This window comes from Anoplophora glabripennis, unplaced genomic scaffold, assembly GCF_000390285.2.
Source record: "Anoplophora glabripennis isolate ALB-LARVAE unplaced genomic scaffold, Agla_2.0 scaffold268, whole genome shotgun sequence".
In the NCBI taxonomy this organism is placed as follows: domain Eukaryota; kingdom Metazoa; phylum Arthropoda; class Insecta; order Coleoptera; family Cerambycidae; genus Anoplophora; species Anoplophora glabripennis.
The window spans coordinates 109002-175191 of NW_019416436.1; the positions used below are offsets into that span (position 1 = coordinate 109002).

General features: G+C 33.5%; 7 protein-coding genes across 10 annotated transcripts in view; 1 reads left to right on the plus strand and 6 right to left on the minus strand.

The window, feature by feature from the left end:
- Window positions 1–2270, minus strand: part of LOC108904323 (zinc finger protein 2-like) — a 2767-nt gene extending 497 nt beyond the window's left edge. The window contains exons 1-4 of the mRNA XM_018706837.2: window positions 2111–2270; window positions 1707–2006; window positions 1381–1649; window positions 106–1082 (exon numbers count right to left, since the gene is read on the minus strand). Of these exons, the coding sequence (XP_018562353.1) occupies window positions 106–1082; window positions 1381–1649; window positions 1707–2006; window positions 2111–2227 (1663 nt within the window). The 5' untranslated portion in view covers window positions 2228–2270. The remainder of the gene's footprint in view (window positions 1–105; window positions 1083–1380; window positions 1650–1706; window positions 2007–2110) is intronic.
- A 4267-nt stretch (window positions 2271–6537) lies between these two features.
- On the minus strand, window positions 6538–11965 carry LOC111691529 (zinc finger protein 90-like). The gene is made up of 5 exons (XM_023454540.1): window positions 11849–11965; window positions 8373–8672; window positions 8049–8317; window positions 7030–7771; window positions 6538–6657 (listed from the first exon to the last, which is right to left on the minus strand). The coding sequence occupies exons 1-5, from the start codon at window positions 11963–11965 to the stop codon at window positions 6538–6540; spliced, it is 1548 nt and encodes a 515-aa protein (XP_023310308.1).
- Window positions 11966–14854: 2889 nt separating this feature from the next.
- LOC108904324 (zinc finger autosomal protein-like) lies at window positions 14855–21415 on the minus strand. The gene is made up of 5 exons (XM_018706838.1): window positions 21299–21415; window positions 19086–19385; window positions 18761–19029; window positions 17786–18471; window positions 14855–14991 (listed from the first exon to the last, which is right to left on the minus strand). Exons 1-5 carry the CDS (start codon window positions 21413–21415, stop codon window positions 14855–14857), a joined length of 1509 nt encoding a protein of 502 aa, XP_018562354.1.
- Window positions 21416–28817: 7402 nt separating this feature from the next.
- Window positions 28818–37530, minus strand: LOC108904339 (zinc finger protein 90-like). The gene is made up of 4 exons (XM_018706854.2): window positions 37376–37530; window positions 31355–31654; window positions 31030–31298; window positions 28818–30775 (listed from the first exon to the last, which is right to left on the minus strand). The coding sequence occupies exons 1-4, from the start codon at window positions 37490–37492 to the stop codon at window positions 29554–29556; spliced, it is 1908 nt and encodes a 635-aa protein (XP_018562370.1). The 5' UTR covers window positions 37493–37530; the 3' UTR covers window positions 28818–29553.
- Window positions 37531–40025: 2495 nt separating this feature from the next.
- Window positions 40026–42454, minus strand: LOC108904325 (zinc finger Y-chromosomal protein 1-like). Of its 2 annotated transcripts, XM_023454546.1 has the most exons (5): window positions 42312–42454; window positions 41908–42207; window positions 41582–41850; window positions 40320–41314; window positions 40026–40235 (listed from the first exon to the last, which is right to left on the minus strand). In XM_023454546.1, exons 1-4 carry the CDS (start codon window positions 42426–42428, stop codon window positions 40366–40368), a joined length of 1635 nt encoding a protein of 544 aa, XP_023310314.1. In that variant the 5' UTR covers window positions 42429–42454; the 3' UTR covers window positions 40026–40235; window positions 40320–40365. The 2 variants fall into 2 exon arrangements, with proteins under 2 accessions (XP_023310314.1, XP_023310313.1); XM_023454545.1 differs by having other exon boundaries at window positions 40026–41314.
- An 11600-nt stretch (window positions 42455–54054) lies between these two features.
- LOC108904327 (zinc finger protein 415-like) lies at window positions 54055–59993 on the minus strand. The gene is made up of 6 exons (XM_018706841.1): window positions 59877–59993; window positions 59475–59774; window positions 59156–59424; window positions 58628–58907; window positions 58312–58534; window positions 54055–54098 (listed from the first exon to the last, which is right to left on the minus strand). The coding sequence occupies exons 1-6, from the start codon at window positions 59991–59993 to the stop codon at window positions 54055–54057; spliced, it is 1233 nt and encodes a 410-aa protein (XP_018562357.1).
- Window positions 59994–62732: 2739 nt separating this feature from the next.
- Window positions 62733–66190, plus strand: part of LOC108904351 (bicaudal D-related protein homolog) — an 88549-nt gene continuing 85091 nt past the window's right edge. For all 3 annotated transcript variants that reach the window (XM_023454536.1, XM_018706868.2, XM_023454537.1), the window contains exon 1: window positions 62733–62929. The gene's annotated coding sequence lies outside the window, so the exon portion shown is untranslated. The remainder of the gene's footprint in view (window positions 62930–66190) is intronic.

Sequence of the window (66190 nt, forward strand, 5' to 3'; positions counted from 1 at the left end):
TGAACATTTTTATAAAGATATTTCAAAACCAATGATTATTTATTTCTTGAAAAAATAATGTAAGTAGAAATTTTTTTTTATGTTTCAGTTGATGCGGCTGCAGACATTGCTTGTATTTAGTTTTGAAATCGCAGTAATTACACCTGTACATCTGAACCTGAGAAGGATCTTTATGTTTCAGTTGATGCGATTTGAGATATCTCTTGTGTATAGTTTTGTAACCGCAGTCATTACACCTGTATGTTTCAACCTGCAAAGGAACTTTGTGTTTCAGTTGGTGTTTTTTCATATAACACTTGTATATAGTTTTGTAATCACAGTCATTGCACCTGTACGTTTGAACCTGCAAAGGATCTTTGTGTTTCAGTTGGTGTTTATTCATATTAGATTTGTATTTAGTTTTATAAACGCAGTCCTTACACTTGTGCATTTGCATCTGCGAAGGATCTTTATGTATCAACTGATGTGTGGTAAAGTTTCCCTTATTCTTTGATTCGTATGTGCAGTCATCACATTTATAAATGGGCAGTTGTAAAGTGTCATTATTCGGTAATGCGGTGTATTTGGTTTTATGGTCACATTCTACACGATTGTTTGAGTTTTTGTGTTTTATATAAAGAATATTAAAACTGACTTTCCGCTTTGTTGTGAAATCACAAAAGTCACACTCACACAATCGTCCTCCGGATGCGCTTTTGTGTTTCACCTGGTGCTTAGCAAGCTCACACTTGTGCTTTGTCTTGTAATCATATGATCCGCATCGGTGCTTACGCATTTCCGAAGGATCTTTATGTCCCAATTGATGTTCCTGAACAATGTTATTTTCTGTTTCGGACTCACACGATTCATATTTATATGTTTCCGAACCGTTCTCGTGTCTCGCACGGTGTGCTATAAAACGGCTCTCGCTTCCAGTTTTGTAAATACCTTTATCACATTTGTAAAATACTTTGTCATCCTGCTTATCTTTCGTATTACATTCATTTGTCAATCTATTCTCATGTTTACATCCATCCTCTTCTGCATCTCTAAGGACACTCTTCATGAATGATCCACTATCGGAGCTCTGCAGTAGCGAGTCACTGAAAAAATTACATATACAGGGTATTTTCCCAAGTGAGGTGTTAATTCTAAGGGGGTCATAGGTTGCTGCAAATGCAATTATGCAAGATTCCGAACTCCACAAGACATTATTTCAGTTTTATTAGCACATCAATCAAATTCTTGATGACAATTAGTAATATTTTTATAGAAGATATGTTAAAAATAATTAATTATGCGGAAATCCTCAGAAATACAGGAAATTAACGCAAGAGATGCAAAATTAAATAAGATCTGGAGTTATACAATTACCTTGTAAAATTTTTGTTAAAATCTTACCTCCTTTCCTCATCTTCCGATTTTATGTCGATACTTTCAGCTTTAATTGACATTTCCCTCCCGTTGATATCGAATTCTATGTCCTGGTTTTCAGTCTTAAGGAATAAATCGGATGGCGACGTATCTATCTGACTTTCTGCCGCTGCGCTATTAAAAATACCTCTAGTTTTTTCCTGTACGTCTGAGCAATTTTTTAGGAAACTGTTGTGGATGCACACAGACTCAAAGCATTCCTTACATACAACGGGATCTTTGATGATATTTATAATCTGCAAAGTATAGTTTTCTAAATTCTGAGAAAGGCAAGTATTTAATATCGTTCATACCAATTCAGGAGCCAGTTTCTCGATAGCTTCGAGTTCCTCTTTACGTATGCACCTAACCTCACTTTCTACTGGCTCCATACACAATCGACATATTTTCTGACCATCTGAAATATCCATTGACTCGCTTGTCTTTTCCTTCGTATACACATCTCTTATATCGAGCTCTAACATTTTTTCACAATCCAAATATGGAATAATTGTGTAATCGGTCTTCAGACAAGCTGACTTAAATTCTAATGCCGCATATAATTTTCTTCTGCAGGCATTACATATAACCTCGTTGCCCTCGCTATCAAATTTCTGAAAAATATGCAGCTTTAACCAGAAAGTCAGTAACTGTGACGGAAAATATCAGCAGTAAAATCAATTGAAATAGTAAAAAATAATATGTATGATTGACTTACCAATTTCAGCAAAAGAATATCTAAAATATCCCTAATAACGTTGTTTATTACCTCAAAACCTTCAACGGTTATAGTTTTTAGGCAAAGCTTGCACGAAGTTTCTTGAACACCACTCATTACAACAATTTTCTTTGAAATGTAAATATAAAACCGTAACTTGTGTCGATTGTTTAACCTCAATGAAAACCAGTGTTGCCAGATGGAAATTTCTGTCAACAGTAGAAATGTAGCCAAAAAAACAGATTTCTTTTTTCAACAGGAGATTTTAATAAATATATTTTTTAATAGAGGAACACAAGTACATGCACAAAATATATAAATGAAGGAGTTGGTTTAATAGTTTTCAACTACATCGCTACGTCACGTGATTTGACAACTGTCAGTTGTCAAAATGATAAATCCCAGAATCCCGCTGAAGTAAACGAACTCGCCTTCTATTCTGTTATAATAGGCCTAGTTCATATAAACACGAATTGCGGATTTAAAATTTAAATATGTACATGAACTGGGCTACAGAAAATATAACAGGACTGTGAAAATATTGACAGTGTCGTACTAAAATATTCTTATTCAGGGGAAAATTAGTATAATCAACAGAAGGTTTCATAGAGAAACCAGAAGAATAGACATTTAAACTAAAAACAGGAGATCTCATAGTGAAAACAGTAGAACAGGAGAGTGAGAGTGAAAACAGGAGATCTCCTGTTAAAACAGGAGATCTGGTAACACTGACTGAACACGGCCGTATATACTATACTTCGAGCATATACTACTCAGGGCCCGAGAACTTATACTTGAAAATATGGGGAAACTGGGAACCACGTGACTTGAGATGGATATACAAGTTGGAGAAAGAGTCTATAGATGTCGCCACNCGTAGGTTTTATTTGTAAAAAAGGGGGTGACCCCTGTCCAGTTGTACACCACTGGTTGAACCTTTAAAGCTAATATTTCAGGGAATATAAGGCCTACTATCATACATTATATGTACCAAATTTTATTGAGATCGGTTAATAGATTCCAGAGATATGAACAAAAAATCAAATTTTTTTGACAACTTCAACACCCTGTATCTCTAAAACGGTGCCTTTCCAGACCTATGTTTATAAGGCAAACTCCTATTATTTTAAAGAGATCTATCTGCCCTCGAAGTTTCCTGCACAAAATTCGGACCACCCTGTATGTTTTGTGGTCAACAATTATCAAATTAGTAAATTATTATTTTTGTTTTCAAATATTTAAATAATTACGATTTCTTGGACTCCAGACATCATTGAATAATTGTGTATAGCTTTTTGTGTGATGTGGTTTTTACAATGCAAGATAAATCGTGTAACCGTGTGTTCGTGCAACCTGGGTGGCTTTCGTTTTGCCAAAAATAGTAACTGTTAGCAACTAATATCAGTTCAGAGTAACTCTAACTTGCTATTAGGTGCTGATAGCTACTATTTTCGCCAAATCGAAAGGTATACTGTAACACAGATCTTATCAAATTTAATATAATTTTGAATTTAAATGAAAGTCGCGAACTACATACAGTCGTGTGTCCGAGTTAAGCATTACCCACCCATGTAAAATTGTTATTTGTTGACCCATTTGTTTCAACTTTTTTTTTTTGTTTGATAGATCTCAGAAAAAGGAGTAGAATGTATAATTTCGGTACCTATTTTCGTGATCTAAACCATAGCCAACTGAGACGCGAAATTTATAGGAAGAAAAAACGAGAAGTAATATTAGCGATTTTTTTTCGACAAAAACTGCAACGGATCCTTATTCAGGACTATCTAAAACCCTGCTATACCAATTTTTGTTGTGATAGAATACAGGGTGTTGCAGAAAATTAAACTAACTGAAGATTTATTTACGAAACACATTTATTTGAATATTGTGAATCAGTATTATTCAAATTAGTAATAAAGGAAACATCATTATTATTATTGTTACTATTTTTTTTTACAGTTACGACTATTAATAGAGTTTTTGATGAAAATGGAAGTGTAAGTAAAGTTTTTTAAAAACATTACAAAAAATCATCTGTTGTGCCGGATAATTTATTGTTGATAACAATGTACATGGGATTTAGAAAAAATGTATATGTTTGAAATCAATTTCGTTTTTATCAAGTCTTTCAAATGTATTCCCTCCTTGCTGTCAGCTGATTGCGACGTTGCCACATTAATCCTCAAGTCAGACAGAAATGCAATTATTGGTTTCTGTTTCTAATTAATACAGCTGTACTATGTTCAAAACTTACATTAGTTTTACATCAAAAATAAGATAATGCTGCGTGTGTACTATCTATGGAAAAGTTTTGTTTCACAATTTCTAGAATTTTTTTCTCAGTTATGGGCAAAAAAGAGCCGCACCGTTCATCTTCGCCATATAAACCCATGTTAAAATGAACAACTGTCAACAACAATATCTCAAAATCTAGATTCAAAATAAAATTCAAAAAAATATGACGCACAGAGAGAGCACTGGGTAATACGCTATATAAATTTCAAGTACACCTGTGCATTTTACTAAACCTGATACACCTCCTCAAGTATCATATTATTAGCACTATTTTTACCCGAATGAAGGCGCCACAAATTTAATTCTCGTCATGATTTTAGCATGTAGTTCCTAGGATTCTAGAACAGTTAACATTTTGGTTCAGATCAACTTGCAGGTTTTTATGTACAGAAGAACAAAAACTGTGTAAAAATAAACAAAAGTAAAGGGTTCCTTTAAACAGATTAAGTATAGTGCATATGTACTGAAATTGTATTTATTCATTTAATGCTACATACATATATAATCGTATAACCATATAATAGGGCACAATAAAAGCTAAACATATAAACTTATAATTAGGCCTTAAAATAATACCAATTAAATACAATAGGCAACAGTGTTAGTACAATAACGTTTCTTTGCACTTGTAACCCTGTTCCCCCTACACAAATTACGAAGAATCAAATGAAAATTATAAATTACATAGGATGCAGGGTTAATTTTAAATGTGTACATATAAAAATTAAAGAGGTCAAAAAAAATTACTTATTTAAACATGGAAAATAAAGGTGGTTACTGCAAAATTCGTTTAGCCAACAGTCCTTCAAGTCAAAGCGCTCATAATCTTCCCATCCACATGTTTACAACTCCTACTCATAAAGACAACACAAAATAATTAATTTGGGACAGGACAAATAATGAACATCAGGCTGGAAGTGTGAACTGATTTTATACAAATACAATTTAAATAAAATAAAAAACTTCCCACTACAAGGTACACAATAATTTTTGAGGCACTGCTTTCTGGTTTACCGCAACGCTTGTCTCGAAAATCATGTAGACAATCGAACGCCAAGTTTCTAAGCTAGAAGTGTAAAACGGGACAGATAATATTGCTAAAAATCACCCATGCATCAGAATTGCAAGAGGACACTGAACATTTTCTAAAGATATTTCAAAATTTTCGACATTTCTCCTTAGTTCATTAAAAAGTTGAGTTTACAAGTTTATACGACATCAGCAACACTGCCTAGTCACAGCGAAGTCAGTAGTTCTCAACAGTTTTAAGACAATGCATATTTATTTTGTTTCTATCTTTTTTTTTTTTTGAAGAAAAAACTATTAACTGCATGTTCTACATAGTAAACTCTCTCGTCGTTTAGAATACACATGTACACATTTAACATTCACTCTGAATATTGGTAATGAAATATATATATTTTTAAACATAGAAAAAGCAGGTGTATATTACAAAGTATTCATTTTAATGCATTGTTACAAAAGCACTAGTCCGATATCACTTGTCTCTTTCTGTTTCAGCGAGAGTTTTTGTTTGAACCGATGTTTTTCACGACAGGCTTTACATTCTACTTTATATTCACATATGATAAGGTCGGTCCCTTAAATACCTCAATTTTTGACTGGATTTTGCGTTTCAATGGGCCGTACTTCACACCCACAAATGTTTTTTGTGCAGCAACAGATATCTCCTTAGAGACTTCTTATGCCTGGTTCCAGAATCACATTGATGCATTTGAAATTGCGACATACCTTTGCATGCTCATCCCAGCGTTGCCAGATTTTTTTTTGGGCAGAGGGATTTTGATATCTTTTGAGTAAAAAAACGGGACATACTAAAAAAAACGTATATAATCAATAGTTTTTAACTACTTATGCTTTTATTTGAGTTTCAGATTAAGTTTACATGACGATAGATAGCCAAAATTGCCATAGAAAATGTATTTTAATAAAAATATGTTACTTTACTATACTACTGGTCGCACCATCGAGTAATAACCGAAAAGCGGGACTGATAATGTCCCACGCGGGACGTTTAATTTTGGGCTAAAATTCTGGAAGTCTGGCAACGCTGGCTTATACATACTCACCCAAATGTTTGTACTTGTGAAGGCTCTCTATGCTTCAGCATGTCAGGCATTTGGATTCATAATCACAGCCGGTACACTTTCTCTATGTGTCAGTTGGTGTTTTTTAACAGCACACTTGTATTTAGTTTTGAAATCGCAGTCATTACACCTGTACATCTGCACCTGAGAAAGATCTTTATGCTTCAGTTGATGCCGTTTGATATAACTCTTGTATTTAGTTTTGAAATAGCAGTCGTTACACCTGTACATTTGAACCTGCGAAGGATCTTTGTGTTTCAGTTGGTGATTTTTCATATGAAACTTGTATTTAGTTTCGAAATCGCAGTCGTTACACCTGTACATCTGCACCTGAGAAGAATCTTTATGCTTCAGTTGATGCCGTTTGATATAACTCTTGTATTTAGTTTTGAAATCGCAGTCGTTACACCTGTACGTTTGAACCTGCGAAAGATCTTTGTGTTTCAGTTGGTGACTTTTCATATGAAACTTGTATTTAGTTTCGTAATCGCAGTTGTTACACCTGTACAATTGTACCTGGGAAGGATCTCTATGCTGCAGTTGATGACTTTTCATATAACTCTTGTATTTAGTTTTGAAATTGCAGTCGTCACATTTGTACATTTGCACCTGCGAAGGATCTTTATGTACCAACTGATGACTGATAAAGTTTCTATTATTCTTTGATTCGTATGTGCAACCATTACATTTATAAATGGGCAGTTGTAAAGTGCCCTTATTCGGTAATGCGGTGTATTCGGTTTTATAGTCACATTCTACACGATTGGTCGAGTTTTTGTGTTTTATGTAATGACTATTAAAACTGACTTTATGCTTTGTTGTGAAATCACAAAAGTCGCACTTGTAAAATCGTCCTTCAGATGCGCTTTTGTGTTTCACCTGACGCTTATCAAGCTCACACCTGTGCCTTGTCTTGTAATCACATGATCCGCATTGATGCATACGCATTTCCGAAGGATCTTTAGGGCTCAATGGATGTTCCTGAAAATTTTTTTTATTTTCAGTTTGATACTCACACGATTCACATTTATATGCTTCCCAATCGTCCTTGTCTACAGAACGGTGTGTTATAAAACAGCTCTCGCTTCCAGTTTTGTAAATACATTTATCACATTTGTAAAATACTTTGTGGTTCTGCTTGACTTTCGTATTACATTGGTTTGTCGATCTATTCTCATGTGTACATTCATCCTCTTCTGCATCGCTAAGGACGCTCTTCTCGAATGATTCACTATCGGAGCTCTGCAGTAGCGAGTCGCTGAAAATATTACATATACATGGTATTTTCCCATGTAAGGTGTTAATTCTAGGGGGTGATAGGTTATTGAAAATGCAATTATGCAAGTTTCTGAACTCCACAAGACATTAGTTCAGTTTTATTATCATATAAATCAAATTATTGATGACAATTATTAATATTTTTATTGATATGTTAAAAATAATGAATTATGCGAAAACCTTCAGAAACACAAGAAATTAATGCAAGAGAGGCTAAATTAAATTTTTATATTATTGTTAAAATAGTCTTCTCTTACCTGCATTCTTCATCTTCCGATTTTATGTCGATACTTTCAGCTTTGATTGACATTTCCGTCCCGTTGATATCGAATTCTTTGTCCTCGTTTTCAGTCTTAACGAATAAATCAACCGGCGACGTATCTATCTGACTTTCTGTTGCTGCGCTATTAAAAATACCTCCAATTTTTTCCTGTACTTCCGAGCAATTTTTTAGGAAACTGTTGTGGGTGCACACAGAATCAAAGCATTCCTTACACACAACGGGATCTTTGATGATATTTATATTCTGCAAAGTAGTTTCATTAAATTGCGAAAAATTAACTATTTAACATCACTGGTACCATTTCAGGAGCCAATTTCTCGATAGCTTCAAGTTCCTCTCCACAAATGCACCTAAACTCACTTTCTACTGGATGCATACACAATCGACATATTTTGTGACCATCTGAAATATCCATTGACTGGCTTGTCTTTTCCTTCGTATACACGTCCCTTATATCGAGCTGTAACATTTTTTCACAATCCACATATGGAATAATTCTGTAATCGGTCTTCAAACAAGTTGCCTTAAATTCGAATACTGCATTTAATTTTCTTCTGCAAACGTTACATATAACCTCTTTACCCTCGCTATCAAATTTCTGAAATATATGCAACTTTAACCAAAGAGAAAGAAAATAACTTTGGCAAAAAATATCAATTATTGTTAAGTCGCTCTAATGTGTTGAGGTGTCCGAATTGAGATATACAGCGCATCCCAGAAGTATCGCAAAAGATTCGTATTTTATTTTGTTACGTTTTCACAAAAATGTTAAGATACGTCAATTAGTAAATAGGAATTGTCGTTTTGTCACGTTGCTTAAACCTTTTTTGCACAATACTTCATAAACCTATGTCGTCAACGACATATTTTTTAAATGGTACTACCTAATTTTTTAGGCATAAAAGGATAGCCCCAAAGTAGGCCGAACCCTATATCGAAGCGTATCCCTTTAAAAGGGCTATCCATTTATGCCTAAAAAATTAGGTAGTGCTATTTAAAAAAAAATTTCGATGATGTCATAGGTTTATGAAACATTGTGCAAAGAAGGTTTAAGCAACGTGAGAAAACGACAATTCCTATACAGGATGTTTGTAAAAAAGTGCGAAATATTTTAGGGCGTGGTTGCCGAAGTTGTTTTGTGAAAAAAAAAGGTCATATAAACGTAGGTTGAAACATGTATGCCTCGTTTCCGAGATACAGTTTCAATTTTATTGAAATTTATTTTTTTTATTTTTTTTTTCAGCGAGTTTTGAAGATTTTGACCAGAAATTTGAAGAGGGACTTTGGAGGGATAAATGAGTATTTTTTGGGGTGATCCGAATATTTCTACTTGCACCAGTGGCATTCGTGCGAGAATGCCACCATTTTTTTTAATAAAAAAAAATGGTACGCTACTGACTTTTCCCTTTTGATATTTTTTTAGAATTCCTTCAATTCTGAATGAAAATGGTCTCTTCAATTTTTTTCGTAGGCTGCACCGTTTTCGAGGGAAAAGTAAAACATATTTTATTGCAAGTTGTGTGTATTTTTAATTTCTATTGACGATTTGATTTCTAAATAAAGTACAACCATCAAATTTCGAGTCAATACCTTTAAAACGCTGAAATAATTAATAAAAATAAATAAATAATTAAAATTTAAATACCCTGCATCTCGGAAACGAACCATATTTCGTCCTACGTTTGTATGAACTTATTTCACACCCTGTATACAATTGACGTGTTTTAACGTTTGTGTAAAAAGGCTACATGAAATAAAATACGAACTTTTTACGACAGGGTGTCCGCAAATTTCACCGACAACGTCTGACTGATATCCACGCCATAAATAAATACAATCTATGAAAAAAATTTAAATAAAAAATTTTTGGTTTTAGTGTTACATGCCTTCGGTTGTCAAAAATAAAACTAATTTAATTAATAACTTGATAACCCTTTTACCGATGGCGTTAAAAATTGGCACATTTATTTGGACTACTACGGCGTATTATTTCTTAAAGCTTTAGTCAAATCGTTATACTGGGTGATAGTTTTCTCCGGTTAACATTTAGTGGTCGTATTTTAAATGGTAAGGTAATTTTAACTCCAATACGCTCGGGTTCACATAAACGTGCCATTTTGCGAGAAAATTATTCACACTAGATGTATTTTTGACATGTGTTGTCAAGATAACCACTATTAGACAAAAGAACGACGCGGCGTTGTTATGGAGGTGGAAACTTTCAAAGATAACTTGATGCAGTAAAATATTAATGTGTAATAATTTATAAGAAAATGATTTTCAAACTTCGATATCTCAAGAACGATTAAGTTTAGGTACATGATGTGCTATACGATTTTTGTTTAGAATTTCGAGAAGAATTAAAATACGGAATAATATACAGGGTATTCCCATAAAGAAGAAGCAACTTTGTTTCGTTTCAACTTTCCTTTATAGCAATAGCTTTAAAAAAACGTGTTATGATTTTTTTATAGCTATCTTACTTTAGGAGACAACCGACCGTTTCCATACATATCAGCGACCCCGAACTAATGCATATCTATCACTGACTTACCAATTTCAGCAAAAGAACATCTAAAATATCTCTAATAACGTCGTTTATTACCTCAAAACCTTTANGCAGGGTTGCGTTTTATTGCTAGTGGCGCCCTAGATTTTGATATCTGTATTGAAAATATTTTACTGAACCTACACCCTTCAGGCTGAGTGATTTGTCGGCACCTTTGTTATGCACTTACGCTTCCAAACTACCTCTACGTTTTTTTTATTTATTCTTTTTTTACTTCTTTTCCCTTGTTTTTTTTTCTTATATGTGTATATATTTTGTACAAATAGTTTTTTAAACAAAAAAAATTATAACTAAGCGTAGCACTCGGAAACGAACCATATTTCGTCCTACATTTGTATGAACTTTTTTCACACCCTGTATACTAATTGACGTGTTTTAACGTTTTTGTAAAAAGGCTACACGAAATAAAATACGAATTTTTTACGACATGGTGTCCGCAAATTTCACCGACAACGTCTGACTGATATCCACGCCATAAATAAATACAATCTATGAAAAAAATTTAAATAAAAAATTTTTGGTTTTAGTGTTACATGCCTTCGGTTGTCAAAAATAAAACTAATTTAATTAATAACTTGATAACCCTTTTACCGATGGCGTTAAAAATTGGCACATTTATTTGGACTACTACGGCGTATTATTTCTTAAAGCTTTAGTCAAATCGTTATACTGGGTGATAGTTTTCTCCGGTTAACATTTAGTGGTCGTATTTTAAATGGTAAGGTAATTTTAACTCCAATACGCTCGGGTTCACATAAACGTGCCATTTTGCGAGAAAATTATTCACACTAGATGTATTTTTGACATGTGTTGTCAAGATAACCACTATTAGACAAAAGAACGACGCGGCGTTGTTATGGAGGTGGAAACTTTCAAAGATAACTTGATGCAGTAAAATATTAATGTGTAATAATTTATAAGAAAATGATTTTCAAACTTCGATATCTCAAGAACGATTAAGTTTAGGTACATGATGTGCTATACGATTTTTGTTTAGAATTTCGAGAAGAATTAAAATACGGAATAATATACAGGGTATTCCCATAAAGAAGAAGCAACTTTGTTTCGTTTCAACTTTCCTTTATAGCAATAGCTTTAAAAAAACGTGTTATGATTTTTTTATAGCTATCTTACTTTAGGAGACAACCGACCGTTTCCATACATATCAGCGACCCCGAACTAATGCATATCTATCACTGACTTACCAATTTCAGCAAAAGAACATCTAAAATATCTCTAATAACGTCGTTTATTACCTCAAAACCTTCAACGGTTACAGTTTTGAGGCAAAGCTTGCACGAAGTTTCTTGAACATCAGTCATTGCAACAATTTTCGTTGAAATATAGATATAAAACCGTAACCTGTGTTATTTAACCTCGATGAAAACATCGAATAGAATTACTGCTCTTCTTCTTCCTCTTATGTTAACGGAACAACAAGAATGATAAAGTCCCGTCTAAAATTCTTTTGCTGTATGATTATGAATTGCCGAAATAAATTGATGTAACAAGTTTTCTTGTACCAGCACCAACTAGTTCTTCGAAACGTTGGTTGACATCTGAAAAACTTGTTTTTTGTTCTTGAATTCTCTTTGCGTATAACTATTACAGTTGCATTGTCTGTATTAAATGCAGTTTCCAATTTACTTGAAACCAAGTAGCAACTATAATGTATTTTGCATTTGAAAATTTGTTCTATCAGCAGAAGACGTCATCAACGAGTCGCCGAATTTCGATCTGAAGCAAATTGTAACTATATATTATACAGGGTGTCCCTGAAAAGGATGGACAACGCTTGACCACAGGTTTCTTGGATGAAAATAAGACTATTTAGCATAACTTACCTATATACAAAAGAAATATAAACTTCTAAATATAGAACAGATAACCTAGTTTTTTTTTCAGTTAATTTGAAAATTGTTTTTCTTGGAAACTTCCAATTTGGTACACATATTTTCTTGTATAAGTCCAATATAAATATAGAATTTGTTGAGAATCCATATACAGGATGTTCTTATTCTAGTGCCTGTGCGGCACTGTCTATCCCTTAACTTTTTTGTGTACGCCAGCACACGACAGAATTTGTATTTTTTAAAATAAGCACTATTTTAGAAGATTTTTTACCGCTTACAAAATTTTGATATCGTTTATGGATTTTGAGTAAAATTGGCATTTTTAATAATAATAATAATTGTTTATTAAATAGGATATCCTAATATACACAAATCAATTTAAATTTAAAAATAAATTCAAGCACACATTAAGAGGATAGACAAACTAAGGATCAATTAACACATATTATTTACTTTTATGTATTTAACAAGCTCTCTTTTAAATGCAACAAGTGACTGGCATCTTTTTAACTTTACTGGTAATCTATTGAAATTAACAACCCCTTCATTAAATAGACAATTCGTTGTATGACAATAATAAATATAGAAGTTATCGACACCTCTAGTAAAGTAGTCATGAATTTCATGATTCCTTTTATAATATACTGGTTAAAATAATCAGGTAACAAATTATTTATAAGCTTATATATAAAAACCATTGTACAGTAGTATAATCGATTTTTAACAGAAAACCACTGAAGAGCAGATAGTATAAAATCAATGGAGTATATTTATTACATCTTAATATAATTCTCATGTCTCGGCACTGTAACTTCTGCAACTGTGATATCTTATTCAAATTAAGCATACTAAGTACCGATGGACAGTACTCAAAATGTGGTCTAATTATAGTATTGTATACTGTAACTCTACATTGCATAGTTAAATGACCACAAATTCTTGAAAAGAAGAATAGTTTCTTAGATATTTTATTATAAACATATTTAAAATGAGTATTAAAACAGAGTGTATTGTCAAGCAAGAAACCAAGATATTTAATTTCAGTGACAAATTCAATATTTTCATTATCGATAGTTAAATGACAACCATTAATGTCAATATTATTATACCTATATTTGGTTGTGATTATCATAGCTTTTGTTTTATTGGCATTTGATTTTAATTTGTTAACTTGCAGGTATTTATTAACACACTTCAAGGTTTCGTTCATAGTATTTATACACGGAGTTAAACTATGACCGCTACATGCTAAAAGAGTATCATCTGCAAATAAATTAATAAATTCAGAATTGACAAATAGTGTAATATCGTTTATGTAGATAAGAAATAATAAAGGCCCAAGCACACTGCCTTGAGGAACACACCAAGATTATTAATACATGTGTCAGATACTGATCCACCAATTCTTACTCGCTGTGCTCTGTCAGTCAAATATTCTGTTACCAATCAAGAACAGTACCATCAACTCCATAACCTTGCAACATTTTAAGTAGGATATTCCTGTCAATGGTCTCAAATGCTCTCTTTAAATCGAGAAATACAGCTACCGTAAATATATTATTATCAATGTTGTATTTAAATTTCGTTAACGAAAGTTGCAAAGCCGTTTCACATGAATATTTTCTACGAAAACCTGATGGTTACTAAATAAAATATTATTCATTTCCAAGTACTCTAATAGCTGATTGTAAACTGCTAATTCCAAAACTTTTTCAAGAGATGGTAAAGTATTTATTGGTCTAAACTCGCATGCTCTTGTTGTGTTAGGAACTTTTGGTATTGGAATAATAGTACTTGTTTTTAATTTGTTAGGAAATTTCCCATATTCTAGGGATACGTTAATAAAATTTAAAATTACATGACCTACAGAATTCACAATATGTTTTAATAATCTAGAATTTATAATATCATTAACACTACACTTATTTTCTAAACCTTTAACAAGAATGATTAATTCAGACATAGTAAACAATTTAAATTTACAAATACCAGGATACAAATTGTAGTTTATGTTCTGCCATGTAGTACCTATATTTCCAATACTTAAAGCTATATCTTCAATACTATTTATAAAATATAGGTACATTAAAGTTTTTAGCTAAACTAACTTCATTATTACATGTAATAGTATGGTCTCCAAACTCAAATTGTACATAATCGATTTTAACATTTTCATTACTATTGACTAAATCTTTAATAGTCTTCCACATAAGTTTAGGATTACTGATATGTCTGTCAATTTTTTCAAAATAGTACCTCTTTTTCTTTACTTTTAACAAATTAACCACATTATGCCTGCTCGAAGAAACACGACGTATAACTTTATAATTTGCAATATTTAGTTCAACATTTAATACATCACTTGTTGTTCGACTTAGAAATAATTTCTTCTAGTTTTTTCTTAATATACATGTAATACTCTCTCTGCGCCTTCGTCTGATCACCATATATTTTAATCCCAGGAACTTTAATATTTTTCTTAGCCTTTAGAACACCTATGGACGATTTTTATGTGAGTCGTACTTTCCCAAACGAAATACTTTTATATTATTCTTGTTCACATCAACATCCCTAAGAATATCGTTTACCACTTTAGTACTTTCATTATTTCTTTCCATACGAATTCTTTGTTGTGATTCCTTAACATTATATATAATTATATTAGACCTACGAATTTGTCTGTCCAACATTTTTTACACATTAAGTAATATAAAATCAGCTTCAGATAATTAGATTAGTTTAGTACGAGGTGCCATATAACAAAGAAACAAATTCATAACAGTAATCAGAACGGTTCAGCGTCAAGCTAGATGTCATTTAATTTTAGCTTACTTTGTTTTTTTAATATTTTCCTTACTATTGCTGCAATTTATACTTTTGCTGAACAAACTGATATGTTACTAGTTTTGGGATATTGTGATGGAAATTGTTGTGCTACTGTTCGAACATATGCTGTAAGATTTCCTAATTGAAGAATTACAAATCACAAAACATTTGCTAATGTGGAGAGACATTAAATCTTTGACAACGTACGGCTAGAATTATTTAGCTGGAGTACAAATTTTGGAAAGGGTCGAAGAAATTCCGCAAGTAAGTAAAGGGCGTGCATCGAGTCATATTCACAAACACTGCATGCTCATATATACTCATCAGAGCTGGGTAATTCCTGGTGAAAAAGTAATTAGCAATTACAATTCCCTTTTTTTTCCTGTAATTGTAATTGTATTTAAGTACTTTTTTTTATTAAAGTAATTTGGAATTGTAATTGCAGTAAAAATTGTTATAGAAATTGTAATTTGTAATTATATTATTTGAACTATCGAATTACAAATTACTTCTATAAGTACAAATACTTTTTCCAATTACAATTACTTTTTCTATTAATTATAATTACTTTTAAGATCATGCGTATTGCGTAATTGCGTACAGACTTGCAGACTTCTATTATTTCAGTTGAGGAAAGCCTTGTGCCGCGTGAACAATAATAAGTGATTTGAATTAACCTCAGAATTAACAGAGTACATTTTATTTTATTATAATTATTATTAATTTAGAAAATATACGAAGTAAAAATATGTTGTCTATAGCATCAAGTTTTATAAAAATATATATTATGTATCTATGTGTTACTGCTCTTATTTTGAGTTGAGAAAACTTCTGGTTCGGTTACTCAGCCTTTCACTCGTACTTGTTCGATTCGTAATTTTTTTAATAATAATTATTGCTTTCCAGTCTACCCAAAACTACTGTATTCTATATTTTGCAAATGTACTAACAACCAAAAAAAAGAGCATCGGGTTGAATTAATTACCTGACCAATAATATAAAATTATAGTATGAACTGAACTAGTTTAAATTATTAGATTAGGAATAAAAATATAAAAATTCTATATCAGAAAATGAATAAGAATAATCTTTTCATTTTAGTATCAATTCTAATAAATAATAAAACGCAATATTACACAACACTTTTAATTTAAATTTTTAACTTAACTTTTTCCTTTTTCTCTGTTTGGTCACTATAATTTACTTTATCATAAAAGTAATTAGAAAAGTAATTGCTAAATCCATTTTCCATGTAACTGTAATTAAATTAATATAATTCCTTTTTTAAAGAATATACTTTGTAATTGTAATTAGTTCCTTTTTTTAAAAAAGTAATTTGTAATTGTAACTATTTGTAAATTACAAGTAATTTCCCAGCTCTGATACTCATCACAACATTTGCACTCGTTTAGACTCTCTATGCTTCAACATGTGATAATTTATATCACTCCTATACTTGTATTCATAATCACACTGAGTACAGCTTATCTTTATGTTTCAGTTGATGCCGTTTGATACATGTCTTGTATTTAGTTTCGAAATCGCAGGCATTACACCTGTACATCTGGACCTGTGAAGGATCTTTATGTTTCAGTCGGTGCTGTTTGATGACATTCTTATATTTAGTTTTGTAATCACAGACATTACACTTGTACGTTTGAACCTCAGAAGGATCTTTGTGTTTCAGTTGGTGTTTTTTCATATCGCCCTTGAATTTAGTTTCGTAATCACAGTCGTTACACCTGTACATTTGAACCTGCGAAGGATCTTTGTGTCTCAGTTGGTGATTTTTCATACAACCCTTGTATTTAGTTTCATAATCGCACACATTACACTTGTACTTTTGAAGCTGCGAAGGATCTTTGTGTTTCAGTTGGTGCAGCTTGATATTTCCGTTGTATTTAGTTTCGTAATCGCAGTCGTTACACCTGTACTTTTGAACCTGCGAAGGATCTTTGTGTTTCAGTTGGTGCTTTTTGATATATTTCTTGTATATAGTTTTGTACTTACAGTCGTTACAACTGTACGTTTGAACCTGCGAAGGATCCTTGTGTTCCAGTTGGTGTTTTTTCATTTTATCCTTATATTTAGTTTCGTGATCGCAGTCATTACACTTGTACATTTGAACTTGGGAAGGATCTTTATGTTTCAGTTCATGCTGTTTGATAGAATTTTTGTATTTAGTTTCGAAATCGCAGTCGTTACACCTGTACATTTGAACCTGAGAAGGTTCTTTATGTTTCAGTTGATGCTGATTGATATATTTCTTGTATTTAGTTTCAAAATCGCAGTCATTACACCTGTACATTTGAACCTGTGAAGGATCTTTATGTTTCAGTTCATGCTCTTTGATAGAATTTTTGTATTTAGTTTCGAAATCGCAATCGTTACACTTGTACGTTTGAACCTGTGAAGGATCTTTGTGTTTCAGTTGGTGTTTTTTCATATGATCCTTGTATTTACTTTTGTAATCGCAATCCTTACACCTGTACGTTTGCACCTGCGAAGGATCTTTATGTACCAACAGATGTCTGGTAAAGTTTCTCTTATCTTTTGATTCGTATGTGCAATCCTCACATTTATAAATGGGCAGTTGTAAAGTGCCCTTATTCGGTAATGCGGTGTATTTGGTTTTATAGTCACATTCTACACGATTGATCGAGTTTTTGTGTTTTATATAATGACTATTAAAACTGACTTTCCGCTTTGTTGTAAAATCACAAAAGTCGCACTTGTACAATCGTCCTTCAGATGCGCTTTTGTGTTTCACCTGATGCTTAGCAAGCTCACACTTGTGCTTTGTCTTGTAATCATATGATCCGCATCGGTGCATACGCGTTTCCAAAGGATCTTTATGCCTCAACCGGTGTTTCTGAAAAAATTTCTTATTTTTAGATTCTGACTCACACGAATCACATTTATATGCTTCGGAATCGTTCTCGTGTCTCGCACGGTGTGCTATAAAACGGATCTCGCTTTCAGTTCCGTAAATACATTTATCACATTTGTAAAATACTTTGTCGTCCTGCTTGACTTTTGTATTACATTCGTTTGTCGATTTATTCTCATGTTTACATCCATCCTCTTCCTCATCTCTAAGGACACTCTTCATGAATGATCCACTATCGGAGCTCTGCAGTAGCGAGTCGCTGAAAAAATTACATATACAGGGTATTTTCCAAAGTCAGGTGTTAATTCTAAGGAGTCATAGGTTATTGCAAATGCAATTATGCAAGTTTCTGAACTCCACAAGACATTATTTCAGTTTTATTATCACATAAATCAAATTCTTGATGACAATTAGTAATATTTTTATTGAAGATATGTTAAAAATAATAAAATAATTATGCGGAAACCTTCAGAAATACAGGCAATTAATGCAAGAAAGGCAAAATGTACTATTACCTAGTAAAATTATTGTTAAAAGTCTTCTCTTACCTACTTTCCTCATCTTCCGATTTTATGTCGATACTTTCAGCTTTAATTGACATTTCCATCCCGTTGATATCGAATTCTATGTCCTGGTTTTCAGTCTTAAGGGATAAATCAGATGGTGACGTATCTATCTGACTTTCTGTTGCTGCACTATTAAAAATACCTCCAATTTTTTCCTGTACTTCCAAGCAATTTTTTAGGAAACTGTTGTGGGTGCACACAGAATCAAAGCATTCCTTACATACAACGGGACCTTTGATGATATTTATATTCTGCAAAGTAGTTTCATTAAATTGCGAAAAAAGTAACAATTTAATATCATTAATACCATTTCAGGAGCCAATTTTTCGATAGCTCCAAATTCCTCTTCGCGTATGCACCTAAACTCACTTTCTACTGGCTCCATACACAATCGACATATTCTCTGACTATCTGAAATATCCATTGACTCTCTGGTCTTTTCTTTCGTATACACGTCTCTTATATCGAGCTGTAACATTTTTTCACAATCCACATATGGAATAATTGTGTAATCGGTCTTCAGACAAGTTGCCTTAAATTCGAATGCTGCGTTTAACTTTCTTCTGCAGACGTTACATATAACCTCTTTGCCTTTGCTATCAAATTTCTGAAATATATGCAACTTTAACCAAGGAAAAAGAAAATCACTTTGTCAGAAAATATCAATTATTGTTGTTGTAATGTGTTGAGGTGAGTTAATTGGGAGATAGAGTGCTTCCCAAAAGTGACGCAAAATATTCGTATTTTATTTTGTGTTGCGTTTTCACAAGAATTCTAAAGTACGTCAATTAACATATAGGAATTGTCGCTTTGTCACGTTGCTTAAACCATTTTTGCGCAATGTTTTATGAACCTATGACGTCATCGACATTTTTTTTAAATAGCACTACCTAATTTTTTAGGCATAAATAAATAGCCCTCTTGAAGGGAAATGCGTCGATGTAGGGTTTGGTCTATTTCACTTTAACAGGCGCGAAAAAAAACCAGACCAATGTATTACTTAAATTAATGTAAAAAATGCGAGAGTTTCTCAAAAACAATAACTTAAAGATTTTTATTTAACAATTTTAGGTGACTTAAAGAAGATGTTCAAAGTGACCCCCGTTAACAGTTAGGCAATGGGCGGGACGATGTTCCAATTCATCCGTGGTATTTTGAATTGCCTCTGGTGGTATCCGATTAATTTCTTCTCTTATGCGCATTTTAAGCCCTCGATGGTGTCCAGTCTACCAACTCTGCTTTTTAAATAGTCCCACAATAAATGATCTAGGGGAGTTAAATCGGGCAAACGTGGTGGCCACTCAATGGTCCTCTTCGACCTATCTACCTACTTGGAACAATTTCATGCAAGTAATTCCTCCCGGCAAATACTGTCTTCTGGAACATCATTATCTACGTGATTTTTCGCATCTGTCAAAGTGAAGTAGGCCAAACCCGATATTGAAGGATTTCCCTTCAAAAGGAGACCTTTTATGTCTAAAAAAACAGGTAGTGCTATTTAAAAAATAATCTCGATGACGTCATAGGTTTATGAAACATAGCGCAAAAAAGGTTTAAGCAACGTGAGAAAACGACAATTCCTATACAGGGTGTTTGTATGAAAGTGCGAAATATTTTAGGGGGAGGTTGCCGAAGTTAATTTGTAAAAAAAAAGTTCATATAAACGTAGGTCGAAATCTGCACCGTTTCCGAGATACAGTGTTTAAATTTAAATATAAATAAAATATGAATATTTTGCGTAAAAATACAGGGTGTCCGCAAATTTCACAGACAACGTTTGACCTACGAAGAAAAATTAAATAAAAAATTTTTGGTTTTAGTTACAGGCCTTCAAAGTTGTCAAGAATAAAACTAATTTAATTTACTTTTACCGATCGCGTTAAAATTCGACACATTTATTTGGACTGTCGTGGCGTATTATTTTTTAAAGTTTTAGTCAAATCAATATACTGGGTGATAGTTTTCTCCGGTTACTTCCCCCTTTTAGCGGTCAAAACGTTTACAGTGGCCGTATTTTTTTTTAAACGGGCAGCAATAATAAAAAGGCCGTTTTATTAAAAAAAAAAATTGTCGCTTGAGAAAATCGTCTAGAGAAAGCCTTTCTTGAGAGAAATGGAATTATTTGCAGGTCTGTATGTTTCGGTTTGCGTCACGGATTTAAAACTTTTTAGTTCAGTAGGCGGTGAAAACCCCTTCATTGCTGCTAAAATATTCTTGTATAATTCATAAGAAAATGATTTTCAAAGTTCGATGCCTTGAAAACGGTTAACTTTAGGTACGTGATGTGCTATATGAATTTTGCTTAAAATTACGAGAAGAATTAAAATATGGAATAATACACAGGGTATTCCGATAAAGAAAAAGCAACTTTGTTTCGCCATAACTTTTCTTTATAGCAATAGCTTTTAAAAAACCCTAAAACGTGTCTTATGAATTTTTTATAGCTTACTTTAGGAGATAACCGACCTTTTCCATACATAACAACGATTCTGAACTAATACATATCTATCACCGACTTACCAATTTCACCAAAAGTACATCTAAAATATCTCTAGTAACGTTGTCTATTACCTCAAAACCTTCAACGGTTACAGTTTTGAGGCAAAGCTTGCACGAAGTTTCTTGAACACCAGTCATTGCAACAATATTCATTGAAATGTAAATATCAAACCGTAACTTACGTTGATTGTTTAACCTCAATGAATACATCGAATAGTGAGGGTTATTATTCTTCTTCCTCTTCTGTTATCAGAACAACAAGAATGGTAAAGTCTAGTCTATAATTCTTGCACTATGATTACGGATTGCTGGAAAAAATTGACGTAACAATTTTTGTTGTACACAGCACACAGCACTAATTTGGTTCTTCGGAATATGGCGTTCTTGGTTTACATCTGAAAAATCTGTTTTTTGTTCTGGAAGACGCTTCGCAAATAATTACGGTTGCATTGTCTATATTAAGTGGTTTTCGATTTTCTTGAAACAAAGTGGTAACTATAATGTATTTTGCATTTGAGAATTTGTCCTCCTAGATTTAAAGCAAATTGTAACACTATGACGTACTTACAGCATTCCAAACATTACTACCAGCAGATTATCTTTTATTTACGTGGCCACAAACGTTCTCTTGAATTAAAAGCTTATCACCTATTTTTATTGGGAAATGACATATTTTTGTTGGTCAAAACATGATTGAGCGTGCCCAAACGTGTTTACGAGTCGGTGGACAAAATTTTGAACGTTTACTGATTACGGTTACAAATAGAATTTAAACCAATTCTGTTTTTTGAAAAGTTAGTAATCATTACGTCTTCCCGGTTTTTTCCAAGTAGATAGCGCCATCTATCAATAATGGTAGACACTACCTTACATGGCCGCCTCGTTGTTTGAAATATTCTACAGAATATTTCAAACAACGACCGTCTATTAATTTAAAGTATACTGTAGTATTTAATAAGTATCATATATTAGCACCATTTTTACTCGAAAGATGGCGCCACAAATTCAATTCTCATGATTTTTTTTAACCACACATGCAACTTTACTGGTAAGAGATTGAAAATTATCCCCACTACTCCAGAGCCCGAGAGGACAGCGATATGCGTCTGTCCTTTTTTAGACAGAGACAAAATAAATTTCTGTTGTCTCTGTTAGCATCCATTTTGAAATTTAACAACTGACGCCGGAACTTCATCATGATTCATACGTTACAATATAATTTTAGAATTTTCAGAAAATGTAATAATGTGAATGTAGAAATTATACGTGAAACATTGCCAATGACATCAATTTACAAATGAACTACATGGTGATTTACAAACAGTGACAAAAAATGAAACCTCGAATTCTTTAGTGAATTTTAAGGTAGGTCTTTCATATAAAGTTTTTGTCTAGGTCGGTTCACTAAAACAATCCAGTGTTAAATTAATATTTTTAATTTTTTATAACATTTTAGAAACTAGTGAGTGAAATAATTTGAAATTAATCACATGAATGTATGTAAATATTGTACAAAATCGGAAGCATTTTCTTAAAAAACAATGTTCCAGTGGCTGAGATACAGGGCTTTATTATGATATTTTCGGATTCTCCTTACAATTTTCTACAAATCACCACCCCTTTATGTTTTTCGAAAAAAAAAAACATTTTCGTTGAACTGAAAACATTGTTTAAATTACAATAGAAACACTTTTTTTAATCTATTATTTAATCGAATAAAGAACATCTCATAGATGATTTTATTTGAGTAAATGCTCAAAAATACCTCAATTTGCGCAAACACAGCCTACTAATGTATCGATTAAACAGCATTGTATTCAAATATCGAAGTGTGTCTTCAGTTCATTTTTTAAGTTTTACTCAGGAAATCAGGCTTTTTGGAAAAATTTAAAAGAATAGTAATTTGTACAAAATTGGAAGAGGAATGCGAAAATATCATGATTGTTACAATAAAGCAGCGGCATACTTTTTTATTTAGACAAATATTCCAGCAGTACCCTGCAGCATTTATTTTTTAATTTTTATTTGTAAAAAATTTAAATATTTTTTAAATTTTAATACCCTGTATTTTTTTAACGAAACTTCCTAGATAAAAGCTTTATACGAAAGAGCCCTCTTAAAATTCACTAAAGAATACGAGGTTTCATTTTAGGTTAGTGTTTGCGAATCACCTTACGAATATAATGAGAAGTTATCGTATGCCCCTTTACACCCAATGAACTTATCTTATAGCCCTCGTATGTGCAATAATTGCCCTTGAAAGTGTTTCTTACTCCAAACACCGATGGCATATTTAATGCATTTTTTCATCGAGTTGCCTATCTATTTCTTACATAGTATATCTTATCTATGATTTTAACACAGTTCCTAGACCTAGAATTTTAGAAAAGTTATCATTTTGGTTCAGATCAATTTACAGATTTTTATATACAGAACAAAAACTGTGTAAAAAACAAATCAAAGTAAAGGGCTCCTTTAAACAGATCAGTACAGTGTAATGCATATGTACAGAAATTACATTTAATTCATTTAATCCTACATACATATAATATAATCATATAATAGTGCACAGTAAAATTTAAAGATTTAAATTTATATTTAGGCCTTAAAATAATACTAAGAAAATACAATAGGGAACAGTGTTAATACAATAACGTTTCTTTCCACTTGTAACCCTGTTCCCCCTACACAAATTACGAAGAATCAAATGAAAATTATAAATTACATAGGACGCAGGGTTAATTTTAAATGTGTACATATAAAAATTAGAGGTCAAAAAAATTAGTGTATCAAATCAACACTTACTTAAACATAGAAAATAAAGGTGGTTACCGCAAAATTCGTTTAGCATGCCATCCACATGTACACAACGCTTACACATAAGGACAACACAAATAATTAATTTAGGGCAGGACAAATAATGAATATCAGGCTGGAAGGGTGAATTGATTTTGTACAAATATAATTTAAATAAAATAAAAAACTTGCCAATACCAGGTACATAATAATTTTCAAGGCACTGCTTTCTGGTTTACCGCAACGCTTGTCTCGAAAATCGTGTGGACAAACGAATATCGAGTTTCAAAGCTAGAAGTGAAAAACGCAGATAGTATTGCTAAAAATCACCCATGCATCAGAATTGCAAGAGAAGGACACTTTGAACATTTAACGGTGCTTATTTCTTCTTTTCATTAGAAATTTGAGTTTACAAGTCTATACGACATCGGCAACACCGCCTAGTTGATCTCTCAACGCTTAAATACCACAGTAAAGTGAGTAGTCCTCAACAGTTTTCTATTAAGAAAAACAATTCATATTTATTTTAGTGTTTATTATTATTGCATTGTGATGAACCGGTTTTATTCTGATTTTATTATGTCCTGAATTTAGAAATATTTCTTTTTATTTCGGATTATTTTACCTCGGCGGCAAGAATTATTGATTTTTATATACATATACAGGGTGTCCGGTAAGTACCTCCTAATCTCTCGGGAGTGTATAGGGGAGGTCAAAATAAAACTAGTCCTTCCTATAATTTTTTTCCTAATGTGCCCCCTAACGGAGTTATGGGGGGTCAAAGGGGTACCTAGAAATTAACGTTTAGGGTTATAACTTTGAAACCACCCTGTATATTTTAATAAAATTTTCGTACGTTGTATTACACATGGAGCTCTACGATTTGATGCTAAAATCAACTTTTTGCTATTATCAGGTGTCCAGAAACGGACTGGCCCTATCACAATTTTTCTCAAAATTTTGACAGAAGTAATTTTATCAAACTGAAAATATTATTATTAGATACTCTGAAGGTTTTTCTTTAAAAATGGTACTCTTTATTTATTTCGAAAAAATGAACGGTTTGCGAGATAAATCGGTTTTGAAAAAAATTGGTAACAAATACAACAACAATTAAAATTTATTTTTTTACAATAAAATCATTCCCGCTAGTGCCAGCCTACAGATTCACCATAAACATTTACTGGTGGTGAATTAAGGGAATGAATAATGCCGTTTCTTGTAAAATCAACATCTATGACCAAAATACATCTACAAATTATTATTGCTCTTGTCTCCATGGAGTTCTTTTCTATTGTTTTCGTTGTTAGACCCTGTTGATTTTAAAGTACTTGTCAAAGGCGCGTGACAGAATAAAAATTCAATTTTATTGTGGTATTCGTTTTAAGCCGTTAGAAATAACATTTAAAAATGGAAGAATATTCCTGTGCAGAATATGCTGATATGCACCTAATTTATGGGGAAGCATTATGCAACTCCGTGGAGGCAAGAAGACTTTATGAGGAAAGGTTTCCGGGTCGACATTTGCCGAGTCCAAAAACTTTTGAAAGAGTTGATCGTAGTTTAAGAGAAACAGGTAAAAAAAAATAGTGAAAAACGTTAGTGAAACTAATTTCTTCCGAATCCTTTATTTAGGAAGCTTTTTGCCACGCCGTGGTGGAGCAGGAGCCCCGAGGAGAGTACGAGACCCTCATGTAGAGGAACAAATATTGGAAGACGTTGCTAATAATCCTTCAAATAGCATAAGGAAGCTTGCGGCGCAAAACAATGTTACAAAATGGGCTGTACATGAAACTCTGAAAGAACAATTGCTTTACCCGTACCACATCCAAAAAGTACATGCTATGTCTCCAGATGATTATCCAAAAAGACTTCAATACGCCAATTGGTTTTTACAGCATCATATTCGGAATCATAATTTTGGTACATCTATTTTGTTCACCGATGAAGCAGGTTTTACAAGAGACGGCATAATTAATTCGCATAATCTACATGTCTGGGATGAAGAAAACCCTCACGCTTTAGTTCAAACTCGCTACCAACAAAGGTTTATGGTGAATGTGTGGGCTGGCATTATCGGGAATCATTTGATTGGTCCATTTATTCTGGAGCAAAGACTTAATGGTGCTCTTTATTTGCAATTTTTAGAGGAAAATCTAAATATTTTGTTAGAAGAAGTGCCCCTTCAAATAAGAACTGAAATGTGGTACATGCATGACGGTGCACCACCCCACTTTGATCGTTTAGTACGTCAACATCTGACGAATGTTTTTGGTGATCGATGGATAGGTCGAGGCGGACCTGTATTATGGCCACCTAGGTCGCCCGACCTAAACCCATTAGACTTTTTTCTGTGGGGTCATTTAAAAAATAACGTTTATTCAACACCCGTAAATAGTAGAGAGGAACTTCTGCTGAGGCTAACACAGAACTGTGACCATCTCCGCAATAATCACGGAATATTATTTCAAGTGCACCGGGAAAACATTCGTAGGATTAGAAAGTGCATTGAAGTACGGGGTGCTCATTTTGAACATCTACCGAAGTAACATTTAGGTACCTTTGTTCATTGTTGAATGTTCTTTGTTGCATGTCTTGTAAGTAAGTTATTTTTCAAATGTTATTTTTAATTGGTCACTACTTGCTCATAAAGTATAGCCAACCCGTTCAAAGATTTCTGGACTTGATAAAGTTAAAGAAATTAAATGCATGAAATAATATGTAAAAAAAATAAATTTTAATTGTTGTATTTGTTACCAATTTTTTTCAAAACCGATTTATCTCGCAAACCGTTCATTTTTTCGAAATAAATAAAGAGTACCATTTTTAAAGAAAAACCTTCAGAGTATCTAATAATAATATTTTCAGTTTGATAAAATTACTTCTGTCAAAATTTTGAGAAAAATTGTGATAGGGCCAGTCCGTTTCTGGACACCTGATAATAGCAAAAAGTTGATTTTAGCATCAAATCGTAGAGCTCCATGTGTAATACAACGTACGAAAATTTTATTAAAATATACAGGGTGGTTTCAAAGTTATAACCCTAAACGTTAATTTCTAGGTACCCCTTTGACCCCCCATAACTCCGTTAGGGGGCACATTAGGAAAAAAAATTATAGGAAGGACTAGTTTTATTTTGACCTCCCCTATACACTCCCGAGAGGTTAGGAGGTACTTACCGGACAGCCTGTATATCAAATATCCGCTAGCGGGTCCGACCGGCCGTTACCACACTCTGGCAAGCCATTAGTCACGTGGAGGTCCCACCACGACTTGTGTCCATCCGGTGCGGATTTGGGTAACAAAAGCCCTCGACATTCCCCGAAACCGGCAGTTCCTAGCCAGAACTCGCTACCGATCAGAACTCGACCCGGACCAGAAGCTCCACCGCCAGCAAGTACTCTCCGCCGAAGCCAGCCCGGAATAACCAGTGAACCCAGTAAGAATTATTTTCCTTTATTATTATCCGTTCCAACCGGGTACAAGTCCGAAAAAATTTAAGTGTGGAATTACTGCGGGCCCGAGAAGAATATTCTTGGTAACCCGCACACAAATTCCACCATCCGTCTCAACCCGCACAACAGAGCAATCGTTGGATTCGGCATGTAGACCCAATCTTGACGAAGCCTGCGTGTTTACTACAGCGTTGCCTGGTGTCCCGCACCCTGATGTACGCCGAGTAATAGGGGATACGCGAACTAAGACCTAGAGTTTCGGCGTGTATACCCAATCTCCGGGTCGTTCCATATAGTATATGTACGTTTCTCCCTGGTCGGCGTGTATACCCATCAGACCAAGAAGCGTTGTATACTGAGATTCCTACAACATCAGTCACCAGGACGTATAAAACTCAAAGGCCAGTACGAATTGTAAGGCGAAATACTGTGGATCCCGTTTTACCATCCTATTTTTCCGCCTTGCACCGCCTGGACTTTCTTCACTGGTTATTGCTACCGCTTACCGCTTACCGCTTACTAATTTTGCATTGCTTGCTAGGCCGTAATACCGATATTTGACCGTCGACCTGAGTTTAAAATAATTCCGAAATAATACCGAATAATTTTGATTTATTTTCAGAATCAGCGGGGACCAATAAAAACAACTACAAATAAATTAGTTTCTTTTTATCAGACCGTTTAAAAAACACCTTTCTTTGTTTCTTAAAACCGTTTACTATTGTAAAGTAATAAATATTTTATGTTCGACTCCGTTCCTAAATATTTATTTCATTTCCAAAGGTGATATAGTTTTTAGTTTTGTCTCTTCAACACCGATTCTGTATATAATTATTGTTAATAAACTTGTAAATAGTTTCAGTCATTTAGGAGTGGGTAGAAATAAAATTGACACAATTTGTATTTGTACAAGGTATTAATATTTTTCCTTTTGAATAAATCCAGTAAAAATTGATAGGTTTATTTCTTTCACCGCCGAGGTAAACTGATAACATTCCGAAACATCAAAAACACTGATATCGTTTTGTAGAACTCCCGTTTAATTTCATATTTAAAATAAAACTACACTGAGAAAACTACTCTCTGCCGTTTTCTCCTAAAAGAAATACAATTGACCCCTGGAATTTATTTTCTTCACCTGTGCACTTTACTCTAAACCGAGGGTAAGGGTTACGTGGAGTTTCCCCCACTTAAAATATAGGGAAACTGGCGCCCGAGATTAAACCGAATATATAAATTATTGACTAATGTTACCGTTTAGTCCAGTCCGAGGAATAAAAGACCTTTCCGAAAAATTAAATTACAGGGGGTGCACACACCATAGTTGAAAGTAATAAAAAGTAACACCAACCGACCCATAGAGAGAGAACCGAGGAAAAGTGCGTCACAGCATATTTATTTCATTCCTAATTTTTTTTTTTTTTTGGACAAAAAAACTTAACTGTTTCTACATAATAAACCGTCTCGTCGTTTAGAATACACATGTACACATTTAAGATTCACTCTGAATATTGGTAATGAAAAATATAAATTTTTAAATATAGACAAAGCCGGTGTATATTACAAAGTATTCATTTTAATGCATTGTTACAAAAGCACTAGTCCGAAATCACTTGTCTCTTTCTGTTTCAGCAAAAGTTTGTTTGAACCCTTAAATAACTTCATTTTTGACTGGATTTTGCGTTTTAATGGACCGTGCTTCACACCCGCAAATGTTTTTTGTGCAGCAACAAATATCTCCTTAGAGACTTCTTATGCTTAGTTTCAGAATCACATTGATGCATTTGAACCCGTGACATACTTTCGCATGCTCATACATACTCACCCGAACATTTACACTCGTGAAAGCTCTCTATGCTTCGGCATGTGATATTTTATACAACTCCTGCAAATGGATTCATAATCACAGTCGGTACGCCTTATCTTTATGTTTCCATTGATACCGTTTGATACAACTCTTGTATTTAGTTTCAAAATCGCAGTTGTTACATTTGTACGTTTGGACCTGTGAAGAGTCTTTGTGTTTCAGTTGGTGTTTTTTCCTGCATTTGGATTCATAATCACAGTCGGTACATCTTCTCTACGTGTCAGTTGATGCCGTTTGATACAATTCTTGTATTTAGTTTCGAAATTGCAGTCATTACACCTGTACACCTGGACCTGAGAAGAATCTTTATGCTTAAGCTGATGCTGTTTGATACAACTCTTGTACTTAGTTTCGTAATCGCAATCGTGGCACCTGTACGTTTGAACCTGTGAAGGATCTTTGTGTTTCAGTTGGTGCTGTTTGATATAATACTTATGTTTAGTTTTGAAATCGCAGTGAGCACAATTATACATTTGAATCTGTGAAGGATCTTTATGTGTCAGTTGGTGTTTTTTCATATCACCCTTGTATTTAGTTTTGTAATCACAGTCGTTACACCTGTACGTTTGAACCTGCGAAGGATCTTTGTGTTTCAGTTGATGACGTTTTAAATCATCCTTGTGTCTACTTTCGTAATCGCAGTCGTTACACCTGTACATTTTGACCTGCGAAGGATCTTTATGTTTCAGTTCATGCCGTTTGATAGCACCCTTATATTTACATTCATAACTGCAGTCGTTACACCTGTACATTTGCACCTGCGAAGGATCTTTATGTATCAATTGATGTGTGGTAAAATTTGACCTATTCTTTGATTCGTATGTGCAGCCATCACATTTATAAATGGGCAGTTGTGAAGTGTCCTTATTCGGTAATTCTACATAATTGTTAGAGTTTTTATGTTTTATATAATGACTTTTAAAACTGAACTTCCCCTTTGTTTTGAAATCACAAATGTCACACTCGTACAATCGTCTTTCAGATGCACTTTTGTGTTTCGCCTGATGCTTAGCAAGCTCACATCTGCACTTTGTCTTGTAATTACATGATCCGCATCGATGCATACGCGTTTCCGAAGGATCACTATGCCTCAACCGGTGTTTCTGAAAAAATTTTTTACTTTCAGTTTCATACTCGCACAATTCACATTTATATGCTTCCGAATCATTCTCGTGTCTCCCACGATGTGTCATAAAACGACTCTCGCTTCTATTTTCGTAAATACATTTATCACATTTGTAAAATACTTTGTTGTCCTGGTTGACTTTGGTATTACATTCGTTTGTCGCTCTATTCTTATGTTTACATCCATCCTCTTCTGCATTTTTATGAACACTCTTCTCGAAAGATTCACTATCGGAGCTCTGCAGTAACGAGTCACTGAAAAAATTACATATTACAGATGCAATTATGCAATTTTCTGAACACACAAGGCATTATTTCAGTTTTATTATCATATAAATCAAATTTTTGATGACAATTAGGTCATATTTTGATTGAAAATATGTTAGAAATAATTAATTATACGAAAACCCTCAGAAACACAAGAAATTAATGCAAGAGAGGCAAAATTAAATAAGATCTGGAGTTATACGCTTACCTTATAAATTATTATTAAAATAGTCTTCTCTTACCTTCTTTCCTCATCTTCCGATTTTATGTCGATACTTTCAGCTTTGATTGACATTTCCATCTTGTTGATATCGAATTCTTTGTCCTGGTTTTCAGTGTTAACGAATAAATCAGATGGTGACGTATCTATCTGGCTTTCTGTTGCTGCGCTATTAAAAATACCTCTAATTTCTTCCTGTACTTCCGAGCAATTTTTTAGGAAACTGTTGTGGGTGCACACAGATTCAAAACATTCCTTACATACAACGGGATCTTTGATGATATTTATATTCTGCAAAGTAGTTTCATTAAATTGCAAAAAATGTAACTATTTAATATCATTGATACCATTTCAGGAGCCAACTTCTCGATAGCTTCAAGTTCCTGTTCACGTATGCACCTAAACTCACTTTCTACTGGCTCCATACACAATCGACATATTCTCCGACTATCTGAAATATCCATTGACTCGCTTATCTTTTCCTGGATGTACACATCTCTTAAGTCGAGCTGTAACATTTTTTCACAATCCATATATGGAATAATTGTGTAATCGTTCTTCAGACAAGTTGACTTAAATTCGAATGCTGCGTTTAACTTTCTTCTGCAGACGTTACATATAACCTCTTTGCCGTCGCTATAAAATTTCTGAAATATATGCAACTTTAACCATAGAGAAAGAAAATAACTTTGGCGGAAAATATCAATTATTGTTAAGTCGCTCTAATGTGTTGAGGTGTGCTAATTGAGATATACAGGGTGATTTCACTTTAAATACAGAAACTGCAGGAACAGATTAGTTGCCAAAAATAAGTAGAGTTTGCTCTATCAACTTTTTTCCTAGGGGGACCGTGGTATTCGAGATACAGGATGTTCAAGTTCCCAAATGAAATTATATTTTGTGTCATTTCTTCATAATGCGCTGAACCATTTGATTGAAATTTACTACAACGTATTCACTTAATTAGATGTAACGTAATTTTAATCTCGTAGCGTTAACCAGTGGCCTGTTACTGAAGGTTGTGCTCCGTTTCCCCAAGAAAAAAATATGCCATGGTGGTTTTTTGTAGAAACAACGTTAAATTTAGGTAATGTTACGTTAAATAAATAACAAGTGTTTCTTGATGTTTTTTAATAGTTGCAGTCGTTTAGGAGACAATTTACTTATTTGCCGAATATAATGCGCAAATTTAGTCCACCTACTCATATTTGTTTAAAATCCATCTGCAAAAATTGATTACTTTGTCTGCATTATCGGTTGGTAATCTTTACGATGATCTCGTTTTAGTATTATAATTAGATTTGTTTATTTATTCCTGAAGCTGCAGTCTTTCTTGGGCTTACGAACACGAGACGAATTGTGGCAAAAAATAGAGGAAAACTGTAATCTCCTCAGAGAATGTCATGGTATTATTTAGTTTGATATTTTTTCCAGAAATAATGTTATTTCCACAAAAAACCGCCAACGGCGTATTCTTTTCTTGAGCGGACGCCTTAGTAGCAGGTCACTGGTTAAAAGCAGGAGGTTTTTATCAAATAAACGGATTACCATAAAAGGTCTAATTAAGTGAATATGCTGTAGTACATTACATTGCATTCCGTCAACGCATTATGAAGATATGACAGAAAATATACAGGGTTGTGATTTAATAACGGATAAATTCAATAAAAGAGTGTGTAATTTTTTTAGGAAAAATCCTCGGACACGTCGATTTTGTTTTTAGATTGCGCATATTTTGACATAAAATGTAGATATACAGGGTGCCTCAAAAAAGCGTGGCAGAAAATTTTTTTTTTCTTAAATGGAACCCCCTATATATTTTTGCATTTTCGGATTTTCCGAAAAATTCTGGACATGTTTTGTGCATAATGTCCTATACCTATCTTCAACTGTTCACGAAATATTTACGTTTAAATAATAACACTTTATTGTAAATAAATTGATGTACATTCTGGAAGTTTATTTTATTAAATGCTGGAAGTGGCCGCCATTAACAGCTCTGCAGTACCCCAAACGATAGATAAATTCTTGCTGTACATTTTCAACAGTTTCTGGAGAAATATTCCTAATTACGTTATGAATACGATCTTTGAGGATATCAAGCGTGCGTGGCTTATCTTTGTACACTTCATTTTTGACATAACCCCAAAGAAAGTAGTCCAGTGGATTAAGGTCGGGTGACCTAGGTGGCCACTCTATTGATCCACGTCTGCCTATCCACCGGTTTGGGAAAACATCATCTAGGAATCTTCTAACAATCGCAGCATAATGGGGCGGTGCCCCGTCCTGTTGAAACCATAACGCTTGGTTTGGCATGTCTGGCATATTTTCATCAGGATACAGTGTCGCCAGTGCTGGAATCAAGTCGTTTACTAAAAAGTCATGATAACGTTCTCCCGTCAAAGATCCTTCAAAGAAGTATGGTCCTATTACTCTGTTATTAATAATCCCTGCCCATACATTCACCTTTTCATTATACTGAGAATGACTTTCCGTAAACCAGTGTGGATTTGCTGGTGCCCAGTACCTAAAATTTTGCCTATTTACTTCTCCATTCAAACAAAACGTTGCCTCGTCTGAAAAGCATATCTGTTTTACTAGTCTAGGGTTATTATCAGTTCTTTCGGTCATGGTCTGGCAAAACTCGTTTCTGCGATCTGGATCATCTTCAAGTAGCTCTTGAAGTAATTGAATTTTATAAGGGTGCCACTTTTCCTTCTTTAAAAATTTTGTTACAGTCGATCTATGAACTGTATTATCTAAAGCGAGCTGAGTACTTGAGAGGTTAGGATTTTCGTTTAATGAAACCAGGATATCCAGTTTTTTGTCATTAGAATTTTTCGGAAAATCCGAAAATGCAAAAATATATAGGGGGTTCCATTTACGAGAAAAAAATATTTTCTGCCACGCTTTCTTGAGGCACCCTGTATATCTACATTTTATGTTAAAATATACGCAATCTAAAAGCAAAATCGACGTGTCCGAGGATTTTTCCTAAAAAAAATTACACACTCTTTTATTGAATTTATCCGTTATTAAATCACAACAATGTATATATTTTTTTGTAAACTTGTTAATAACATTCGACTTTCTCAAAAACGATACAAGATATCGACTGATATATGGTTTAGCTTTTTTAGCAGAGTGAGAGAGAAATCGAACTATGAAAGAAAAATTACAAATTTGGCAACGCCGTCAAAGATGTATAAATTTAAATGGATAATTACGTCTGCTCCTGTATAATCCAGACATATTGAATATGGGTTTAAACTTGGAAAAGAACATTATCACGAATATCATTTTGACATGTGTTGCCAAGATAATTACTATTAGACAAAAGAACGACGGAGCGTTGTTATAGAGCTAAAAACTTTCAAAAGTAACTTGGGTCGAGCGTACGCTGTGTACGTGTATGTTGTGAGCTGTGAGCTCTGTGATTATTGATAAATTTTAACTATATTGAGACGCTTACTTAATTAACATATCTGACATATCAGTTACATATGGCATATGCAGTGTGCGGACATTTGGTTCAGTTGCTGCATGTGTTGTACAAATCAGTAAATCACTGCTTTTTACAAATTTTTATAACAGTATCTTCGCCATTTGGACGTAGTGATCATATCAGTGTCGTACTCTGAGTGGGATACCGTTGCAGCACGATACATGTTTTACATCCATAAGCGCTTATGATAACATAACTATGACTAATTGTGTTAAATGTGTCCGCGAGAAGAACGACGGATTTGTTGGATGGGAAGGGTGCTGTAACAGACGGTTCCACTATTCCTTAGCAAGACTCTAATACTGAATTTTTGATGTTGACCAAGAGCAAAAATTTGTTTTACTTATGCCCAGACTTCAAAATCAAATGTAACATCGTACAGAGAACATCGGTTGCTGCTTATTCTGAAAATCTTGAAACAATCCACGCAGCGATCCCAAACATAAGTACTTGTTCACACGAAAAAATAGATTCTGTTGTAAACAACTTATCGTCGATTATTTAAAGTCGGAAGTTTTTAACTTTATGAACAATTAATGAGTTAGAACCAAAGATCGATAATATTTCTACTTCAGTACGATCCGGTCTTAAAAAATCATATGCGACTGCTGCCTCTGGTTCTACCGCCTCTACTTTTGTTATTAAACCAGAGAATAAACAGGCGGTATCTGTCACTAAGTCCGACATGCTTCAAAATCTGAATCCAGTTAGTTAAACAAAGTTAGAAACGCTAGAGACGGAGGATTGGTAGTTAGCTGTGGCAACATCGGCGATTCAAGCAAATTCAAAGAGCATCACAAAAACTTTCGGACAAGTACATCGTTGAGGAATTGGCAGTTTTACACCCTAGAATTATAAAATGTTATAAACTCTAACTGTTCTTGTAAAGTTATTTCTGTGACTATGTTGTTCTTCAACACTTTTATGACAAAATAAATTATGCTTTTACGAAACGTTTTCCCACGAAAACACCTGCACGTAAATGTTTTTCGCCGTGGTTTAACACAGAAATAATAAACCTCTTACAAAAAATCAAAACTGCAGGTTGATTACGATCATTTTAAAAGTCTTCGAACACAGTTTGAATGTTCCGTAAAAATTGTTTATAATAATTATATTCAGGAGACTGAAAGTTCCTTACAAAATGATACCAAAAAATTTTTGGAATCTCATTAATTCAAAGCAAAACTGTACTTGTATATCATCCTGTGTGAATTATGAAAATTCCAAACTTGAAAATCCCCAGGACATTGTGAACGTTTTTGCCCACTATTTTAGTAACTCTTTTATTACATCCTCGAATGTAATGTTATGTCATTTGTTCGTAAAAATAGCAAAATTTGTTTTAATTATACTTTAAATAATCAGATACTTAATCGGCCTGAATTTGTTAAAAATCACGGCATCATTTTTGACGGCAAATTAACATTCAATAAACATATGGAAGAATGCATAGCTGGAGCGTACAAGAATCTGGGGTTCATACTACGTAACAGTAGAGATTTTAAAAACATATCTACATTACGAGTATTATTTAATAGCTTTGTTAGGCCTAAATTAGAGTACGGCTCTGTAATTTGGTCACCAAGTTATAATTGTCACATAACGGTGTTGGAGAAAGTACAGCGAAGGTTCTTTAAATCCGCAAGATTTATATTGGATGGGATTTATCCGACCAGAGGGTATTCACGAGACTTATTATTGAAACGATTTGAGATGAGCAGTCTAATTAGAAGGAAGATTATGAATTCTATAATTTTCATATACAAGCTAGATCTAATATTTTGCAGTGGTCTCCCTTGTATATGATGCTTAGAAATTACTGTAACATTGAAGAACGGCTGGATATATTTAACCGTACGCATGCGGATATAAAGCGTGCTTATACATTTTAAGATCTGTATTTTATTCTTATAACTCATATTTTATTTTTGTCTTTATTTTGTAATATTGTTATATCATTGTTAGTTATATATGTGTATATTTTCTGTTTTTATTCATCCTGTAAAAGGGTTCTCATCCCGTCGGGTGAATTAAATTAAATAAATAAATAAACTTGATGGACTAAAATATTTTTGTATAATAATTTATAAGAAAATGATTTTCAAACTTCGATATCTCAAAAACGGTTCAGTTTAGGTACATGATGTGCTTATATGAATTATTGTTTAAAATTTCGAGAATTGAAATATGGAATAATATAAAGGGTGTTCCAATAAAGAAAAAGCAACGTTGTTTCGTCATAACTTCTTGACTGATGCTGTATACTTAATTTTTCTTTATTGTAATAGATTTAAAATAACCATGAAACGTTTTTGTGTCATGATTTTTCGATAGCTATCTTACTTTACTAAAAGCTATTTTACATTGACAATTTATTGATCAATTAATTGATGAAGTCTCTTCATCAAGAAATTGGACAAGTGTAATGCACCAAATCAGTTGTCAAATAACTTCATCAATTTATTCATCAAGTTCTCGACAGATTTCCAGCCTCAGATCAGTAACGAGGTTATGTTATTGGAATATGTAAATAATTGTGTGGCGTCGTGCTAGTTTTGCATTGTTTTTACTGATTTGTTATTTACAAAAACTAATATTGATATAATATGTGTCAGAACGGTACCACTGTTGTATCACTAGAATTATGAGTGGAAAGGTGACATTTTTGAAAGTCATTTGCTTCTTTGATTCATTGGTAGAACTGATTCATTCGTCAAAAAACTTGACAAAGTCTATAGCAGTGTAAAACCCACTGTTTACCAATAAATTCGTGAATTAATTGATGAAGAACTTCGTCAATTTATTGTTGAATAAATTGTCAATGTAAAACAGCTATAATACATATCAATCACTGACTTACCAATTTCACCAAAAGAACATCTAAAATATCTCTAGTAACGTCGTCTATTACCTCAAAACCTTTAACGGTTACAGTTTTGAGGCAAAGCTTGCACGAAGTTTCTTGAACACCAGTCATTACAACAATTTTCTTTGAAATGTAAATTGTAAATGTCAAACTAGTAACTTGTGTTGGTTGTTTAACCTCAATGAAAATATCGAATAGAGAAAGTTGTTGTTCTTCTTCCTCTTCTGTTGTCGGAACAACAAGAATGGTACAATCTCGTCTATAATGCTTGCACTATGACTACGAATTACTGGCAAAAAATTGATGTAACAATTTTTCTTGTACACACACATCACTAATCCGGTTCGTCAAAACATGGCGCTATTGGTTTACATCATACTTCTATAAATATACCAAGCACTGCATATCTTTTACATGAATGATATTGTTCCCAAAAAGAGGGGGTAAAAAGTGTACATGTTGCATTTCGTCAATTTTGCGCAAGCCCGAAAATTTAGCGGGTTATTTCAAATTAAATTTAATAAGTTTTTTTGTTCTTGAATTCGCTTTACACATAATTACAGTTGCATTGTCTGTAGTAAGTGTAGTTTTCAATTTACTCGAAACAAAGTAGTAACTATAGTGTATTCTGCATTTGAAAATTTGTTCCATCCGTTGATGACGTCATCAACGAGATACGGATTTTCGATTTGAAGCAAATTGTAACCATTTATTTAATATATATAAACAGAAGTTGGTCACGATATGTAAGACATAAAGACGTATAATTTTTACGTTAATTGTTAAAATCGATTGAAGTACGTAGAGTTAAGCCAAGACAAAGGCAGGGCTAATATCACTTATAAATTGTTGAATGTTTGAAAAATTTAAAACCCGATTTGCATTTACTAAAATTTGATGGCCGTTCTTCAGCCAGAACTCCCGACGTTAGAAGGGTGACCCTTCTTATTCTTTGAGGCATGGATTAGTTTGCAGATTTTCATGTACCGGAAAAAGTCAAAGTAAAGCTTAGTAAAAACAAACAAAAGTAAAAGGCTCCGTCTTTTAATAAATAAATAAATAAATAAATAAAATAAATAGGTAACCTTTATTTTCCTTAGAGACTTTGTAATAGAGTAGGGGAATAGTCAATAAAACAAAAATCTGATTAATACAGTGTAATGCATACGCTAAGAAATTCTATGCAATTAATTTAATTTTACATATATATTCATATAATAGTGCACAATAAAAACTAAAAAACTAAGATTTAAACTTATTATATTTAGGCATTAAAATAATAGTAAAAAAATACAATAGGGAACAGTGTTAGTACGATGTTTCTTTGCTCTTGTAACCCTGTTCCCCCCCAACCCAAAATTACGAAGAATTAAATGAAAATTATAAATTACATAGGACGAAGGGTTAATTTTAAATGTGTACATATAAAAATTAAAGAGGTCAAAAAAAAATAAATGTATCAAACAAATACTTATTTAAACATAGGAAATGAAGGTGGTTTCTTTGAGGAAAAAACTGTTAATTGCATGTTCTGCATAGTAAACCGTCTCCTCGTTTAGAATACACATGTACACATATAAGATTCACTCTGGATATTGGTAACGAAAAATATATATTCTTAAACGTAGAAGAAGCAGGTGTATATTACAAATTGTTCATTTTAATACATTGTTACCACAACACTAGTCCGAAAACACTTATCTATTTCTGTTTCAGTGAATTTTGTTTGAACTGATTTGATGAGGGTGTGGCATCTTTAATGCGGAAAATTAAAAACCTAGACTATTGACAATAAATGAAGTAAAATAATATATGCTAACATAAGGCGCGATTATGAGATTTGAGTATCAAACATATCTTCCAAAAAATTACAAGAAATGACAAAGTGTTAATGCCGGTCCTGTTTAACATAGCGCAAAAAACATTGACCTAGTCCGCACTCCTCACGGCACCTGTGGAGTGTCAGTCAGTGTAAGTACGCTTTTGACTTGCGGGTGAATTGTTGCCAAGTTGTGTCAAAAAGATCGCGCTTTTACTGTTTAGACGTTAAGTGTTTATTCAAGACGTTTCTTATTTTTTATTTTTTAAGTTATTGTTTTAACTAAATCGGCAATGGATAACGAGGACAACAATAATACGTTTACTACTATCGAACGATAGGTACCGGCAAGTTTGCATCTTTTTTGTTTGTCGTGATCCAACCTATCACTTGCTAAAATAATAGTAGTCTTTTCTGTAACACCATGGTACTTTGTTTCTACAAACCTCTTGTCTGGGATTGCTCATTATCATTTACAGTGAAATAACTAACTAATGAATTTTATGTTTATTTTTCCTTTTAATTAAAACGAGAGGATTGTATTAAACTGGCCAAAATTATTTATTATCGCATTAAAACATTTTATCTCTTTTGTGTGTATTTCATACATTTTAATTTGGCAACACTGTTTTCCGCAAAGGCTCGACTTTCTGTTAAGTTCGGTTCGGCAAGCTTGCGCTGATGTTAATCCAAAGGCATGACATTTTTGACCAGGACCGTACTAAGATTTATTTCTTCGCTACAAAATTGAAGTTCAATGTTCTTGACAAAACGTGGATATATGAATTTCTTATATATGACTTTTTTATTGCATATATTCCTAGGAATCTGCATTTTATTTTTTCTGCACCGAAGACGCCACACCCTGTATTTATGGTTAGTCCCTTAAATGCCTCCATTTTTGACTGGATTTTGCGCTTCAACGGGCCACACTTCACACCCACAAATGTTTTTTGTGCATCAGCAGATATCTCCTTAGAAACTTTTTACGCTTCGTTTCAGAATCACATTGATGCATTTGAACCTGCGACATACCTTTGTGCATCATCAGATGACAGATACAATTTTTCTTATACATTGAGTCATATTTACTAAAACTGCATGCTCATACATACTCACCCGAACGTTTACACTCGTGAAGGCTCTATATGCTTCATGTAATATTTTATACCACTCCTGCATTGGGATTCATAATCACAGTCGGTACACCTTCTCTATGTGCCAGTTGGTGCCGTTTGATATAACTCTTAGATTTACTTTCGAAATCGCAGTCGTAACATTTGTATGTTTGAACCTGTGAAGGACCTTTGTGTTTCAGTTGGTGTTTTTTCATATAACCCATGTATTTAGTTTCGAAATTACAGTCATTACACCTGTACGTTTGAACCTGCGAAGGATCTATATGTTTCAGTTGATGCCGTTTGATATAATCCTTGGATTTAGTTCTGAAATCGCATTCCTTACACCTGTACATTGGAACCTGCGAAGGATTTTTGTGTTTCAGTTGGTGGTTTTTCATACTAAACTTGTATCTAGTTTCGTAATCGCAGCCATTACATCTGTACATTTGAACCTGTGAAGGGTCTTTATGTTTCAGTTGGTGCTTTTTGATACAACTCTTGTATTTAGTTTTGAAATCACAGTCATTACACCTGTACGTTTGTACCTGCCAAAGATCTTTGTGTTTCAGTTGGTGTTTTTTCATATCACCCTTGTATTTAGTTTCGAAATCACAGTCGTCACACTTGTACGTTTGAACCTGTGAAAGATCTTTGTGTTTCAGTTGGTGTTTTTTCATAGCACCCTTGTATTTAGTTTTGAAATCGCAGTCATTACACCCGTACATTTTGACCTGTGAAGGATCTTTATGTACCAACTGATGTTTGGTAAAGTTTATCTTCTTCTTTGATTCGTATGTGCAACCATCACATTTATAAATGGGCAGTTGTAAAGTGTCCTTATTCGGTAATGCGGTGTATTTTTTGTCGTCCTGCTTATCTTTCGTAGTACAATCGTTTGTCGATTTATTCTCATGTTTACATCCATCCTCTTCCTCATCTCTAAGGACACTCTTCATGAATGATTCACTATCGGAGCTCTGCAGTAGCGAGTCACTGGAAAAATTACATATACAGGGTATTTTCCCAGGTGAGATGTTAAGTTCCTGAACTCCACAAGACATTATTTCAGTTTTATTATCATATAAATCAAATTCTTGATGACAATTAGTAATATTTTTATAGAAGATATGTTAAAAATAATAATTAATTATGCGGGAACCCTCAGAAATACAGGAAATTAATGCAAGAGAGGCAAAAATAAATAAGATCTGGAGTTATACAATTACCTTGTCAAATTTTGTTAAAATAGTCTTCTCTTACCTGCTTTCCTCATCTTCCGATTTTATATCGATACTTTCAGCTTTAATTGACATTTCCGTCCCATTCATATCGAATTCTATGTCCTGGTTTTCAGTCTTAAGGAATAAATCAGATCGTGACTTATCTATCTGACTTTCTGTTGCTGCGCTATTAAAAATACCTCTAATTTTTTCCTGTACTTCCCTGCAATTTTTTAGGAAACTGTTGTGGGTGCACACAGAATCAAAGCATTCCTTACATATAACGGGATCTTTGATGATGTTTATAATCTGCAAAATATAGTTTTCTAAATTCTGAGAAAGGCAAGTATTTAATATCGTTCATACCAATTCAGGAGCCAGTTTCTCGATAGCTTCGAGTTCCTCTTCACGTATGCACCTAAACTCACTTTCTACTGGCTCCATACACAATCGACATATTTTCTGACCATCTGAAATATCCATTGAGTCGGTTGTCATTTCCTTCGTATACACATCTCTAATATCGAGCTGTAACATTTTTTCACAATCCAAATATGGAATAATTGTGTAATCGGTCTTCAGACAAGCTGACTTAAATTCTAATGCCGCATATAATTTTCCTCTGCAGGCATTACATATAACCTCTTTGCCCTCGCAATCAAATTTCTGAAAAATATGCAGCTTTAACCAGAAAGTCAGTAACTGTGACAGAAAATATCAGCAGAAAAATCAATTGAAATAGTAAAAAGTAATAGGTATGATTGACTTACCAATTTCAGCAAAAGAATATCTAAAATATCTCTAATAACGTTGTTTATTACCTCAAAACCTTCAACGGTCACAGTTTTGAGGCAAAGCTTGCACGAAGTTTCTTGAACACCAGACATTACAACAATTTTCTTTGAAATGTAAATTAAATATAAAACTTGTGTTGATTATTTAACCTCGATGAAAACATCGATAATAGTTATTGTTCTTCTTCGTCTTCTGTTATCGGAACAACAAGAATGGATATGTTGGATTCTTAAGAATGACGTTTATCGATTATCTATAAAACGAATCGAATCAAATCTGACAATTGACAGATGCCGAATGTAAACTTTTCATCTGAAAAACCTGTTTTTTGCTCTTGAATTCGCTTTGAATATAACTACGGTTGCATTATCTGTGTTAAGTGTAGTTTTTAATTTACTTGAAACAAAGTAGTAACTGTAATGTATATTGCATTTGAAAATTTTTTCTAACAGCAGATGACGTCATCAACGAGATGGCGAATTTGGATTTGAAGCGAATTATAACTATAGCTGTTTTCCTTTTACAAATTTTTATCTTAGCTAAATTTCAGTTTTCTTACATAATCTTGGTTGGATTAATTTCACAAAAGGAACACGGTGATTCTTCTGTCAAATATCATCAGATCATAAAACAATGCATAATACCAAATTTATATTTCCTGAATCTGTAAACTCACGTTAATCGTACTCAACAGGATATACCAAGCATTTCTTGTCCATAAATAAGTCATCTGTAAAAGCAAAATAAAATTGCTTTAAATATTTCAATGTTTTTCTTACAAGTCTACGGGCTTCCTCTACAGGGTGTTTCATAATTGGATGTCAATATTGAAGGGTGTTAATCTGTGCGTGATTTTAAGACAAAAAGTTCATATAAACATAGGTCCGTTTTCGCTTTATTTTTGATATACAGGGTGATGAATATCTTTTTGTAAAATTGTTTTTTTTAATAACTCCGAAACTAAATTAGATAGTTTTATAAAACTTAGTATGTGTAAACTAGGTGCAGAGACACGTCTTTTGCATAATAAACGAATTTTCATTTTTAACCAGTGGCGTCCCAATTAACTTCAACCTCATTATTTTGAATGAAAAAAATGATACGCCACTGCATTTTTGAAAAACAAAAATTATTGTATAAATGGTGCTTTATTTTGTAATAAAAAAGATCTCTTGAGTTTTTTTCTTATCTTGCACTGTTTTTTAGTAAAAAAATAAAGAACAACATACTAACCCACATTGAGCCAAACAGAAAGCATGATATAAAGATTACCTAGTAGGCTGTGGTTGTTGATTACTGTTGTGATTTATTAATTTTGACAGTTCAGTTCATTCAACTCAATTTTGATACTTAAAATACCTGTACAGTGTTATTTGATAATGGTTGAGTTTACTAATCAAGAGTTGGCAGACATTCATTACATGTATGGCTTGGCTGATGGCAGAGCGCCAGAGGCTAAACGATTATATCAAGAGCGTTTCCCGAATAGAGTCACACCAGATAGACGAACATTCTCAAACATACATAGAACGTTGGCTGAAACAGGTACTTTTAAGCCAAATAATCAATTAAAAGGTGCCCATCGGACTACTAGAACTCCAGAAGTTGAAGAAGCAGTTTTAAATTCAATTGATGAAAATCCTAATATTAGCACTAGACAAATTGGAAATAACTTGAATATCTCGCACATTCTAGTTTGGAGAATTCTTCACGATTTTCTGTTATACCCGTATCATATTCAACGGGTCCAAGCCTTACTTCCTCGAGATTTTCCTTTGCGAATCAACTTTTGTCAATGGTTTTTGGAGAAAATTGCGCAAAATCCCTTGTTTGACTGTGAAATAATGTTTACAGACGAAGCTAACTTCTCTAGAAACGCTATAAGAAATTTCCATAACAATCATGTTTGGGCCGAAGAAAACCCGCATGCAATTGTGAACTTTAACAATCAAGAACAATTTTCCGTGAATGTTTGGGTTGGAATTGTTGAAAATCACTTAATTGGACCTTTTTTTCTGCCACAAAGGCTAGACGGCCGTACATATCGTCGGTTTCTAGAGGAGGATTTGCCCGTATTACTTGAAGAAGTGCCACTTTTAACTAGAAATAGAATGTGGTTCATGCATGATGGTGCACCAGCTCATTTCCATCGAGAAGCAAGAGAATATTTAAATCGCACATTTCATGACCGATGGGTAGGCCGTGGTGGACCCCAACAATGGCCCCCCAGGTCCCCAGATTTGAATAGTGCGGACTTCTTCTTATGGGGGCATCTGAAAACTCTGGTTTACAACACTCCGGTTAACACTGTAGAAGACCTGAGGAATCGCATAAGAGCTTCCTGTGATGTAATAAGGAACACTGACAACATTTTTCAAAGAGTCCGCACTAATATGAGAAGAAGAGCTGAAGCATGTATCCTTGCAGGTGGAGGGCATTTTCAACAACTGATGTAATTGTTTGTTTTTTTCGTTTCACAAAATTGTTATTTGTTGATCGTCAATCGTAATTATTAATAATATTATACAATAATGTGTATAAGTTATCTAGTAAAAGAATTATTTCCATAAAATGTGTAAAAAGTACTTCATTCCACGTACAGATAATTATTGTTGTTCTTTATTTTTTTACTAAAAAACAGTGCAAGATAAGAAAAAAACTCAAGAGATCTTTTTTATTACAAAATAAAGCACCATTTATACAATAATTTTTGTTTTTCAAAAATGCAGTGGCGTATCATTTTTTTCATTCAAAATAATGAGGTTGAAGTTAATTGGGACGCCACTGGTTAAAAATGAAAATTCGTTTATTATGCAAAAGACGTGTCTCTGCACCTAGTTTACACATACTAAGTTTTATAAAACTATATAATTTAGTTTCGGAGTTATTAAAAAAAAAAATTTTACAAACAGATATTCATCACCTGTATATCAAAAGTAAAGCGAAAACGGACCTATGTTCATATGAACTTTTTGTCTTAAAATCACGCACAGATTAACACCCTTCAATATTGACATCCAATTATGAAACACCCTGTATATTTACATTAATAGTATAAATTTTATCTACGGGATCTATTTAGGCTTATTAATATTTTTTTTCAAAAACAAAAAGGATTCCCCACTAATGGCAAGAAAACCGAACACCAAATATCAAATAAACTGTTATATGTTTTGTAAGGTAAAAGATATAAACTTAACTTCTATGTTTATATAACCTTGTAGTATGGTAGATTAGATTTGGCGTAGGTATGGTGGGAGGTAAATAGCTCAGTTAATCTTAAAATAAGAAAATAAAAGGAACAGGGCATTAAGGAAGATTATGTTAGATTAACTAGAATTGGTGTAAAAGGAAAACGGCTATTATGTTTTTCCAAGTAGACAGCGCTATCTATCAATAATTGTAGACACCAACGTCTTGTTGACTAAAATATTGTACAGTATATTTCAATCAACGACCCCTATTTTATTTATATTAGTACTATTTTTCCCGAAAGATGGCGCCACAAATTTAATTTCTGTCTTAATTTTAGCATCTCTTAATTTCTAGACGTTATCAGTTTGGTTTAGACTGATCAGTTTGCACCAAAGACCTCAGAATGACGAGACAAGTAATTCCCTATGCATTGCAAAGGAATTGTTTTGATTTTCCACAACTTGAGACATCCTGCTATTAAACAAGGATGAAGATAGTTCTTTGTTTACTAGGGAACTCTTAATCAGTGGCGTGTGTGTTAAAAAGGGTGATACATTTTAATATTTGTCTAATTTATATATGTAGTTACCGATTTCACACCTAATTTGGTTTTAAAATAATGTTAATGACTTCTTTTTTAAATAAATAGAACCATGTTTGTTTTACTCCATAACGGCACTTACTGCCGAAAAAAAGTAATACTAGTTACAACAATCTTTATTTTCTCAGTAACAATATACATCAATATGTTAAATAATACTAATTAATAAAAGTTTTTACCAGTTCAAATAGGAATCACAAAGTTACAGTTACAGTTACATATAGTATGGTAGCTATACTATACTCGTATACAATAATATGCATATCAAGTAGGACAATTAAGTGATAAATGAAAGAGAAATAGTAAATGGGGTTATTACACATATTTTTAAGTTGTTTAATTCTTAAAACAGATTTATTGGATCTAATTTGTTATGGTGACAATTGCTACAAAGTGATCCTGAATTATGTGCAAAAAATTGTTTATACAATTTTAATAGGGGTCCTGTATTTTGACTAAACGAACTTGGGAACTCAGGAACTGCTGTGTACCTTAAGATAAACTCGGCCACCAGGTCTTATTAAGAAATCACTTGATGTGAAGTGATCTGAACATACAACACTATCTTTAGGACTATTTTCCTTTCCTATGCAGCTCAAAATGCGAGAGAGCCAAACGTCTCGGCGTTCAACATTCGAAGGAATCCTAAAATCAAATTACCTAGGTATATTTCCTTTTAAATAATGTTGCCTTTGCAATTCATGTTACTTTTTATTTAACCGTAACACACAATTCACGTTTTAAAAAAATATTTTATATTTTCAATATTATTGCACGGGAAATTTTCTATTTCAAATTTTGTTTTAAACTACCGTCTGTTATCTGTTACGCCCATGGTAAATCTACCTACCTGTGAAAAGAGCGATTGCCTCCACTTTTAAAGCGAAATCTACATATAACACAATATTTTCCCATTGTCTATTCACAAAAACTATAAATTCTGCCAAAGAAACTAATAATCCACGGTAAACACAACGTTAAACTCAGTAAGCACGCAAAGAATGGAGGCCGATAGTCGTAAACAATAATAAACATCTAGCATAGAGCAAGTACTGCGTGCGCACCTTACCACATGGCTTTAGCCAATAGGAGGCTGAGTTCTCAAAATATTTACAGTAGAACAAAACAAACCAAGACAATGCACTGTCTATCCTTTCTGAGGTCGTTGGTTTGCACTGTTTGCAGATTTTTATGTACTGAAGATCAAGAAGTATGTAAAAACAAACAAAAGTAAAGAGCTGGTTTAAACAGGTTAATACAGTGTAATGCATATGTAATGAAATTATATTTAATGCATTTAATCCTATATACATATAATATAATCATATAATAGTGCACAATAAAAGCTAAAGATTTAAACTTATATTTAGGCCTTAAAATAATACTAAAAAAATACAATAGGGAACAGTGTTAATACAATAATGTTTCTTTGCACTTGTAATACTGTTCCCCCCTACACAAAATACGAAGAATTAAGTGAAAATTATAAATTACATTGGAGGCAGGGCAGTGGGTATAAGTGTACCGAGAAAAATTAAAAGGGCCAAAAAAAAGTAACAAACACTTACTTAAGCATGGAAAATAAAGGCAAAATTTGGTTAGTTAACAGCCTCTCAAGCTAGTCTTCATAATCTTCCCATCCACATGTACACAACTCCTAATTGTAAGGACAACACAATTAATTTAGGACAGGACAAATAATGAATATCAGGCTGGAAGTGTGAACTGATTTTATACAAATACAATTTAAATGAAATAAAAAAAGTTCCCACTGCCAGGTACATAAACATTTTCGAAGCATTGCTTTCTGGTTTACCGCAACGCTTGTCTCGAAAATCATGTGGACAATCGAAGTGAGGAGGAGGCTTTGAACATTTTTATAAAAATATTTCAAAACTTCCGACATATTATCTAACTAAACCAATGCTTATTTATTTTACTGTTTAGTATTATTGCATATTTATTTTGTTCCTACTTTTTTTGCAGTTGTTTAAATTACACATACACATTTAACATTCACTCTGAATATTGGTATGTAATGAAAAAGATATTTTTAAACATAGAAAAAGCAGGTGTATATTACAAAGTATTCATTTTAATGCATTGTTACAAAAGCACAAGTCCAAAATCACTTGCCTCTTTGTGTTTCGGTGAGAGTTGTGTGTTTGAACCGATGTTTTTCACGACAGGCTTTACATTCTACTTCATATTCACATTATCTATGGTCGGTCCCTTAAATGCTTCCATTTTGACTGTATCTTGTGCTTCAATGGGCCTTACTTCACACCCACAAAAGTTTTTTGTGAAGTACATGCATGCTCATACACTCGTGAAGGCTCTCTATGTTTCAACTTGTAATATTTTATACCACTCCTGCATGTGGATTCATAATCACAGTCGGTACACTTTCTCTATGTGCCAGTTGATGCCGTTTGATATAACTCTTGTATTTAGTTTCGTAATCGCAGTCGTTACCTACACTTGTACATTTAAACCTGCGAAGAATTTTTATGCTTCAGTTCATGCCGTTTGATAGTAACCCCGTATTTACATTTATAATTGCAGTCGCTACACTTGTACATTTGCATCTGCGAAGGATCTGTTTCAGTTGATGCTGTTTGATAGCACCCTTGTATTTAGTTTTGTAATCGTTACAAATGAAGATTTGAAGCTGCGAAGGATCTTTATGTTTCAGTTGATGCCGTTTGATATAATTCTTGTATTTAGTTTTGTAATCGCAGTCATTACACCTGTACGTTTAAACCTGCGAAGAATCTTTGTGTATCAGTTGGTGTTTTTTCATATCACCCTTGTATTTAGTTTCGTAATTGCAGTCGTTACACCTGTACTTCTGAACCTGCGAAAGATCTTTATGTTTCAGTTGGTGTTTTTTCATACCACCCTTGTATTTAGTTTTGTAATCGCAGTCGTTACACCTGTACAATTGCACCTGGGAAGGATCTCTATGCTGCAGTTGATGCTGTTTGACACAACTCTTGTATTTAGTTTCGAAATCACAGTCATTACACCTGTACGTTTGAACCTGCGAAGGATCTTTATGTTTCAGTTGATGCCGTTTGATACATATCTTATATTTAGTTTTGAAATTGCAGTCATTACACCTGTACGTTTGAACCTGCGAAGGATTTTTGTGATTCAGTTGGTGATTTTCCATACCACTCTTGTTTTTAGTTTTGTAATCGCAGTCGTTACACCTGTACAATTGCACCTGGGAAGGATCTCTATGCTGCAGTTGATGCTGTTTGACACAACTCTTGTATTTAGTTTCGAAATCGCAGTCCTTACACCTGTACTTCTGAACCTGCGAAAGATCTTTATGTTTCAGTTGGTGTCTTTCCATACCTCTCTTGTATTTAGTTTCGTAATCGCAGTCGTTACACCTGTACAATTGCACCTGGGAAGGATCCCTATGCTGCAGTTTATGCTGTTTGACACAACTCTTGTATTTAGTTTCGAAATCGCAGTCTTTACACCTGTACTTCTGAACCTGCGATAGATCTTTATGTTTCAGTTGGTGTCTTTCCATAGCACTCTTGTATTTAGTTTCGTAATCGCAGTCGTTACACCTGTACAATTGCACCTGGGAAGGATCCCTATGCTGCAGTTGATGCTGTTTGACACAACTCTTGTATTTAGTTTCGTAATCGCAGTCGTTACACCTGTACAATTGCACCTGGGAAGGATCCCTATGCTGCAGTTGATGCTGTTTGACACAACTCTTGTATTTAGTTTTGAAATCGCAGTCCTTACACCTGTACTTTTGAACCTGCGAAAGATCTTCATGCTGCAATTGATGATGTTTGATATAACTCTTGTATTTAGTTTCAAAATCGCAGTCATTACACCTGTACATTTGAACCTGTGAAGAGTCTTTGTGTTTCAGTTGGTGATTTTTTATATGACTCTTGTATTTAGTTTTGTAATCGCATTCATTACACCTGTACATTTTGACCTGTGAAGGATCTTTATGTACCAACTGATGTCTGATAAAATGTGTCTTATTCTTTGATTCGTATGTGCAACCATTACATTTATAAATGGGCAGTTGTAAAGTGTCCTTATTCGGTAATGCGGTGTATTTTTTGTCGTCCTGCTTGTCTTTCGTATTACATTCGTTTGTCGATTTATTCTCATGTTTATATCCATCCTCTTCTGCATCTCTAAGGACCCTCTTCTTGAATGATTCACTATCAGAGCTCTGCAGTAGCGAGTCGCTGAAAAAATTACATATACAGGGTATTTTCCCATGTTAGGTGTTAATTCTAGGGGGTGATAGGTTATTGCAAATGCAATTATGCAAGTTTCTGAACTGCACAACACATTATTTCAGTTTTATTATCATATAAATGAAACTCTTTTCATGACCCAGTGATTAAATTGAAGGTAATTTGTTTGGGAATGGGGTCAGTTTTTAAAGAAAACCAGTTTATTGGTAACGTTAAACGTCGACTAACCAATAAACTGGTTTTCTTTAAAATCTGACCCCATTCCCAAACAAATTACCTTCAAATTAATATTTTTATTGAAGATATGTTAAAAATAATTAATTATGCGGAAACCCTCAGAAATACAGGAAATTAATGCAAGAGAGGCAAAATTAAATAAGATCTGGAGTTATACAATTACCTCGTAAAATTTTCGTTAAAATAGTCTTCTCTTACCTGCTTTCCTCATCTTCCGATTTTATGTCGATACTTTCAGCTTTGATTGACATTTCCATCTCGTTGATATCGAATTCTTTGTCCTCGTTTTCAGTCTTAACGAATAAATCAGCGGGGGACGTGTCTATCTGTCTTTCTGTTGCCACGCTATTAAAAATACCTCTAATTTTTTCCCGTACTTCCCAGCAATTTTTTAGGAAACTGTTGTGGGTGCACACAGAATCAAAGCATTCCTTACACACAACGGGATCTTTGATGATATTTATATTCTGCAAAGTAGTTTAATTAAATTGCGAAAAATGTAACTATTTAATATCATTGATACCATTTCAGGAGCCAATTTCTCGATAGCTTTAAGTTCCTCTTCACTTATGCACCTAAACTCACTTTCTACTGGGTGCATACACAAACGACATATTTTCTGACTGTCTGAAATATCCATTGACTCGCTTGTCTTTTCCTTCGTATACACATCTCTTATATCGAGCTGTAACATTTTTTCCCAATCCACATACGGAATAATTGTGTAATCGGTCTTCAAACAAGTTGACTTAAATTCGAATGCTGCGTTTAACTTTCTTCTGCAAACGTTACATATAACCTCTTTGCCGTCGCTATCAAATTTCTGAAATATATGCAACTTTAACCAAAGAGAAAGAAAATAACTTTGGCAAAAAATATCAATTATTGTTAAGTTGCTCTAATGTGTTGAGATGTCCGAATTGAGATATACAGCGCATCTCAGAAGTAACCCAAAAGATTCGTATTTTATTTTGTTACGTTTTCACAAAAATGTTAAGATACGTCAATTAGTAAATAAATAAATAAACCTATGACGTCATCGACATATTTTTTAAATAGCACTACCTAATTTTTTAGGCATAAATGGATAGCCCCAAAGTAGGCCAAACCCTATATCGACGCATTTTCCTTCAAAAGGGCTATCCTTTTATGCCTAAAGAATTGAGTGCTATTTTAAAAAAATTTCGATGACGTCATAGATTTATGAAACAGAGCGCAAAACAGGTTTAAGCAACGTGACAAAACGACAATTCCTATACAGGATGTTTGTAAAAAAGTGCGAAATATTTTAGGGGGCGGTTGCCGAAGTTACTTTGTGAAAAAAGTTCATACAAACCTAGGTCGAAATATGTATGCCTCGTTTCCGAGATAGTGTTTAAATTTTATTTAAATTTATTTTTTTTATTTATTTTTATTAATTGCTTCAAGGACTTTCGAGGAATAAATGTGCATTTTTTGGGGTGATCTCAATGTTTCCACTTGCACCAGTGGCATTCGTGCAAGAATTTTAATAAAAAAAAAATTGTACGCTTTTTCCTGTTTGATATTTCTCTAGAAATCCTCCATCAATTCTGAATGAAAATGGTCTCTTCAATTTTTTTCGTAGGCTGCACCGTTTTTGAGGAAAAAATAGAACATATTTTATTGCAAGTCGTGTGTATTTTTAATTTCTATTCAGGCATTATCTATTAGGTTGGTGCCAATATTTCTAAATAAAGTACAACCGTCACATTTCGAGTCAATACCTTTAAAACTCTGAAATAATTAATAAAAATAAATAAATCATTAAAATTTAAACACTCTGTATCTCGGGAACGAAGTATATTTCGTCCTACATTTATATGAACTTTTTTTCACATAATAACTTCGGCAACCGCCCCCTAAAATATTTCGCTCTTATTAACAAACACTCCCTTTTACCGATCGCGTTAAAATTTAGCACGTTTATTTGGACTACTACGGCACATTATTTCTTACAGCTTTAGTCAAATCAATATACTGGGTGATAGTTTCTCCGGTTACCTCTCCATTTTATCGTTCAAAACATTTAGGGCCGCTTGTTCATTTCTAAGTTTAAACTAAGTTCAACTGAACTCCAGTTAACTGTGAACTACCGTTCAAAAAAGCTTGCTTTGCACAAGTACAGTTCAACACCGGGTCACTTGAACTTTGAAATGTTATAAAGGGGTCGGCATAAGTCAGGCAACGCTTTCGAAAAATCGGCATAAGTCCGGCAACGCTCATAAGTCTGGCAACGCTGTCGAAAAAGATTAAAACGAAGCATGTTCGTGCTTCAGACGGAATTCACCTTCTGTCCGCATATTAAAATTATTTGTTTTCTCTCTATAAATTCTTTGTGCTCTTCGGTTTTCATTATGGTTTTCATACAAATCAATTAATTCCAAAAAATCTTCGTCATCGGTTATATTTTCATAATTTCTTGCCATTTTCAAAACAAATTGCAACAAATAAATACGTATTCACTATAGTGACAATAACAGTTAGGTAGCAGTCACAATTTTGACAGGCTCTTGAACTTCGGCTAACAGTGGTTTATCTTGACGGAGGGCTAACGGTAGTTCAATTGCTGAACAACTCATGTATAAGCGGGTCAGATATGTTGAACGAAGTTCAGCATTGAACGAGGTTTAAACTGGCATTGAACAAGCGGCCCTTAGTGGTTGTATTTTAAATGGGCGGCAACATTGAAAAGGTCGTTTTAACTCCAATACGCTCGAGTTCACTTATACGTGCCATTTTGCGAGAAAATTATTCACACTAAATGTATTTTTAACATGTGTTGTCAAGATAATCATATTAGACAAAAGAACGACGCGGCGTTGTTATGGAGGTAGAAACTTTCAAAGATAACTTGATGCACTAAAATATATTTGGATAATTTATAAGAAAATGATTTTCAAACTTCGATATCTCAAGAAGAATTAAGTTTAGGTACATGATGTGCTATAGGAATCTTGTTTAGAATTTCGAGAAGAATTGAAATTAGGAATAACATACAGGGTGTTCCAATAAAGAAAAAGCAACATTGTTTCGTCATAACTTCTCGACTGATCTTGAATACTTAATTTTTCTTTATCGTAATAGATTTAAAATAACCATAAAACGTTTGTGTCTTATGATTTTTCGATAGCTATCTTACTCTAGGAGATAATCGACCGTTTCCAAACATATCAGCGACCCCGAACTAATACATATCTATCACTGACTTACCAATTTCAGCAAAAGAACATCTAAAATATCTCTAATAACGTCGTTTATTAGCTCAAAACCTTTAGCGGTTACAGTTTTGAGGCAAAGCTTGCACGAAGTTTCTTGAACACCAGTCATTGCAACAATTTTCTTTGAAATGTAAATACTAAATATAAAACCGTAATTAGTGTTAGTTGTTTAACCTCAATGAAAACATCTAATAGAGAGTTATTGCTCTTCGTCTTCCTCTTCCTCTTCTGTTATCGGAACAACTAGAACGATAAAGTCTCGTCTCTAATTCTTGCTCTATGAATTCTATGATTACGAATTGCTGAAAAAAATTGACGTAACAATTTTTCTTGTACCAGCGCCAATCTGGTTTTCAAAACGTGGCGCTGTTGGTTTACATCTAAAAAACCTGTTTTTTATCTTAATTTGTCTTTGCATATAACTATTACGGTTTGCATTGTCTGAATTAAGTGTAGTTTTCAATTTACTTGAAACAAAGTATGTAGTATCTATAATGTATTTTGTATTGGAAAATTTGTTCTATGAGCAGATGACGTCATCAACGAGTTGCCGAATTTCGATCTGATGCATATTGTAACGTAACTATATATTATACAGGGTGCCCCTGAAAAGAATGGACAGCGCTTGACCACAGGTTTCGTAGACCAAAATAAATCTATTTAGCCTAACGTCAGATATGTGGCCTAACCCTAGATAAATGATACTAGGCCTAACATACATAATCCAAAAGTGCATGCCTACTGAGATATAGCCTTTTAAATATAGAACATATAACCCAGTTTTTTTCAAATAATTTGAAAACTGTTTTTCTTAGAAACTTCAAATTTGGTACACATATTTTCTTATATAAGTGCAACTTAGTGTATTTGGTGAGAATACATATACAGGATGTTCTTTTTCTAGTGCCTGTGCGGCACTGTCTATCCCTTAACTTTTTTGTGTGTACGCCAGTGACAGAATTTATATTTTTAAAAATAAGCACTATTTTAGATTTTTTGCCTCATACAAAATTTTGATATAGTTTATGGATTTTGAGTAAAATTGGCATTTTCTACACATTAAAAATATAAAATCAGCTTAAGATAATTAGATCAGTTTAGTACGAGATGCCATATAACAAAAAAACAAATTGATAACAGTAATCAGAACGGTTCAGCGTCAAGCTAGATGTCATTTAATTTTAACTTACTTTGTTTTTTTAATCTTTTCCTTACTATGGCTGCAATTTATACTTTTGCTAAACAAACTGATATGTTACTAGTTTTGGGTTATTGTGATGGAAATTGTTGTGCTAGTGTTCGAACATATGCTGTAAGATTTCCTAATTGAAGAATTACAAATCACAAAACATTTGCTAATGTGGAGAGACATTAAATCTTGGAAAACGTACGGCTAGAACTATTCAGCTGGAGAACAAATTTTGGAAAGGGTCGAAGAAATTCAACAAGTAAGTAAAGGGCGTTTAGCGGCAAAGGTTGGCTTTCAAAAAGTTTCGTTAATAGTGTATTAAAAGACCAGTTATTGCAGCCATTCCACTTTCAATCAGTTCAAGAACTTTTAGCCACCAACAGATCCTCCGTCACGTCTTGCTTTCATAGTATTCGGGAACTCAGAACGAGAGACGATAATATCCACAAGAAAGTCCTGTTTACAGGCGAAACCTATTTTAAAAGAAGGGGTATTTTTAATTCACTTAATGAACACGTTTATTGTGATGAAAAACCAAATGGAATCAGTAGAAGACGGTTCCAACATGAATTTAAGATTAACGTTTGGGTTGGTATTATTGGTAGTATTTTAATTGGTCATGTTATATTACCCGCTACATTACACGCAGAAAATTGTTTAGAATTTCTCCAAACGAGATTACCCTATAAGCCTGAAGAGTTACCGATAACACTACGAACGAATACTATTTTCATGCATGATGGGGCTTTTCCCATTTTGGCTTACCGGTACGACAATACTTAGATGAGCCCTATCCTAACAGGTGGATAGGTAGAGGAAATAATGCCCCTTTAAAATGGTCACCTCGATCCCCGGATCTAAACCCATGTAATTATTTCCTTTGGGGGGCGTTGAGAACCACAGTTTATAGCTTTTCAGTGAATACAGAAACGAATTATGGGAGAGACAAAATGAAAGTAATGTAATAAGTTATTGGATAAAATTCATTTTAATTTCCTAAAAAGAAAATTAATGCCTGCGCTCAAGAACAAGGAAGGCGTTTTGAGTATTTTCTGTAAAATTATTTTAATGTTATTACAAATATCAATTTAGATTTATTTAAAATATTAATGTTGACTTTCTTGTACTATTAGTTGATATTGATTATTTAAAATACTAGCGTTGATTTTTTATTTTATTGATTGATAATATTAAGGGTGACCATTTTTAATTTTTGAGGTACAGATTAGTGACTTCTGCCCATATTTTCTATACGGCCGGCAGCACTAGTTGAAGTAGGTGTATTAGGATTATTATTAATTATTATATTAATTAAAACCCAGAATGTCGGTGTTAAATAGTTGTAATGACATATGAGCAATTTAAATTTAAAAATGTTGTTGTCTCTGGCAAGGGCCAATAACGAGACAGTTCGTTTAGTATTGTTGTAACGCTCACATGTGCTTCGCACAGCAGTTATACTTGTTACATATTATTTCATTAGAATAAAATTCAGTCCTCTAAAAAGTTCAAAAGTGTATTTATTTCCATCATTCGAGGAAGTAAGACAAAACAGTCGGTCTGAAAAATGTTCGAGACAACGGGAACATGCGAAGGATGAGCCTTGGAATCGGGATGATAGAAAACTATTTTATCTAGTACACGGGGACGCGTGTGAATTCGGAAACACAGTCAGCACTCACTCTCCGTGTCAAAAATTCGATTTTTCGACGAAGTAATATCAGTCGGACGGTGACCCAAACGCCAACGTCACAAATAAGCGACTCGGGATTATTTAGAATCACCGCCGACTAATACATACTACGAGTAGTAAATATAAAATTAACAAACTATTATTACATACACATTTTTTTTTAATCGCTGTTGCATAACACTGCATCATTAGCTTGCAGGTTCTCATATACCGGAAAAGACAACGTGATGCTATGTAAAAACAAACAAAAGTAAAGGTTTCCGTGTTTTATAGTCATAAGCACAACACAAATAATTAATTTAGGACAGGACAAATAAGGAATATCAGGCTGGAAGTGTGAATTGATTTTGTACAAATATAAATTAAATTAAATAAAAAACTTCCCACTACAAGGTACATCATAATTTTCGAAGCACTGGTTTCTGGTTTACTGCAACGCTCGTCTCGAAAATCATGTGGACAATCAAATACTGAGTTTCTAAGCTAGAAGTGAAAAACGGGACAGATAGTGTTGCTAAAAACCACCCCTGCATAAGACTGGCAAGCGAAGGAGGCTTTGAACATTTTTATAAAGATATTTCAAAACTTACGGCATCTAAACAAGTACTTATTTATTTCTTCTTAGTTCATATACAAAGTTGAGTTTACAAGTCTATGACATCGGCAACACAGAATAGTTGATCTCTCAACGCATAAATACCACATTGAAGTCAGCAGTTCTCAACAGTTTTCTATTAAGAAAATCATTGCATATATATTTTGTCCCTATTTTTTTTTTAAAGAAAAAACTGTTAACTGCATGTTCTACATAGTAAATCGTCTCGTCCTTTAGAATACATATGTGCACATTTAAGATTCACTCTGAATATTGGTAATGAAAAAGATACATTTTTAAACATAGAAAAAGCAAGTGTATATTATAATGAATTTATTTTAATGCATTGTTACACAAGCACTAGTCCAAAATCACTTGTCTCTTTGTTTCGGTGAAAATTTTGTGTCTGACCTAAAGTTTTTGAAGACAGGCATTACATTTTATTTCGTATTCACATACTTATGACGGGTCTCTAATTTGTGCTCCAATGGGCCGTACTTCACACCCACGAATATTTTTTGTGCATCAGCAGATGTCTCCTTAGAAACTTCTTAAATGCTTGGTTTCCGAATCCGATGCATTTGAACCTGCGACATACCCTTTGTGAGTCAACAGATCACAGATAAAGTTTGTCTTATATGTACATTTGATAAGAACATTGCTTCATCATACAAACTCACTCTCTATGCTTCAACATGTGACATTTTATACTACTCTTGTATTTGGATTCATAGACACAGTCACAGTCATCTGGACCTGTAAAAGATCTTTATGTTTCAATTGGTGCCGTTTGATATCACTCTTGTATTTAGTTTCGAAATCGCAGTCGTTACACCTGTATCTTTATGTTTCAGTTGGTGATGTTTCATATCACCCTTCAATTTAGTTTCATAATCGCAGTAGTTACACCTGTACATTTGAACTTGAGAAGGATCTTTATGCTTCAGTTGGTGCACTATGATATTTTTCTTGTATTTACTTTCGTGTTCGCAGTAGTTACACCTGTACATTTGAACCTGTGAAGAATCTTTATGCTGCAGTTGATGACTTTTGATATAACTCTTGTATTTAGTTTCGTAACCGCAGTAGTTACACATATACATTTGAACTTGAGAAGGATCTTTATGTTTCAGTTGATGCCGTTTAATATTCTCCCTGTACTTAGATTCATAACCGCAGTCCTTGCACTTGTACATTTGAACCTGCGAAGGATCTTTATGTTTCAGTTGGTGATGTTTCATGTCACCCTTGAATTTAGTTTCGTAATCGCAGTCGTTACACCTGTACGTTTGAACCCGAGAAGGATCTTTATGCTTCATTTGGTGCCGTTTGATATGACTCTTGTATTTAGTTTCGTAATCGCAGTCGTTACACCTGTACATTCGAACTTGACAACGATCTTTATGCCTCAACCGGTGCTTCTGAAAAAAATTTTTATTTTCCGTTTCATATCCGCACGATTCACATTTATACACTCCCGAATCGTTCTGTGCTATAAAACGGCTCTCGCTTCCAATTTTGTAAAAGACACTCTTCTGGAATGGTTCACTATCGGAGCTCTGCAGTAGCGAGTCGCTGAAAAAATTACATATACAGGGTATTTTCCAAAGCAAGGTGTTAATATTAGGTTATTCCAAATGTAATATAAGTTCCTGAAATCCACAAGGCATTATTTCAATTTTATCATATAAATCAAATTTTTGATGACAATTAAGTCATATTTGTATTAATGACATGATTAATGGAAATAATGAATTATGTGAAAAACCTTAGAAATACAAGAAATTACCTTTTAAATTGATGTTACGATAGACGTTTCTTACCTCCTTTCCTCATCTTCCGATTTTATGTCAACACATTCAGCTTTGATTGACATTTCCATCTCGTTGATATCGAATTCTTTGTCCTCGTTTTCAGTCTTAACGAATAAATCAAATGGAGACGTATCTATTTGACTTCCTGAGGCTGAACTATCAAAAATACTTTTAATTTTTTCTTCCGACTCTAAGCAATCTTTAAGGAAATTATTGTGAGTGCACACAGAATCAAAGCATTCCTTACATATAACGGGATCTTTGACAATGTTTATAATCTGCAAAGTATAATTTTTTGAACAGAAAAAATATTTAATATCGTTCATACCAGTTCAGGAGCCAGTTTCTCAATAGCTTCAAGTTCCTCTTCACATATACACCTAAACTCACTATCTACTGGCTCCATACACAATCGACATATTTTCTGACCATCTGAAATATCCATTGACTCGCTTGTCTTTTCCGTCGTATACACATCTCTTATATCAAGTTGTAACATTTTTTCACAATCCAAATATGGAATAATTGTGTAATCGGTCTTCAGACAAGCTGACTTAAATTCTAATGCCGCATGTAATTTTCCTCTGCAGACATTACATATAACCTCTTTGCCCTCGCTATCAAATTTCTGAAAAATATGCAGTTTTAACCAGAAAGCCAGTAACTGTGACAGAAAATATCAGCAGAAAAATCAATTAAAATAGTACAAACTAATATACATTTGACTTACCAATTTCAGCAAAAGAACATCTAGAATGTCTCTGATAATGTTGTTTATCACTTCAAAACTTTCATCGATTACAGTTTTAAGGCAAAACCTACACGAAGTTTCTTGAAGGCTAGTCATTACAATAATTTTTTTTGAAATGTAAATCTAAAACTGTGACTTGTATTGGTTGTTTAACCTCAATTAAAACATCGAATCTAATAGATTTATTGTTCTTCTTCCTCTTCTATTGTCGGAAAACAAGAATGAAGTCTCGTTGATAATACTTGCACTATGATTACGAATTGCTGAAAAAACAATGTTTCTTTACAGATCGCTAATAATCTGCTTCTTCAGAACATGGTGCTGTTGGTTTACATCATGATACGTAAGATATAAAGACGTACAATTTTTACGTTACGTATAAATCGCAAAGTGGGAAGAGTTGTGACAAGACAAAGACAGGACTGGTCCTTGCCTACTAGAGGCACCCTTCAATGCTAAATGAGCGAACAGACGTATGAGAGAGAGAAAGCAAATAAAACCGTTAGGTATCTCTCTCACTCCAATTCAACAATCACTCCATTCTCACTCCAACAATTAAACGATATAAAAACGGAAAATAGAAATAGTTTACTTCCATAAATGTTTTAAGTAGATTCCCTCGAATTTTTTGGTTAATAAAAGTGTAAATTATTAAAATAATTTTTTATCAATACTTATAAGTTGTTGAATGATGTTAAATAGAATTTAATTAACAAGCGTCCCTTTTTTTTCAATGTTGGGCAATATTTTGTTCGAGGCTTTTATTAGAAACGAAAAATATCCGCCTGAGGATCTCCAGCTGTCACAAACTACAGAAACGGTCCACCAGGTATACTCGACACTAGTAGTGAAACAGGTACCCAAATCCGTTTATCGTAAACCCATCAACCGTTTCTAAGGCAACAATGGTCCGACAAACACCCAATTGTTTATTATTACCCCGGTGACTCAACCACACTTGTCGAATCGATAGGAAATTACCGAAATGATCAATTCTGTGCTCCCACACGACGACACAGCGCAGGCTCTCAGGTAGATTGTTGACTTCCGCGGCGTTGCCGGTTGACCAGAGATTAAAAACGCGTGTGAAGTGGGTCTTTGACTTTCGAAGAGAGTAACAGAGATGCGACTCCTATTATATTATTTTAAAGTCACTCTAACAGGGATGCTTACGGTTTTATAGTTCGTGTTGGAATATTTTTACATTTCTCTGGGTGTATCCTACCACAATTGCCTCGAATGAAATGTAAATGGCGCTGCATTTTTAATATAGAGCAGTGTGCGGCGCAAGTAAAAAAAATGAGTGGCATTTTTTTCTCTCTTACGCCGAAATAGTTGTTTTTCAAAAACATAAGTCGTGTTGACACTTTAATTCTGTTTCCTAAGTGTCAAAAAGTCAGTCCAGTTAACTGGAAGGAAAGTTTTTTTGCTTCAGAACGAAAGCAATGTTTTTCTTTTCATACATCTGTAACTGTTATTGATTTAATTTGGATAAATGGTTACGAAATAAAAAGTAAATACAGTAAAATGTAAGCAAGTTTAATTATCGAATTTGTGTAGTAGAGGTGAAAGCCTAAAGATGTTACAATTGGAAAAAACACGAAAGAGAGAAAAAAACTTTTTTCCAAAGCAAAAATTGGAAAAATTGGACGACTCTTAGAGCAGACTCCACATATATTTTCCTAGAGTAAATTTCAATGAATAAGAAAGTAAAATATTTTAACAAACCTCGTGAATACCCATTATTAGAATACCTAACCTCAAAAATCACCATAAAAGAACTTTGTAAAAATCTTGATCCAACTGATTTATTTTCAATAAAAAATTTCTATATCTATTTTTTTGTGACACAGATGGAGTTATTTTCGATTTATTCAACTATACAGAGTGTTCTACAAGCTCTATGACAAACTTTGACAGATATATACAGGGTGTCTCACGGCCCATTAGAATTATTTCAGAGACTACTTCGATTTGAATTTTGAAAAAATGAGATACTGGGTTTTCGGGCATGCCCTTCTCAACTAAAATAAGGGCGTCCACGTAGCACTTCCGGTTATACCGGAAGTCGCCATCAACTTGCTTATTTTAATTGGAACACCCTATATATTATTGCAATTTTGGATTGTACGTGTTATTTTACGTGGACTTTTATGAAATTTCCCTGTTCCTAAAATTAACCGTTTTCGAGATAATTATATTTTTGTTCATAAAAATGGGGAGAAACAGTGGTTAGCTTCAAACCATGTGTTTTATAGTTAGAAAGATAAAGCAACAATATTTATGGGGGGGGGGATAACTAGACCCCTAAGCTTCCCATCCATACCCCCATTGTTTTAGTTGAGAAGGGCATACCCGAAAACCCGGTATCCCAAATTTTCAAAATTCAAATCGAAGTAGTCTCTGAAATAATTCTAATTTGCCGTCACCGTGAGACACCCTGTATGTACATAGGCCCGATTCGTTTTTGTTTAGAAGTTACATCCAATTTCCAAATTGCTCTGTAGTGTCGAAATTTTACCGTTCTTAAGTTACCTACAATTTTCTTATAATTTTTACATAATTTCATAGCTTTATTTATATTTTTGTTCCTTTTTTGTTGTTATTTTCAAATATTTGTACACTGCTACGTATTTATTCATCCTATAATGGGGTTTCCTTCCCGCTGGATGAATTAAATTAAATACATCTCCTTACGTCAACGCGTTCGTTGGTAAGAGCTTTATTTCCCCACTTCTTGACATCCCCAGAGCAACCGGCAACGCCGCGCCCTCGCCAAACAACAAACGCGGGCGGCTTGAAAACAAACGAACACCTTTGCGGCTGTGGTGCAGATCTTGCTTCAGTCTGTCGGTGTCGCGCGAGGCAGAGGGTTGTTTACGTCTTCGTTTAGTCACTCCGCAACCGGACGTTGTTTTAAATCTCAGTTCTTGTGTTTGCGTTATTGTTTACAGTTTTTTTCTGTGTGAAACCTAAGAGGGACTCCCCACCGAAACCGAGGATTTAGCTGCCAACCACCGACAGAGACCCAGGTAGGCCTTGTTTGTATTCAAATTCGTGAACGGCAACAACCTAACCTGTAACGGTACAGGTTTGGAAATGTCAAGGCGAGTTTTTAAAAATGTATCGGCTGGGGCCGCGGGCTAGCAATGCCGATTCGGTGCGTGTTTTTTGCCACTGTGTCGATTTAAATGCGGAGGAAGCACGGGTGTTTGGATTTAATTCGCGTTTCGTGTTCTACCAGCACGTTTCCACGTATTTCGCAGGTAGCTGGCTGTGCATTTCAACGACTAGAAACTGTTTCGTTTTTTTCTGGGTGGGTATTGTTGCAAATCAGCCCGGATAGTATGACTGTTGCATAGAAAATGTGACGTAAGCGCGTGCCTGGGCAGTGTCGTGTATAAGGGGAGACTATTAGATTTCGGTTAAAAAAATCACTAACAATGTTTCAACGTTTGGTCCCGAAAAAGAAAAACCGGACTTAAGCTATGAGCTGCTATGGCCGTTATTGACGCTGCCAATTCAGTAACATAATAATTCATGACAGAATTGCCACTGCAAAATGCAACAAAACTTCCTTCTGATAGAGACGTCTACATTTTCCCACTTTAATATCACTTTTTGTGCTACAATATGTTGTGCATTCGATGAACTATTCGCTTTAAATTGTCTGTTACAAAAATAAGCTAGTAGTCCAGGCAGTATCTGTTTCGGGTTGGGTAAAACGCATATGATCGAAGATTTTTGCTTTAACGGCTTCTAAATAACATCAGAAATGATAATTTTTCTATGCAAATAAAAAAAAAACGTGGGCTTAATTTTTATTGCAAAAAGGTATAAAAAAATAGCAACAAAATTCATTTTTTTCTTGGATTTCTCGGCGACAACTTCATTCATTTTATACAGAAATGGAAGGGGAAAAAAAGCTTTGTAATTAAATTTTGAGCAAGATAGAGTTAGTTGCAATTCGAAATAATAATTATTGTTATTGCAAAAATCGGAAAAATCATTTAAACAATTGCAAAAAATGCCAGTTTATTTGTCAATTTTTTCCAGACACTTGAATAATACCTAGGGTCTTCATACTTTTCCCAATTAAACTTCTTAGTGCATAGAATCATCACACCAAATTTCATCCAATTCGGTTCGATAGTTTTTACATAATAATTGTTTAAATTTTTTATATTTTTTAAATTAAAAAATTTTCAAAATCAAATTTCTAAAAATCTAAAGCCTTTGAATACTTGAAAATTTCACCACAGAAAGAAGAGCTCTCAAGCTTTAAAATGGTTTTTGAAAAATTCAAATCGAACGATTAGGTGAACCGTGGTGGTTGTTTAAACATTTTCGCAATTTTCACGCTTATAAACAATTGCAATAATTTAATGTTTTTTCAATTTTTTTTTATATGAAAATATGGTTTAAAAGTACTCGGAAAGACGAGTATTTAAAAAAAAACTGATGATCCGCCCATCATTTTCGGAGTTATAGCCCGTTAAAATTAACCCTTATTTACAGTAAAACTATAAGGGTATAAGGGCTGTTTTTTGAACTAATAGATTTGTCATTCCGGGTACTTTCCAGATATAAATTTTCAAAATTTGCAATCACGGGCGTCCTATTTAAAATGTCACTCAAAGATATTCAAGACCGCGTGAAATCAATGAAATATCAGTGGTGGGGGAGCAAACACACAGCTACTCCGATCTGAATTCTCGAGTTCAAAAATGCTCTGAGTATTGCACCCATTGCCAAGGGCAAATGTGTAAAAATGCTTACAAAACAGTGGAAGTAGACGAGTTCGAAATCGATTTTGAAGAAGACATTTCAGAAGAAAGTGCAAGTGAACTCGACAATCAGATTTCAGAGTCGTTAGAAAATGATATTTTGCAGTTGCAGGACGAGGAAATCGACGACGAAATAGATTGTGATAATACTGATGAGGCATGTGAAAAATCACCAACTAGTAAAAGAATTAGATTAGATTAAATGTAAATAAAAATTGAAATAAATAGTTTAAAATTTGAAAAATCATGAAAAGTGTGTACTGTTTATTGAAGTATCCAAAAGATTCTTATACTTTTTTTATATAAATAAAAAATAATTTTTAGATAAATATTTTAAGAATAAACGAAAAAATTAAAATTTATTTTTTTTGAAAGATTTTTAGAAATTTATTGTACAACTAAAAATTAATACTAATTTTCAGTTGTTTATTTAAATAATTATTGATTAAACAATTTTATAATATTTAAACAAACTTACTAGTATTACCTGGTGCAACATGCAAAAATTTTGGTCGTGAATATTAACATAGTAAATAAATAAACATAATAAATTGATCAATTTTTAAAGTAACTGTTTATCGGCATGTCAAAAGTCCAATAATTAATAATAAAAGTTAGTTGAAAATATGATAATTTAATTTTTTAAGTTGCGAGACATCGATTTAAAAAAAATCATCGAAATTGGCCCATTAGAAGCTGTGATAAGTGAAATTTTTCTTAGCGTCGCAGTTTTGAACTCAGATCGGAGTGTGTTTGCTCCCCCCACCACTGATAGCTCATTGATTTCACGCGGTGTTGAATATCTTTGAGTGACATTTTAAATGGGACGCCCGTGATTGCAAATTTTGAAAATTTATATCTGGAAAGTACTCGGAATGACAAACCTATTAGTTCAAAAAACAGCCCTTACACCCTTATAGTTTTACTGTAAATAAGGGATAACTTTAACGGGCTATAACTCCGAAAATAATGAGCGGATCATCAGTTTTTTTTTTAAATACTCGTCTTTCCGAGTACTTTCAAACCGTATTTTAAAATAAAAAAAATTGCGAAAATGTTTAAACAATCACCACGGCTCACCTAATCGACCGATATGAATTTTTCATAAAGCATTTTAAAGCTTGAGAGCTCTACTTTTTGTGGTGAAATTTTCAAGTATTCAAAGGCTTTAGATTTTTAGAAATTTGGTTTTGAAAAATTTTTTATTATAAAATTAGGTATTATGTAAAAACTATCGAACCGAATTGGATGAAATTTGGTGTGATGATTCTATGCACTAAGAAGTTTCATTGGGAAAAGTATGAAGATCCTAGGTATTATTCAAGTGTCTGAAAAAAATTGACAAATAAACTAGCATTTTTTGCAATTTTTTAAATGATTTTTCCGATTTTTGCAATAACAATAATTATTTTTTCGAATTGCATCTAACTCTATCTTGATCAAAATTTAATTACAAAACTTTTTTCCCTCTTCCATTTTTGTCTAAAATCAATAGTTGCTAAGTTG

Excerpts from the sequence above, each read along its gene's own strand:
- LOC108904327 (XM_018706841.1), bottom strand. The coding sequence starts at position 59,993 with ATGACTAGCCTTCAAGAAACTTCGTGTAGGTTTTGCCTTAAAACTGTA. Across the intron at positions 59,425-59,474 it reads AGAAACTGGCTCCTGAACTG|ATTATAAACATTGTCAAAGA; the intron begins GTATGAACGATA and ends TATACTTTGCAG. Across the intron at positions 58,908-59,155 it reads TCGGAAGATGAGGAAAGGAG|CGACTCGCTACTGCAGAGCT; the intron begins GTAAGAAACGTC and ends TAATTTTTTCAG.
- LOC111691529 (XM_023454540.1), bottom strand. The coding sequence starts at position 11,965 with ATGACTGATGTTCAAGAAACTTCGTGCAAGCTTTGCCTCAAAACTGTA. Across the intron at positions 8,673-11,848 it reads ATGTTCTTTTGCTGAAATTG|AAATTTGATAGCGAGGGTAA; the intron begins GTAAGTCAGTGA and ends CATATATTTCAG. Across the intron at positions 7,772-8,048 it reads TCGGAAGATGAAGAATGCAG|CGACTCGCTACTGCAGAGCT; the intron begins GTAAGAGAAGAC and ends TAATATTTTCAG.
- LOC108904339 (XM_018706854.2), bottom strand. The coding sequence starts at position 37,492 with ATGACTGGTGTTCAAGAAACTTCGTGCAAGCTTTGCCTCAAAACTGTA. Across the intron at positions 31,655-37,375 it reads ATGTTCTTTTGGTGAAATTG|AAATTTTATAGCGACGGCAA; the intron begins GTAAGTCAGTGA and ends CATATATTTCAG. Across the intron at positions 30,776-31,029 it reads TCGGAAGATGAGGAAAGAAG|TGACTCGTTACTGCAGAGCT; the intron begins GTAAGAGAAGAC and ends TAATTTTTTCAG.
- LOC108904324 (XM_018706838.1), bottom strand. The coding sequence starts at position 21,415 with ATGACTGGTGTTCAAGAAACTTCGTGCAAGCTTTGCCTCAAAACTGTA. Across the intron at positions 18,472-18,760 it reads TCGGAAGATGAGGAAAGTAG|CGACTCGCTACTGCAGAGCT; the intron begins GTAAGAGAAGAC and ends TAATTTTTTCAG. Across the intron at positions 14,992-17,785 it reads TAAGGATTGCGATTACAAAA|GTGTTCTAAAGGCTAAGAAA; the intron begins GTAAATACAAGG and ends AATCGTCCATAG.
- LOC108904325 (XM_023454546.1), bottom strand. The coding sequence starts at position 42,428 with ATGTCTGGTGTTCAAGAAACTTCGTGCAAGCTTTGCCTCAAAACTGTG. Across the intron at positions 42,208-42,311 it reads ATATTCTTTTGCTGAAATTG|AAATTTGATTGCGAGGGCAA; the intron begins GTAAGTCAATCA and ends CATATTTTTCAG. Across the intron at positions 41,315-41,581 it reads TCGGAAGATGAGGAAAGCAG|TGACTCGCTACTGCAGAGCT; the intron begins GTAAGAGAAGAC and ends TAATTTTTCCAG.